Here is a 72,089-nt window from a genome sequence, read left to right as displayed (position 1 = left end):
GCTAGATAATATTAGGTGGAGGGGAGATATACATATCATACATATCTACAATTCTAGGTTGTTGGAGTGCTCGTAGATGATCTTCTGGGGATTGAATTTTGCTTTGGTAGTGGCAACGCATAACAAAATCTCCAAGGGAAAGAGAGCGTTGGAGATTATATAAATGAGCAAGAGACTGTTGATTAGAAGTAATATTAGAATACATAAAACAATCAGAAACAAAGGATTCTTCAGTATCAATAGATGAAGAAGATAACGTAGCTTGGGCTAGTTGATATTAAAGTTCTTCTACTTCATTTTCAGAGAGATCAGTTACTGAAAATTATTCTCCATTAGATCCATATTGGGAAACTTCTTCCAATTTAGGAGGTTCATACGCATTAGTGAATATTTCCATGAGATTTTGTTGATATGTGGATTTTGTATTTTGTGGGAAATTTGTAGCCCAATAATTTCCAGATGAAATAATGGATAGAAAGAAACTACCGTAAGATTTTCAGGTTGCTTAAATTATATCAGGAAATTCTATTAAAAGCAAGTTGTAGATGTCAAGTGTCTTCAAAAATGATTAAAGCCAGGAATGTAGTGGACTAAGCAGATGAAAAAGGTTGTCCAGACCATAAAAGAAAAAAGGTTCAAAACATCTTAAGCTTGCATCTGCCTAATATTGATTTTCCATTTATATTAGAATCTTATGCATCCGATGAAACCTGGCCTAGATTTCTTTTACAAAAACATTCAAAGAGGGAATAAATTTGTATGTATGCATCCGAACATTCAAAAATTCATAAGTAAACTATCCCTCCTCCCACAAGGAAAATCCTTCTGGTAAAGAATGGCATAATGAGATTCAGATTGTTTCTTAAACTAATTCATTTTATAGTAAGGATGGACTTGAAGCACATGAAAGGAATTCTAACCAATAAAAGATTGGTTGAACAGGGAAATCACATAGTTCTCAAATGGAGTCTTTGGTTAGATGGATATGACTATACAATTGAATATTGAGTCAGGCGAGAAAATTGTGTTGTTGATCTACTGACAAGAGAAGGAAGAAATTTCTCAGATATTAAAGTTTTTTCTCGAGAAGATTGGGTCACACTTCATCCTCCTCCTGCTCCATCTAGTTTGTGTTGGGTTTTAATATGTCAATCATGTAAATATTGTATGTGTTGGTCATGTTTTGGTCAGGCATGGTATTGTTTACCATATTTAGTGCTCCACAAAATTTTAACATATTGGGTAAATAAGAGTCCAAATGATCCCTACTTTAGGTCAATTATATTAATTTGTAGTCCTACACATGACCCTTATACTATATACGTATTTTTTTATCCATATATCAGTTATATGAATTACTGCACTTTGTTTAGATATGTAAAAAAGTATAGGTATGTTACTTTGTATATGTAATGTGGAGAGATATCATGTCCTTTCTCCCTTTGGAGTCCTTGGTTCCAAATAGTAATGTACAGATATTGTCCTAGGGGTGAGTCAGTTCTATCTCTAACTCCACCATAGTTCATATATTTGCTACACCAAGATATAGTGGAAGCTACAAATTATAAGCATGGTTCCAGTTCCAAATCAAATATGAAGGATCACAAATCGAATTAACTCATGAATAACCAACTGGATATTCTCATTTTAAAGTTCGAAGTAATTTCTTTGGTGAAACTGCAGTCCCATTTGATGAATATGTTGTGAGCATGTACATGTCACCATTTTTCAAAAATGTCAATATGTGTGCTTCTCTTTGGATATATGACATTAATGATCCAGGAGACTTTCTCCTAACTTCATCTGATGAGGATGTCTAAGGAAGCGTGGTGGGACCACTCATCCAATATAATAATGAGTGTTGTATTGGTTTTGTAGGTTGTCCTAAACTCCATTGTGTAATATCTCTTTAGATATAGAGTACAATATTTAGTTCTATGGGTTTTCCTAAACTCCACTATGTAATATCTCTTTAGATCTATAGCACAAGATTCAGTTTTGTGGGTTATAGTAAAATCCACTGTGTAATATATTTTTAGATCTATAGTGTAAGATTTGATTTTTGTGGCTTGTCCTAAACTCCATTATGTAAAATATATTTAGATCTATAGGAATATTTGCTATTACTATGCAAATATTCCTTCATAGATTCCAATCTATATATAACTAAGCAGGATTCTTCTAGTCAGTCTCCAATATTTCATAAATAAGGGACGAGCCTCACCATTCAGGCATCACATGCTAGAGAGTCTTCAAGAGTCTGTGTGCTTTCAATATCAAAGATTTGTATAAGTTGTGTCCTAAGAGTCTTGCATATTCAGAAGTGTATTTTCCTATCTTACCTCATTTGAGGATCCTCAGGAACAAAATCTTTATGAAGTTCTAAAGTTTTGTAATGTTTCATATATATTAATGGAAGATCTTTGATTGTGTCCTCCGCTCTATGTCTTATATCTTGTTATATTATTGTTGAGATCCTGTGACTTGTGCACCATTATTTATCATGTCTAAGATCCTAAAAAAATCCCCAGGTATCTTATTTTGTGTATGCAAAACAAAGGAACATCCACAAACATGTGATACAGATCTACAAGTGTATTAGCTAAAAGCTACCAATTGTAAACGAAACCATAATTCATTAAAATAGTTAATGAACTTCATTCATTTACAATGTTTTATTCGTAAAGTGTAGTCATATGAGGAAGCCTACCCGAGGGCTCAAGAACTTACCCTTGATCAGTACTATCTTTCCCTTTCATATAGGGAGGAAAGAATGGCATCCTTGTCTTTGACTTTATAGAAAGAAACTTGTGAATCACTTATTGTAGAAGCTCCTTCATCTAAATCTCATATTTCCATTCCTAATGAAGATTCAAAAGACGTTGAGCAAGTATTTGTAGAAGTTGTTGATGACCTCCTCAAAAGGGGCATTATTGAAAAAGTTGCCACCACAATCAAAATACATCAACGATGGGAGGAATTCCTAAAGACTATAGCAATCAATCCCAAGAAGTAGAAGGCTATCAAATCTCCTCCTGAGACTTATACTTGATGAGCCCCAATTTTGGTACAATTTGGGCTCATTTTGGCCTATTTTGCTTGCTCAAACCATTCATTTTTATTGTTTATGCATACACTTCTTAGTTTATTCATGTTGTTTGTAGGAGAAAGGATAGGCACTTTATCTACGTAGCTAATGCATTGTGATTCCAGGTTTTGGCATTAAAAGGGAGCAAAAGACAACGAAAAGGTGGCAAGGAGACAACGAGTTGGCAGTGCTGACGTAAGGAGAGGTTGTCCACGGTCTTGGGGGACATTCCTCGTGATCCTCACCAAGAACTCCGAGCCCCACTCCATCCTCCCTCCGAGCTTAATACACGGCCAGCTGTTCTACAGGAACAGCAGTTCAAAACTGCTCTACAGGAAACAACATTTATGATCATCCTACAGGATCAGCAGTTAAACTATAGATTGAACAGCCGAGCTCCTAGAATCATGGATACTTGTTGGAGCATCGTTGTGTATAAGTATAGAGGCCTTATCCTTGGTTAGGTTGTTGAAACTCTCGTGTTACTATTGTAATTTTGGAGCACAGCTCAAGTTTCGTTCTCTTTTGTAAGCCAATTTGGCATGATATCAGATTATGAATAAAAAAGACAGTTTGTGATCTAGTTCTGATTTTCTTAAGGAGACTATAGCTCTCAGGTTAGGGCCCAACCTGAGAGCCATAGATCCCCTCTGCTGTAGTGTTGTTCCCATTTCATTTCCAGCACTTTGAGCTTTTCATTTGTACATGCAATTCGAATTACAGGTTGTTGAGTTGGTCTTTTTCATGAGTAGATAGGATTTGCTTATGGTGAGTTTGTTTACAGTCGTTTAGTGTAGCAGAGGATAGATAGAGTCCATTGGAGCTCCAACAAAAAGGCTGTTAGGACTCACTGCCATCTTTCTTGAAGATTGGGGTGCAGCCCATAGCTAGCCACCAAAAACACGCATTTCTTCACATGATGATTGCTGCAATACAGTCACTGTTACGTTAGATGCTTCCTTGTCATCCACTCATGCACTGCACTCCTTTACCACAGCTTCATGCATATTCTCCTTCGCGTTTTTGATTGTTGATCATTGAATTATGAGCACAGGTAGTTAGGTTGATGCACTTTCGGTTTGATAACAGTCATAAGCATTTGTTACATTTACACTTCTCCCTCTCGGCCCATTACCTTCTCCTCCACCTTGATCACACATGCACACACATCTTCTCGACCTTCACTCCGCTCTGCTATCTCTCCAAAGACTTTCACTCCTCGCATAGCTCCATTCTCTAGCCCTCGTTGTTGACCTAGTCCTCCATCTTCCAACCTACTCCCTTCATTCACTCCCTATCCCATTCCTTCACTTCTACATCCATCACCAGCCTCATCCCCACCTTGCACATCTCCCCCTACCATTCCATTACTCCTCCATCACTCCAACCACTCACGGTAGGTCATCCTGTAGCCATTTGTAGACATCCTGTAGAAAACAGAGTATCCTGTAGGATCCTCCACAGCCATCCTGTAGGAGGCCACTATCTCGGTTGCTGAGCATCTGAATGCGAGGAACCTCTGTGGATGGATGCTAAGGATCCTTAGGGACCTCCCCTAGCCTTCCCAACCTGTCCCACGCTTTCCTTCCTTCTCCATCCCATCTGCACAACCAAACCCTAATTAGCACACAATCACAATCATTCCACACATTTAAAGAGAAAATACAAAAACATGTCTTTTATGATGCAAACAGCTTAGATCCATGCATTTCCACTTATTAGAGGTAACAGCAGCATTGGTAGAAGTTTCCTTCACATTCCTTGCAGTATAGAGGTTAGACTAGTTAAATTAGGGTTTCCTAGGTTTACATGCTTTGATTTGCTTTCAGATCATTTTCGCCAAGTAGAGTAGTTTTCTCTGAGTTAGCTTTCGTCCATCATTGATAAAGCTTCTTCTGTGAGCCTATAGAAGTTGGCTTGAGCCCTAGCGGACTTGTGCCAGCTGACCAAGTGACAGCTGCGACAAGAGCTAGTACTTGTGCATACAGCACCGTCGCTTCCAAGTTTGTACGAACTACTGGGTTGATAAAATGAGAGACAGGAAGCCCCAGGAGTTGTAGCATTATTGCTACAATACTGGAGCTCACCAATACTCCTAAAAAACCTACACAACAATAGTCAGATACTCCTGCCCATGTCGAAACTAGCTTAGTCACTTCCAAATATTTGTTGAAAACTCCCATTAGTATTTTTCTTGATAATATTTCACAAGAGGAAATAACGGTCAGCTCCCTATCACCTTTTGAAATGGATTATATCCCTCCACTAGATTTCTACTTTATCCCTGATAAGAAGGTTGTTATTCAAAGAAGAAGAAAGAAAAGGAAAGTTAGTAATGAAAAGGAAGATATAGAGCTTCCTCCACAGGTAGTCTAGGATGGCTCATAATTAAGTGAAGACAAATAGTTAAATATTTAGCTCACTCTATTGGATCTTACAAAAAAGATAATTTCTTCCAAGTTACCAGGTGTTCATGGCAAAAAATGACCTCATCAACATTAGGGAGACTACCTAGTCAGAACCCCAAATCAGACTCTTTTCTGTTTGAAATAGTGGTTCTGACTAGTTCTAATGGGTCTAGTTAACCTATCACTCTTCTTGCTGACTTACAATATTTCCAATTACTTATCAACAAAAAAGTAAATTATACTTCCCCATGATTACATCCTTGTAGGAAAGCAGTCCTTAGGCTAAAACTAGGGCCCAGCCAGGCCACACTAAAGTTTTCTCCTACACAAATGTAATATCCCTAAGGAAAATTAACAACGATAAACAAATCATGCATAGAAAAACACACATAATATTAAACACCCAGAAAAAATCCAAAACTTGAACATAATTGAGCCATTTTATTATGATAAATAAGGGGTAAAATATGAGATCAGAATGTATTCACCTAGGCTTGCCCAAGGCAAGCTAACATGACCCAGGTGATGAAATCAGCTACTCAACCACTAGGAACTTTCCCCCACAAAAGCTTTGCGCCGGACCTAGAAAATTACATTGTTGGTTGCAATAAATGGTTGTTAGGTCCTCCTACGGTGATCAAAAAATTCCTAGAAAATAACCCCAGTATGTCCACCAATAACCCACCAAAACCCAGAAAGGGTTTTGCCAAATGTCGACCTTTGAAATTCAGCCCAATTTCCACTCACCCCTCTAGTTGTTGGGTATATCGACTAATATGAATTGGAGAAGATTAGTAATGTTGTGCTAATTCCCCATTGAGAATAAAAACCCAAAATTCTTATCATTTTCTTTTTCAAGTGCTTAAGGATTCAATACTTTTTCTTAATTAATAGATTTCCATGAGATTCTTATGTAAATGTTATGAACAATTTAACATAAAAAAATAAATAAATAAATAAATATGTTGAACAAAAACAATATAACAGTAGTGAACATCAAAATATAACACACAACAAGCATATGATAAAGGAGTTCACACCTCCTAGGTTACATCTCCTTGGTCCAGCTTCCAATGGCTTGGGCCTCTCTATTATGCTCAAATTACATCAAAAGTGTGTTTACAATGCTCAGATGCCTCTGAAACCTGTCTCAATGAGTTAAAAATACACAAAAATGCTAGAATTAACTATGTTTGCATTAAATTTGGATAAGAACTAAAGAAGTTATGACTTCTCCTAGTTCTTCCTCTATTCGTTCCACAAAATGCTCTAAAACTAGCAGAAAACTACAAATTAGCCCCAAAATCTGCTAACCAGGCAAGAATTTCTCCACGCCGCGGGCCATATTCTGTCAGTCGTATCGCAGATTGCAATCAGCGAGTTCGGGTGGGTGGAAGGTCTTGTTTACCCAGTGGAATGCTGTGATTCGCAATTTTGCAAACCGACCGGTATAATAAACTGCAGCATAAAAAGCCATCAGGTCCAAGGTCTATCGCGTTTCAGAACTCAGCGAAGTTCAGAAGGCTCTTTAACACACAAAAACTTTGCGGTGCAGGCAGACCCGCTGGAACATTAAACTACAAAACAAAACCCCATCGCGCCCAGTTCTATCGCATTCGAAACTCAACTGTGTCAGGGCCGATTCATGTTGTCGCTTCTTCCTGCGATTGTGATATGCAATCGCATCGCATTACAACTCCCAACCTTGTCAGGGGTCGATTTGTAACACCCTTTTCCGACTACTGCTGTGATATGCGATTTGCGAGGGCCAATGTCGGGCTACCACTTGGTGCCTCCTTATTCGCTGAAGACATTGCCACATCATCCCAATCTTGCCATGTAGGCAAGTCAAATTTGAACTTTGACTTACTCTAAATTCTGCATACAAACTTGGATTTGAGTGTCATTTTCACCGTTGGATTCAGAATGATGAGCTCTTCAATCTGGTGCTAAGTTTGACAAGATTCTGACACTTTGATTTTTGAGCATAATTTTGAGCACTTGATCACTCCTCCCCACTGGAAGCCTTTTGGACCCCGAAAGGATCGCTTTTAGTTATTGAATAGACGAGGGTATTGTTACCTCACCTTCCCCACCTCAATCCATTTGGAATTTGATGGATGTGTACCTTTGAGACCCACCCGAAGATAATCAATATTTCCTCTTTTAGTTGTCCTTGTCCTTCTGTCAAGTATAGTGTCTTGTTGAAGCACATCAAGGTATTCTGGAGAAAAGTCTTCAATAGATGGAATTTGAACATTCTCTCCTTGATCTTCAATCAAAAGAGGTTCATATAATCTCAAATTTTCAACATTAACAACGGAATAAATTTGCATATATGAAGGCAAATCAAGCTTGAAAGCATTATTACCAATCTTTTCTAGAATTTTAAATGGACCATAATGAATTGGTTTCAGCTTTTTACCTTCACCTTGAAGCCTTTCCTTGCTAATGTATAACCAAACTTCATCACCTACTTGAAATTCATGATCCACACGATGCTTATCATGCCTTGCTTTATACTTGCCTTGACTATTTTCTAGTTGTTCTTAAACTATTTGGTGAATCAACTGAACTTTCTCAATGAATTTATTTGCTCTGTCTATGTCACTATGTCCATATACAGCTACATATTTCTCAAAGATGAAATCCAAAGGCAATTTAGGCAAATAACCAAGACATACCTCAAAAGGAAAAGTTAGAGTAGAAGAGTGTTTTTCTCGGTTGTAAGCATGTTGAATATAATGCAACTGTTCATCCCACAACTTAGGATGTTTGCTGCAATATCCTCTTAGCAAATGAATGACTGTCATGTTAACCACTTCAGTTTGACCATCTGTTTGCAGATGAAAGGTTGTACTTTTCTTCAATTTGGTGTCCATCAAGTTCCATAAACTTGACCAAAAATTCCCAACAAATCGAGAATCACGATCACTTACAATAGAAGTAGGAAATCCAAAATGAACCCATACATTTTGAAAGAAACATTAAGTTGTTTGTTCAGCTGTAATTTTCTTTTTACAAGGCATTAACATGCACATCTTGCTGAACCTATCCACAACTACATACAAATAATCATGACCTTTCCTTGACAAAGGAAGACCTCCTACAAAATCCATAGAAACACTTTCCCATGGTCTTGAAGGCACTGGAAGTGGTGTGTACAATCCTAGTTTCCTATTACTAGGCTTACTGATTGCACACAATGAACAACCTCTTATAAAACATGACACACTTTCAAGTATACAAGGCCAATAAAAATACCTCTGAAGATTTTCCATTGTTTTACTTACACCAAAATGTCCAGCAATAAGAGAAGTGTGTGCTTCCCTTATGACATTTACTCTCTCTCCCTGTGGAACACAAAGTTTTCCCAAATGATACAATAGATTATCATGTACACGGTAGTCTAATTCCTCAACTTGGTGGCCTTGACTCAAGTTTAAATACACCTCTTGAAATTCCGCATCCTGTGTATATTGTTCAACATAACTTTCAGGCAGAACAAAATTATTCTTGAGTAAAATGGCTACATTTACAACCGGTCTAGAAAGCATATCAGCAACTATATTATAAATTCCTTTCTTGTACCTGATTACCAAGTGGAATTGTTGTAAAATCCCATCCAACGAAAGTACCTTGACTGCTGCAATTAGGTTTGTGATTGCAGATATTGCAAAGGCTGATGATCAATGTGAATAATGGTTTCTTTTCCCATCAAATAATGCTTCCATTTCTTCACACTTTGTACTAATGCATAAAGCTCTTTATCATACGTATGATAATTAATAACAGCACCATTAAAAATTTCATAATGAAATGAAATGGGCTTACCATGTTGTAAAAGAAATGCACCCATGGCGTAGCCACCTGCTATTTGTATTTCAAATGGTTGTTTCAAATATGACAATGCCAAAATTGGGATTGAACTTATCTTTTGTTTCAAAGCATCAAATGCTTTTTTTTGTTTGCCTCCCCACTAGAAGACAACCTTCACGTTGGTCAATGTATGTAGTGGAGCTGCTATGGAGGAGAAATTAGCAATGAACTTCCTCCAGTATTGTGCTGCTCCTAAAAAACTCCTTACTTCTGTGACTGATTTGGGTATTGGCCAATTCACAATGACCGAAAATTTAGAGGGATCAATCTTCATCTCACCTCCTCCAACTATGTGGCCCAAATACACTAAGGAAGTTTTCTTGAATTCACATTTAGACATATTTAGAAATAATTGTTATTTTCTCATGATATCCAAAACTTTCCTAACATGCTTGACATGCTCTTCTCGTGATTTGTTGAATATCAAAATATCATATAAATAGACAATTACAAACTCATCAAGAAATTATCTTAAAACATCATTCATAACTCTCATGAATGTAGCTGGAGCATTGCAAAGATCGAAAGGCATAACTAGCCACTCAAACAATCCTTGTTTGGTTTTAAAAGATTTCTTCCATATGTCCTCCTCAGATATTCTAACTTGATGATATCCACTTCTCAAGTCTAATTTAGTGAAATACTTTGCATTTTTCAACTAATCTAGAAAATCATCTATTCTGGGAATGGGTATCGATTCTTTATTATGATCTTATTTAAAGCTCGATAATCTACACACATGCTCCAGGTTCCATATTTCTTGGGTATCAATACAATTGGTGAACCACATGGCAAAGTAGAGGGAAGAAATACACCTTTATCCAACAATTCCTGGACTTGCTTTTTAATTTCTAAACTTTCCAGAATTGACATTCGATACATACCGATGTTTGGGAGTGGACAGTCTTGATGTAGCTGTATTTCATGCTGAATTCCTCTTTTTGGTGGAAATCCCTCTGGTTCTTGAAACATGTCCCCATATTGATTGACCAAATCTACAAATTCATATTTCAGCTTCACATCATAGCTTGTAAAGGATTCATGCTCCGTGACATTCTTCTGCTTGATCATGAGGAGCACAAGACTCTTGCTAGAATTGACCAGTCGCTTCATTTCCCCTGCACTTGTGAAAGATAGACTAAGCTTTATGTGATGAGCTCTCACAATGTACTCCACTTTGTCTTTGAACAAATGGTATTTTTTCTCAAATATGTGGAAAGCGACCTTCATGTCATACAAATATGGGCTTCCCAATACAATCCCTAACATATCCAATGGCACAATGTCTAATTCGACTTCATCAATGAAATTAGCGGTGATTGCAAACCTAAAAAAATAAAATAAAAAAATAAAATAAAATAAAAATAAATAAATAAATAAAATCTGGGTGACCTGCAAATTGGCATCCTTGGTTATCCAACCCAACGGATATGGTTTATGATGGGGCATGGTTTCCAGATTCATTTTCTTAACAAAACCCACAGAAATTAAGTTGGCCTGAGATCTACTGTCAAACAGCGTATCGATCTTTGTGTGTTTGGAAATAAATCGGATATGGAACAGCTCGATTCGGTTTTCCTCATTTGAAACGTTGTGGGAATTATTTGTTGTGCTGGTACTGGCTATGACTTCCTCTTTTCTGACCTCTTTGCTTGCTTTTTCCACAGCTTTTCCCTTGGTGATTGTGGCTACAATTTTTGTTCCATCTCCTAAGTTTGAACTCAAGTCTTGTTGTGCAGCAGCATTGGTCTTTTGTTTCCCTTTATTATTGGATTTCTTTGGTCATAATTCTGGATGAAGCTTCCAGCAATGTGCTTCATCATGTCCTTCCTTGGAACAATTCTTTCACACAGGTTTCTCCCCTTCTTTCTTAATAGAAGCATTTTTCTTCTACTTTCCTTTAAACTTTTCCCTTTTTCACCACTCTGAAATGTTTTCTTCTTACCTTCTTCCAGTAGATTTTTCCCTCTTTCTTCGAGGTGTGTAGCTTGTACACAAACCTCATCAAGATTCATGGCACTAAACATAAGAATGGTATGTCGAAGATAGCTATGCAACCCTCCTATGTATTTCAACAAGGTATCTTGTGACTATAAATCCACTCCTAGCATAAGAGCTCTTTTCCTAAACTCTTGAGTATACTCTTGCACATTTTGACCTTTCAACTGTTTGAAATTTTTCCAATTCATAATGGCTTTCTGCATATGAGCTAAAGGGTAGAACTATATTTTTATAGTATCAATGAAATCAGACCAAGAAATAGATATCTTACCATGTTTTCTGATCTCGTTTTGAGTCCTTTCTTCCCACCATACAAGTGTTGCACCCTCCATTCTCAATGAAGCCAACTGAATTTTGATATCATCCTCTTGAAGGTTTTGAATTCTACAATACACCTCCAACTGACTAATCCAGTTATCCAGCTTCTCTGCATTCACTTCATCATTGTACTTGAATTTAACATCAAGCTTCAGAAAAGATGATTTAGAAATTCCTTTCAAAGAATGATGATGAGTATGAGTAATGGTGGTATTTGTGGAAGAGTGTGAAGATGCTTTTGAAGAAGAAGATGAAGAAGATGGTGGAGATTGTGGAGGTTTTCCTCCATTCCCATTACCTCCTTTTTTATTACCTCCTCGAGAAGAGCCTTCTCCTTTGGGAGGCTTGGAGATTTCTCCTTGCAATTTGTTGTTCCTCTCTTCATAGAGGACCTTAACCATCTTTTTCATATCAAAGAAAGCTTCTCTGAAGGTCTTATCATATTATGTCATGATAGGTTCTCCTTCATGAGACATGGTCTTTGGAAACTCAACTACAACTTGAGGTTGTAATGGTGTTGGAATCTCAACTGCAACTTCTGCAACTTGAGGTTGAACTAGTGTAGAATACTTTGGAAACCTTGCTCTTCTTCCACTTGACCCAAATTCAGGGCTTTCAACCAGCTTTCCTTCACCTCTTTTGATCTTTAACCTTTTAAGCATGATATAAACTCACAAACAATTAAATCCTTCTTTCACAAGAAAATCTAGTAAGCAAAACTAGTGCTTTGATACCAACTTGATCTGAATTGGAGCAAATTAGTAATGTTTTGTTAATTCCCCATTCATAATAAAAACCCAAGATGCTTATCATTTGCTTTTTCAAGTCCTTAAGGATTCAATACTTTTTCTTAATTTACATATTCCCATGAGAGTTTCTTACGTAAACGTTATGAACAATTTAACATAAAAACATATGTTGAACAACAGCAATATAATAGTAACGAACATCAAAATACAACACACAACAAGCATATGACAAAGGATTTCACCCCTCCTGGACTACATCTCCTTAGTCCAACTTCCAATGGCTTGGGCCTCTCTATTATGCTCAAATTACATCAAAAGTGTGTTTACAATACTCAGATGCCTCTGAAACCTATCTCAATGAGTTCATAATACATAAAACTACTATAATTGACTATCTTTGCATCAAATTTGGATATTAACTGAAGAAGTTATGAATTCTCCTAGTTCTTCCTCTATTCGTTCCACAAAATGCTCTAAAACCGGAAGAAAACTACAAATTAGCCCCAAAATCTGCTAACCAGGCAAGAATTTCTCTACGCAGCGGGCCATATTATGTTGGTCGTATTTCAGATCGCAATCGGCAAGTTCGAGTGGGCAGAAGGTCTTGTTTACCTAGTGGAATGTTGTAATTTGCGATTTTGCGAACCCGTCGGTATAATAAACTGCGGCATAAAAATCCATCGCGTCTGGGCTCTATCGCGTTTCGGAACTCGGTGAAGTTCAATGGCCACTTTAACACAACAAAGCATTACGGTGCAAGCGGACCCGCCGGAACATTAAACTGCAACACAAAAACCCATCACGTCTGGTTCTATCACATTCGGAACTCAACTGCATTGGGGCCGATTCCTGTTGCTGCTTCTTCTTGCGATCGCATCGCATTGCAACTCCCAACCTTATCGGGGGCCGATTTATAACACCCTTTTCCGCCTACTACTGCGATATGAGATTTGCGAGGGCCAATGGTGAGCTGGCGGGATGCCACTTGGCACCTCCTTATTTGTTGAAGACCTTACCACATCATCCTAATCCTTCCATGTAGGCAAGTCAAATTTGAAATTTTACTTGCTCTAACTTATGCATACGAACTCGAATTTGAGTGTCGTTTACATCATTGGATTCAGAATGATGAGATCTTCAATCTGAAGTTGAGTGTGACAAGATTTTGACACTTTGAGTTTTGAGCATAATTCTGAGCACCTGATCATCACCCACCTAGAAATATCACCGTTGATGGCCCCAAAAATGACTGCAATACTCAGCAAATTCCCCTTCATAATTACCCCACAAGTCTCATCACTCAATACCTCCTTCTCCCAAGCTCCCATGTGTGGTACGAAGGTACCACTGCGCAGGGCCATGCAGTCCCTGGTGATGGTTTTTAGGTACAACAGACTCACACAAAATGGATTCCCACAAACACTCCAAGTATTCAACAAATGATGGCCCTAGGGTACCCCTGAAATCCCAACAAATCCCTCGCTCCACAACTAGCTCCTCTAAGTGTAGCATATTCCCCTTTCTTGTGTCCCACCTATTGAACTAGCTCCACAAAATCACTTAGAAAGCTCCTAGATCAAATCAGAAATGATTCAGGTCACCTCCTTGGGTTGGCACTTGAATTGCATTGAATGTAGGGTGTGATTCTCGCTTGAAAATCTCGTGTGCTCAACAACACATGTAGACTTGGCTCTGAGCTCAAGCATGTTAGTCAAGTGTGAATGCCAAATGATCACAGATAGCCAAAATGAAGAATGTTCCTCCTATTTTAGTCATTGATCCTCCAATTTCGCCATGTGGGCCCCATCCCTCGATTTCCCCATCTCTCTTCCCTCCATGAGAGCGTATTAGCTAAGGGAAGTGTATTTCTCTTTGGGGTGGCCCCCACCATCCACTAGCAAATCAATTTTCTCTTTTTCTTTATGTTGGAGCCTCCTTTCACCTCAAAATCGCAAGTGGGACCCCACAACCCACTTTTCCTGTGTTTCCACTCAAAATTTGATAAAATTGGTTAAAATTGATATTTCACTTAGCACCCTTGCTAAGTGGGAATATGACAGTCCTCCCCGCGAAAATGTTGTTTGTCCTCAAGCAACTGCAAAATTGGATACTATAATATCTACTCACCTTCCCAAGTAGCATCCTCATCTAGTAGGTTCCTCCATCTTATCATAAACTCCTTGATGACTCTATTCCTCAATCTCTTCTCCCTTCTCTCTAAAATATCCTCAGGCTCCAAAACTAGATGTCAATCCTCATCCCGTAGGAGAAACTCAATGGTGGTTGTCACACACTATCCTAGTACCTTCTTGAGGCACGAAATGTGGAAGATGTGATGCACCTTTCTCCCAGGTGGTATCTCTAACTCGTATGCCACTTCGCCAACTCTCTTGGTCACCCAGTATGGGCCATAAAAGCGTGGTTGTAGCTTCTCGTCCCCCTTATGTTTCAGTGTAGACTATCTATAAGGCTAAAGATTCAAGAAGACTAGGTCCCCCACCTCAAAGTGTCTCTCAACCCTGTGCATGTCTGCATACATATTCTATTGGTTATGGGTTACCTATAAATTATCTTTGAGAGCCTTAAGAATTCTCTATCTCTCCTATATCCAATATTTGGCCCTCAGGGCCTGGCTGTCTCCAAAAACAATGTCAGCAAAATATAAAGAATCATACCCATAGAAACCATGGAAAGGTGACATACCAACGGACATGTGTTAGGTAGTATTGTAGCAATACTCCACCAAGTGTAGCCATCTCACCGATGCTCGTTGTTGCCTTGTCACATAGTTCCGAAAATAACCCTCTAGTCATTTGTTAACAATATTGATCTACCCATTGGTTTGGGGGTGGTAGTTGGTGTTGGGTGTAAGCTCTATGCCCACCAACCTAAAGAGTTCGTGCCAGAAATCTCCCATGAAGTGGTTGTCCCTGTCACTCACTATGGTCTTGGGAATACCATGCAATCGGAAAACCCCCCTGATGAACAAATTTGCAATCTGAGAAGCATAGTATGTGGCAGGAGTAGAAAATAAATGGGCATACTTCATCAATCTATCCACCGCCACATAGATGCAATCACAGCCTTGTGCCATAGGAATACTTGTGATGAAGTCCATCAAGATGCCCTCCCACTTCCCCTCCAAAATAGGGAGTGTCTGCAATAACCCTGTTGGATGAGTCAACCACCCCCTGTTCCTCTGGAAAGCCTCACACTCATGTACATTCCTCAGCACATCCCCTTGAGGCGTTTCCATGCGAAGCGCTCTCTAACTTTCATGTAGGTCTTTAAGAACCTTTGGTGTCCTGAAAATGGTGAATCATTGGCTGAGTGGAGGATCCTCTCCCTCAACAATGAAATGGGAACCAAGTAAATGTACCCCTAGTAGTAAATAATGTCTTCCATCACATGGTAGCACTCATCCCCATAGGTATCCTCAAAGATCTCACCTGCCTGTCGATCATGCTGACCCACTTCTGTTGTTTTTCATTAAGGCCCTTCTGCCCCAAGAAGTAGCAAAGACTGTTATAATCAGTCTTCACTCTAAAAATGGCCAAATACTATCGAAACTTGGCCAAAGCATGCATGATGGCCAACATCTCCTTATCATAAATCGAATACATCCTCTCATGAGTAAGGAGCTTCCGACTCTCGAAATTTATAGGGTGGCCCCTCTGTAACAAAACTGCACCAATGCTTTCACCCAATGCATCACACTCTAAGGTGAATGGTTGAATGAAATCAGGTAGAGCTAAAACTGGGCAACTGCTCATCCCCTCCTTGAGGTGCTCAAATGTTGCCTCTGCCCTGTCAGTCCACGCGAATGCACCCTTCTTGATTAGGTCTATGAGGGGTGTGGCTAGTTGTAAGAAGCCATTTACGAACTTTTTGTAGTAGGTGAAAATGCCTACAAACCCCCTCATCTCAGTCACATTCTGGGGAACTAGCCAATTTTGGATGGCCCTAATATTCTTTTCATGCACCTCCACTCCAACCTCTCCAATGATATGCCCAAAATAGATAATATTGATAAGCCCAAACTCACACTTAGACAGCTTTGCATAGAATTGTTGCCCCTCCAAAATGCGAAGCACCTCCTTGAGATGTTGCAGGTGCTCCTCCCACATCCCACTATAGGTCAATATGTTGTCAAAGAACACTTGTACAAATCTATGTAACTTCTTGCAAAACACATGGTTCATGCAAGACTGAAAGGTGGTAGGTGCATTGGTCAACCAAAAGAGCATAACCAAAAACTCAAAGTAGCCATAGTGACATCGGAACGTTGTCTTGGGGATATCTTGATGCCTCACCCGAATCTGACAGTACCCCAAACGCATATCTATCTTAGAGAAGTACTTGGCTCCTCTAAGCTCATCCATAAGATCATCTACGTGGGGAATGGGGTATCAGTTCTTCAACGTCTTCTTGTTGATGGATTTGTAGTCGATGGACATCCTCAACGTGTCATCCTTCTTCTTCACCAGGACAACTGATGAAGAAAAGGGGCTAGAGTTGGGCCTGATGTGTCCCAATGCCAACAACTCATGAATAGCCCTCTCGATCTCATCTTAATAGGCCTTGGGATATTGGTATGGAGTCATAATCATTGCCTGCACTCCTGGTTCGAGCTCGATAGTGTGCTCAAACCCCTTCTCAGGTGGTTGTCTCGGCAGAATGTCCCCAAACAATGTTGGGTACCTGTCTAGAATAGCCTATACATCTGGGTGTGGTCATTGGGGATTACCCCCTACATAAAATATCCTCAACTCCACTACCCACGCTATATCATCATGTCTCAAATCGGCCTCCATCATGTACGCTGACACTGTATGTGGAGGGTATGAGTGTATGCCTCTCAAAAAGATCATCTTCCCTTCAAAACCTGTGAACTCCATCTCCAACTTCTTCCAATTAGTAGTAACATGCCCAAGTGAGTACTTCCTCTGCACACCAAGCACTACATTTGTGTCAGGAACATCAACCACAAAGAAGTGATTCGTCATAGAGTAGTTCCCCATCACTACTTCCGTATCAGGAACGTATCTATTGCACTGCATGGTACGGTCTCCAAGTACCAAAACTAAGAACCCTTCAAAGGAATTCATAAGTATTCCCCTCCTCTCCACCATCTGGGCATCTACGAAATTGTGGGTAGCCCCAGTGTCTACTAGTACTGAAACACGATGCCCCTACATCGTGCCCCTGATCCTCAAAGTGAGGTACTTCGCCACTCCTTGAAGTGAAGCAGTTACCCCCACCACTGGCAAGAAAGGAGCTCCTCCCGGTGGGTGTGGTGGACCTTTGCCTCCTCCTCCATACATAGATGGACCATCATCTCCAACTTCTACCTCCTGCTCCACATCATCCTTCAGCTCGTTGTCAGAAAATACCACTATGAAGTGGGCCTTTCCCTTAGTATACTGATGTCTTGGTGCCCACAACTCTTGGCAAGTGAAGCAAAACTTTTGTCGTTGGAGGTCTCTCTTAGACTCATCATCCATCTACCCACACCCCTAAATGTCTTGTTGCATTGGGGGTCTGGTGTCTCTTCCCCTATGTTGGAATACATGCCTAGTGGGCATCTGCGCTCTGGACCTGAGCAGAACATCATGCAAGTCTCAGGCTCTACCAACTATGTCCTGCAAAGTGGTGGGTCCGTTGGACCTTACCAAGCCCCTCAATGGCTATGTTAGCCCCTCCAAAAGCATGAATACCCTCCTAGCCTCTGATAAATATGGTGCCATCACTAGCAATCTCAGAAACTTAGAGATATAGGCCTCATCACTCCTAGTTTGCTTAAGTCGTGTCAGCTCTCCAAAGTTCTCCTCCGGGTCTCTCCTCTCAAAACGATCCAGTACCCTCCGAGTGAAATCCTCATAGGTCATAACTCTTGCATGTCCCATTATGGTCAACCCATGGAACCACTAATCATGGACTTCCCCCTCTAAGTGCAGTGTGGAAATTTTGATTTTTCCCCCTCTATCATCTGGTTGAGATGGAAATAGACATCCAGCTTTTCAAACTATGTCCTGGCTGAGCTCTTAGGTGATCCATCAAAATTTGGGAGGAATAACCTCCCCATCGTGCATTGTAAATCAGTGCCATGTGTGTAGCCTCCTCCACTCTGTCCCCTGCTCCTATTATTTCCCTTAATATGATAGAAGTCCTTTAAGGTGATGGCCTCTCTGAAATCATGCCCATAGGACTGATACTCCACAAAATAGTCCCCCATGGGCATGTCCTCCTGCCCATGTGGCCCTCCAACACCTGATGCTAATGTGGGGATGGTTGACTTGGGTGGTGTGCCAGAAATGTGAGGTATGTTTGGTGGATTTGTTGCATGGTGGTGTGAAGTACTTGAGCCTTCACCCAGATGAATTTCTCCCTGAATTCCCTTGCCCTTATTATTGTTGCAGTTTTTTTGCCTCAGTTCATCGATGCCCTTAGACAAGTCATTGATGGCCTTCAAAATATGTTGAGAAAACTCCTCTTATTTACTCATCTTATCTCCCTCCTTATCCTCATAGTTGGCCTCCTAACCTCTGGCTCAACGATTACTGGATCAAGAGTAATTTGTAGTTGCCTTTCTCTACTTCCATACCTTTGCCTCTTGTAAGTGACGTTATGCTTATCCTCTAGTGTCATAGACCAATAGTTGCTCCCACATTCTGATCCAAGATTATGAGCTCTGATAATACTATAATATCCCTAAGGAAAATTAACAATGACAAATAAAGCATTCATAGCACAATACGCATAAATTTACACACAATATTTAACACCTAGAAAAACTCCAAAATTTGTGCAGAAATTAACCATTTTATTATGATAAATAAGGGGTACAATATGAGAACGGAATGTATGTACCTGAGCTTGCCCAAGGCAAGCTAACAAGACCCAGGTGATGAAATCAATTGCTTAACCACTAGGAATTGTCCCCCACAAAATCTTTGTGTTAGCCCTAGAAACCTACATTGTTGGCTACAAGAAATGGTTGCTAGGCCCTCCTCTGGTGCTTAGAAAATTCTAGGCAATTAACCTTGATCTCTCCATCAATAACCCACCAAAACCCATAAAGGGTTTGGCCAAATGTCGACCTCCAAAATTCGGCCCAATTTCCACTCACCCCTCCAGCTGCTGGGTATATTGACCCACCTAAAAATATCATTGTTAATGACCCCCAAAATTGTTGTAATACTTAGAAAATTCCCCTCTAGAATTACCCCACAAGTCTCAACCCTCAACAAGTCTCAATCCAACATTAGCATCTATGGAATCATGATTAACATTTCTTTTGTTCTCATCATGAGTTTCCTTTACTACCTTTTCACCATTAGTGACCCTTTCTTGTAGCAACTTCTTCAATTCTTCCATGTCTGTCTTCAAATCTATCTTCAAATCATCCATCTTAGCTTCCATGCCCTTTATCTTAGATTCCACGCCATTTACCTTACATTCCACGCCACTTATCTTAGCTTCTGTTATCTTTTGTGAGCATGACATTTGTTGCACTTGTTCTTGTAATTTTGATATATCATGTAGTATTTCTTCCTCTTCTTCATGAGTCATGCTAGAGCTTTCAGGTTCCTTACTAGGTGTTTGCATTTTCTTTCCTCGGGGCATCAGTTACCGATAATAATTCTTTACTATGCCCTTTGAATTCCGTTAAACCAAGCTTACACAAAAATTTAAAAAAAAACTACACATCTTTTTTCACTTTATAGAAGCCTGATATTGAATCTGATGTATCTCTGTAATTTCAGATCATCCAGTTTTGAAATTGCTACTTGTAGTATCCTTTTGCGTCCTCTTTCCAATGCCACAAGTCTGATCCAAATTGGATTCTCCAAGGAATAGTTATGTGAAATCTCCCACAGTGACTTGCTTTTAGACTGGTTCAGCAGAGCGAACCTGTACGACGTGCCACGAGTCACTGTTTCAACCTTTGAATCTGAAACACACACACAAGAAACTACAGTCCGTCCTCTTTCTGTACCTTCTTACGAAATTTCAATCTCCCCACATAGAGAAATTTATGACGATTTTCCCCAGGTCACCTGTTTTGAATGTAATTCAGGAGTCTGCAAAACGACCAACTTCCTCAGATCATATCTCCGCAAATATCACGCGAAAAGCTCTGAAATTCGGACCCAAAGTTAAGCGCGAGTTTTTCTCAAATGGGTGTTTTTTGCGACTTCTAAAATGTCACAGAAAAATAGTTATAGCGAAAATGCCACGATGACCTGTTTGGAGCAGCGAAACCCTAGAATCCAAAGCTCTGATACCAAATGTTATGAAACCAGCTCAAGAAAAGATAGAAAAGACAGATCAACGCCTTAGAATTCAGCCTCTTCGAGGGGGCAACCTCCTTTACATTACATAAATGAACAATTCTTGGATGATACAAATGACAAAACCTCCTTTCTATATATAGGAGTCTAAGGAGTCACAATATAATCCAGCCGACCTAACAATAATAATATAAAGCCACAAAAATAACAATAGAGGGATTCTATGGGGCACATAAATAACAATATGGGGGTAATAGGGGCACAACAATATAAATAAGGGGTATAACTACAATAGTAATGGGGTAATCACTAGTATTATAGGGACCCAACATGCCCCTCTCCTTCAAAAAATTGTTGTCCTCAACGCTTGAGTAGTTCTGGATACTTCTGCATAAAATTCTCATCCTCCCATGTGGAATCTTCAGCAGATAAGTTCTTCCACTTGATAAGATACTCTGAAATTGATCGATTTCGTAGCTGTCGAGTTCTTGTTTCTGTGACTGCTTCCGGTTCCAATATAATTTTTCCTTCCTCGTCAAGTTCTGGCAATATTGTTTGAATTGATAGCTTGTCACATATAACCTTCTTTAAACATGAAACATGGAAAACTGGGTGCAATCGAGAAGCTGCAGGAAGCTCCAATTTGTATGCCATAGTACAAATCTTTTGCAACACCTTGTACGGACCATAATACTTTGGTGATAATTTATTATCCTTCTTAGCTTGCTTTAGGGACATTTGCTTATATGGTTGTAGCCGTAGGAATACCCAATCACCTACATCAAAACTTCTTTCACTGCGATGTTGATCTGCCTGTTGTTTCATTCTATTTTGTGCCAACATGAGGTTATCCTTTAAGAGTTGGAGGACTTGTTGTTGATGTTCGATGTGATGTTCCACTGCCTGAACCTTAGAATTTTCTCTTAAATATGATGTGATGGATGGTGGTTGATACCCATAAAGTGCCATAAATGGGGTCATTTCTGTTGTTGTATGGAAGGAAGTGTTATACCACCATTCATCCAGAGGCAACCATTTGACCCATTGTGTCTGTTTATCAGATACAAAGCAACGAAGATATCCTTCCAAACATTTGTTTACTATCTCAGTTTGCCCATCAGATTGAGGATGATAAGATGAGCTATGAGCTAACTGAGTACCAAGACAAGAAAATAATTCTGTCCAAAAATTTCCAGTGAAAATGGGATCTCTGTCACTTACAATAATCTTTGGGTTTCCATGTAGCTTTTGAACTGTTTCCATAAATGCAGTAGAAACTGTACTGGGTTTAAATGGATGTGATAATGCACAAAAGTGTGCATACTTGGTAAGTCTGTCAACTACCACCATGATGACACTCTTTCCCTCAGACTTGGGTAAACCTGTGATAAAATCCATTGAAACCTCCTCCCAACGTTGGCTTGGAATGGATAAAGGTTGTAATAGACCTGGTGTCTTAATTGTTTCAACTTTATTTTGCTGGCAAACCAAACATTCCGCCACAAACTTTTGAATATCTGATTTAAGGCCATCCCAAAAAAATTCCTTCTTAACCTTGTGGTAAGTTTTTAAAAATCCTGAGTGCCCTCCTAAGGGAGAAGTGTGCAATTCCATAAGAATCTTTTGTTTTAGTTGGGAATTCTTACAGAGGTATAAGCGATCTTTGTACCATAACGAATCATTTTGCCAGCTAAATGTATCAGAAGTACTGGAATCTTGTTGTAGCTTTCGAATAAGTGCCCACACTTCTTCGTCATTCTTCCATTCCTCCCTTGCTTCGTTTATCCAATCTGGTTGGATAATAGAAATGGCACACAACAATGCTTCCACATCCTCATCCTTTCTTGAGAGTGCATCTGCCACCACATTTTGCTTCCCTTTTTTGTAGATGATTTCAAAGTCATAACCCAACATCTTTGTGACCCACTTTTGTTGCTCTTCAGAGGATAATCTTTGTTCTAAAAAGTATTTAAGGCTATCATGATCCGTTTTCACCTTGAAGTGTCTTCCCATTAGGTAGGGTCGCCATTTCTTAAGTGCATGGAGTATTGCCAACATTTCCTTCTCATAAATAGCTTTGCTTAAAAACTTCCCCTTGATTGGACGACTTTCAAAAGCAATGGGTCTTTCATCTTGCATTAGAACAGCACCAATTCTATTTCCTGAAGCATCACATTCCACAATAAAGGTTTTTGTGAAGTCTGGTGTAGCTAAGACCGGTGCTTGGCACATTGCCTCTTTAAGATGTTCAAAGGCCTTTGTTGCTTCCGGAGTCCATGAAAATGAATCTTTCTTCAATAATGTTGTTAGAGGTGCTGCTATTCTCCCATAATTCTTAACAAACTTGCGATAATACCCTGTCAACCCAAGAAATCCTCGCAGATGCTTTATGGATGTGGGGATTTTCCATTCCTTAATGGCTTTAATTTTTCTAGGGTCTACCTTAACTCCTTCATGAGATACAATATGACCCAAATATTCCACCTCCTGGACTCCAAAGAAACATTTGGATCTTTTTGCATATAAATGTTTCTCCTCCAATAGTTGTAGCACCCTGTCAACATGTTCAACATGATCCTTCCAAGACTTGCAGTAGATTAGTATATCATCAAAAAATACTAACACAAATTTTCTAAGGAATGGTTTGAAAATTGAATTCATCAAACCTTGAAATGTTGAAGGTGCATTGGTAAGGCCAAAAGGCATGACCAAAAATTCATAATGACCCTCATGAGTTCTAAATGCCGTTTTCGAAATGTCTTCAATCTTCATTCAGGTTTGATGATATCCCGAACGAAGATCCAACTTGGTGAAGTAAATTGATCCATGCAATTCATCTAGTAATTCATCAATAACAGGAATGGGGAACTTATCTTTAATAGTGAGCTTATTGAGCTCCCTATAATCCGGACACATGCGCCATGATCCATCCTTCTTGTGCACCAATACTACTGGAGCTGAGAAATAACTTTGACTCGGTTGAATTATACCAGCCTCTAGCATTTCTGCAACCATACGTTCAATTTCACTTTTTTGGACATAGGGATATCTGTACGGCCTGATGTTTGGAGGAACACTTCCTGGAATCAGATGAATATCATGATCATGACTACGCATAGGTGGGAGACCTTTTGGAGTCTCAAATACCTTGGAATGATTGTCCAGGACTTTTTGGAGATCTGGAGAAATAGATGATTCCAATGTGGAAACATCTAGCGAACATAATTGTGCAATTACACCTCTTTGCTCCATTTTTAGAAGCTTTGTCATGCTATTAGAGTTGATTATCTTTCCTGGTTTCCCTGCAATACCCCTTAATTCAACTTCCTTTCCTTCCGTAGAAAATTTGATGAAAAGTTCTTGAAAATTAAAAGCTATTGTACCCAAGGATTGTAGCCATTGGACTCCTAGTACAACATCAGCACCTCCCATTGGAATGGAAAGCATTGGGCTAGTCAATACATATTCTCCCATGGATAGCTTGATATTATGGCACTTTCCAGAGAAATTTATTGTTCCTCCATTTGCAATCATCACTTGACACTCTGGTGCTGGATATAGGAAGCAATTCAATTCTTTTGCTACCCTACAATGAATAAAATTGTGGGTGCTTCCTGAATCAATCAACACTATTACCTTTTTCTTCTTGATTTGTCCTTCTATCTTGATGGTTTGAGGAGTGGTAATTCCCGCCAATGCATTACAAGATATGGTCGGATTTATTTGTTCTTCATCTAGGCTTTGTTCCTGGAGTATATCTTCTTCTTTTGACCTTTCTTGCTCATTTTCTTCTTCCTCTTCACAATCTATGTAGAATAATTTCTTCACAGCACACTTATGACCTTTAATGTATTTGCTATCACAACTGTAACAAAGCCCTTTTGCTCTTTTTTCTTCCAATTGTTGTGGTGTCAACCTTATAGGTTGTGGAAGACTAGGGGCAACAACACTTCCGTCTTTATAGTTGTGAGTGGTATGCTTCTTGGTTGCCACAATTTTGCTTTCCATTTTTTTTGCTAACTTGAATGCCTTCTCTAATGAATCAGGTTCCCAAAGGCGAACATCATATTGGATATTATCCTTTAAATACCCTATGAACACATCAATCCTATGCTCCTCCGGAATATCTTTTACCCTTATGTTCAATTTTTGGAACTCCTCAATGTGCTCCATTACTGAACTCTTTTGTTTGAGACTTATCAATTGGCTAAAAAAAGTGTTGCTTTTTGTATCTTCATAATGTGCTATCAATTCTTCCGTAAAAATTGCCCAAGTGATAAATTGTTTATGAGAGCAAAGCCATTGATACCATACAAACTGATTTGGTTCTAAATATACAGTTGCCATACGTACCTTTTGTGCGTTTTGCACATTATTGAGATCGGAGAATTGCTCCATCTGTAATATCCATGTGGCGGGATCCTTGCCATCAAACTTCCTCATATCGATTTTTGGAATATGGTGATTCTTCAATCCAACATTAGCATCTATGGAATCATGATTAACATTTCTTTTGTTCTCATCATGAGTTTCCTTTACTACCTTTTCACCATTAGTGACCCTTTCTTGTAGCAACTTCTTCAATTCTTCCATGTCTGTCTTCAAATCTATCTTCAAATCATCCATCTTAGCTTCCATGCCCTTTATCTTAGATTCCACGCCATTTACCTTACATTCCACGCCACTTATCTTAGCTTCTGTTATCTTTTGTGAGCGTGACATTTGTTGCACTTGTTCTTGTAATTTTGATATATCATGTAGTATTTCTTCCTCTTCTTCATGAGTCATGCTAGAGCTTTCAGGTTCCTTACTAGGTGTTTGCATTTTCTTTCCTCGGGGCATCAGTTACCGATAATAATGCTTTACTATGCCCTTTGAATTCCGTTAAACCAAGCTTACACAAAAATTTAAAAAAAAACTACACACCTTTTTTCACTTTATAGAAGCCTGATATTGAATCTGATGTATCTCTGTAATTTCAGATCATCCAGTTTTGAAATTGCTACTTGTAGTAGCCTTTTGCGTCCTCTTTCCAATGCCACAAGTCTGATCCAAATTGGATTCTCCAAGGAAGAGTTATGTGAAATCTCCCACAGTAACTTGCTTTTAGACTGGTTCAGCAGAGCGAACTTGTATGACGTGCCACGAGTCACTGTTTCAACCTTTGAATCTGAAACACACACACAAGAAACTACAGTCTGTCCTCTTTCTGTACCTTCTTACGAAATTTCAATCTGATCCCCAGAGAGAAATTTATGACGATTTTCCCCAAGTCATATGTTTTGAATGTAATTCAGGAGTCTGCAAAAAGACCAACTTCCTCAGATCATATCTCCACAAATATCACGCGAAAAGCTCTGAAATTTGGACCCAAAGTTAAGCGCGATTTTTTCTCAAATGGGTTTTTTTTGCGACTTTTAAAATGTCACAGAAAAATAGTTATAGCGAAAATTCCACGATGACCTGTTTGGAGCAGCGAAACCCTAGAATCCAAAGCTCTGATACCAAATGTTATGAAACCAGCTCAAGAAAAGATAGAAAAGACAGATCAACGCCTTAGAATTCAGCCTCTTCGAGGGGGCAACCTCCTTTACATTACATAAATGAACAATTCTTGGATGATACAAATGACAAAACCTCCTTCCTATATATAGGAGTCTAAGGAGTCACAATATAATCCAGCCGACCTAACAATAATAATATAAAGCCACAAAAATAACAATAGAGGGATTCTATGGGGCACAGAAATAAATAGGGGCACAACAATATAAATAAGGGGTATAACTACAATAGTAATGGGGTAATCACTAGTATTATAGGGACCCAACACATTGCTCCAAGATCTCTTTACCTCATCCTCTCCAACAAGCTCCTTGCAAAAACCATCAAAATTAAAATTGAAACCAATTAAATTGCACATCAAAATTGAAAATACAAAATTGAGAAAATAAATTATCAATCTAAAATATAATTAAATAAATAAAATAAAAGAGAAATTTGTGCTTCTTCTTTATTTCTATCAAAACTTCTTTGGCCCAGGAAGACAGACTTTGAACCAATTATGAATAACATAACTATTTGGCCAATGAAATTCCCAAAAACACAACTCAGAAAATTGATTTATTGTTTCAAATTCGTTGCCTTCACTTCTGCGAGAATTTTGACAATTAGTGATTGAATATGGTCATGTGACTACTCCCAAAATCTTCTCCATAATTTTAACTTTCACAAATTGTCATAGGCCTTATTTGGCTAAGTGAATCTCAAAATATTTCCAATCAAAATCTAAGTTCCAAAATAGGAAACTTGTTGAAAATTTCAAAGTATTTAGATTTTTTATGTTTTTATTATTTTAACTTTTATTTTTTATTTTTAATAAATTCAAAAATATGAAAATATTAACTAAAACTAAAATAATGTAATATATAAAATTAAATTAAATAATATAAAAATAAATAAATAAAATAAAACACAAAATAAATTCAATTTCAAACCAAAGGAGTCCACAGGGTATAAATGATAATGTATGATGAGAGGAGGGGAGCCCACGTGGAGAGTGGGTCCTTCCTTCTTTTGTAATATAAACTCCCCAACATGCTTAATAAAAGAACTTTGAGACTTTCTGACTCTGACGTCAACTTGGTTAGCCTGGAGGAAACAAAAAAAATTTCCATGCCCATTTCTTACGGGAGGTTGGAGAGCTAGGAGCCAATGATAAATGCATTCTGGATGAAATCTTATTTCTTACGGGAACCAAAGAGTCAAGGAGCAGAGATATATATGTTTTTTTTTTATAATTTAATTATTTATATGTATATATATACAATAAATTTTATAATATACAATTTATTATACGATTATAATATATACAAATTCTTCTATTAGTGGTTTTTAAATAATATTAAATTAATAAAAAATTAAATTAAATTAATTAATTAATTTAATTAAACTAAATTAATTTTAAAATTATTTTAATTAAATATAATAAAATTAATTTTATTCAAAAGTTATAGAAATTTAATGAAATACAAACTTTAAGTCCAAGTAGTGAAATTAAACAAATTTTGAGCAAGCTTCATTTTCAAACCGTAAGTCAAAATTTGAGTAGTTGGGAAGTTGGCAAGAAACCATGCACAATGGAGTCAAAAAAAAATTTGAAAATCTCACAAATAAAGCATGAAAGAAGTGATTTGACCAAAATTTACATAGAGGGTCCCCATATATTTTGTAAAAATTTATGGGAGGTTGTGGCCACAACAATTGGGGACACAAGTGGAAGAAACAATTATCTCTAGTTAAAATACTAGACATAATTTACCAAAAGATTGAAATAAAAACTTTCTAATAGTTTCTCGTGCACGACATTATTCCCAAGGGTCCCACATAAGACAAAATCAATGCTAGATAAGCTCGTAAAAATGGAAGTACTTGAATGCCCAATTTAAGACAGTGAATCCAAGCATAGGGAATAATTATCCTTTTATCTTCTCTCTACTATTGGATAATGAAGATAGCTAGGAGATGTTATTACAGATTACTGTGCGTCTATTAGATATGAAATTACCATTTTTCTCCTGACATTGCTTCTTTGTCAATAGGCTTCTTCAATACCCCGACGAAGATATATTGGTACTATGTATGCATGGACCTGCTATCAGCGAACCTGTTCAGTATTCTCGCAGGTTTGCGCACACTTCCAACACATGCGTTGTCAACTCTCCTTTACCACCCTTTTGATTCGTTTATTTGAGAATTTCTTTTAGCAATTGGGTGAAGAGAGCGGGTAGTACGAGAGGTTTTTGGTTAAGGAAAATAGAGAGGTTTTTGGTTAAGGAAAATAGATGTGATTCTAGTTGAGTTTGACCTCACTATTCTTCTCTTCATCTACCAAAGTAGAGGAATTTACATGTGGAGAGGTATGGGAGGGATTCAAAGCAAAGAACAGAGATGAATCTTTCCTTTATAAATATGAGCTTATACCGCAAGAATAAAATCTTCATTGTTCCCCATGGTTGATGGTTAATGCACAACTCAAGTGAAAGCTTAATCAAAATGACCTTTGGATAAATAAAATCCTATTGAAAAGAGAGAATAAAAATTTCCCCATGAAGGCCACTTTTTGTTGTGTAGAAAATGTTTCCCTTCTATCTATTTTTAAAATATAACTCACTCCAATTCAAACAAAAAATAAAACCACACTTAAAAATTGCAAATGAAGAAAGAAAATTCAAACCAAAAAGATAAGAAGAATGAAAAGCCAATATTAATAGAAAACTTTAGCTAGACAATATATAAAAATATACCTCAATATGAAGAGAACAAATGTGTTTGAATTAAGTTGAGATCTTACCAAGTTTTGTCTTGTGAAGTTGTAAATAATTGGACTTTTAATTCAAATAAAACTCCCAAAATTAGGTAGCAGCCATGACTAAAAGAGGAAGTTAAATCAAATGTCCCTCGTTTTACAAATTTCTTGTTTCAAAATTAAGAATTAATTTAAAACTTTACCAATGGTTGAATGAACGCAAAATAAAAGTTTAGAAACTCTCTTATTTCAAGGTGCGTGAATTCCAAATCTCAGTGAGCAAGGGGTGCTATATTCTCAAGGAACTTCTCAGAGACCTACAAAACTGGAACTTAGATCAACTATAACCTAAAATAAAACTGAGAAAACTCATATGGAACTCATGGTTAACCGTTGGGTTATAAGTTGCGAGACACAGGGAATAGACGAGAAAAATATTCACTAATAAATGAGAAAAGGATTCGTCCCGAAGAAAGCTTGCCCAGAGAAAACTCGTGGGTAAACTCATGATTATTATATGGGGTTATTTTGTCTGGGAAAGTCACAAAGAGGCTGACTTGAGGAAAAAAAAAAAAAAAATATTCTCATCAATAAAGAGCAAGACATGAAATGACATCGTGATAGGAAACAATGACATATTTCCTATCACGTAAAAAATCATTAAATAGTTATGGTTCAAATGTTCTAGCCAAGGAATTTTGGAATAAGGAGTTCAGAATGGACTACGATAGGATATGGAAATAGAGAGAAATTATTTTCTACTAATTGTTGGATTTTTGCCATAATTTCTTGGATTTTTAGTGACTATTGCAAATTTTGTTCAAATTGTTCCCTTGCCCACATAACTTGTTGCCTACTATTAGATGCCATCTTGATTAACAATAACAGAATTTTGTATTTCTGCAATTAATTTTATGCCATTGTTGCTCAAAGTTCAGTTGCATTAACAAAAATAGGATCATCATAACTCGTCTCATAAATTAACAGATTTATGGAATATAAATCAAGGTATTTTAATATATTAATCAAAATTAAAATGCTTATAAGAAGATATTAACTTCCTTGAATATGTTTGCAAACAGATTTTATTGGGATGTTCAAGAACAATTATTTTCCAAAAAACTTAAAGAAAACTTGTTGCCCACATATTTCAAACTTACCAAAGGAAAACAAGCAAAAAGTAGTCTAAATTAAAATACTACTACTCATATTCTAGTCTAACCTAACAGGGAAAATTAGAAACTAAGTAAAAATCGCATTTCTAGTGAAGCCATTACCTTAACATTATTTATGCACAAATGTAAATATCAAAAATTAATAACATAAATAAAATTTCAGCTAAATTTTTGAAAGAAAATATAATCTTAATATGTACATTTACTTCTAAATCTTTCAAAATAAACTTATCTACAAAATTCCTCTCTTGAAATGTCTTTTCTAGTTGTATTCCAATTGGATCATAGAAACCTGGATGGATCTTTATTAATGATTAGAAGAGGTCCATAGGAGAGGATAACAGGCTAGATTTGAATAATATATCTTTAAATATTGCATCTTGTGGAAAAATGTTGTTTTTACGTACATGAGAAAAATTATTAGAAATTTTCTGTTGAATTGAATTTTCCAAGCAACTTTCAAATGGATCTTGAAAGTAAGGATGATAATTTAATGAATCTATCAAAATATTTTTAGATAAATATGATGAATCGTGAAATTTTGATGTTACACTCTCAGGTGTTGATTCTTGTGGAAAATGTATTTGGGAAGGAAGAATGAGTTGATATGACATGAACATCAAATGAAATTGAAATATTAAAAGTTCTTGTTGTTCATTATTAAGACTTTGAATTTCATTTTCACATTGATCCATTAAGGCACTGAGTGAGTGTTCAATGCTTGATTTCTCAATATGCCAGCATAATATGTTATGCTCTTGACTTGTGAGAAGATACCAGAATACCAAGTATGCGAAGAAATATACCCAGAACACAGAACAATAAGAAATAACGGCATGTATTTTATTATTCAGAAAGGAAAGCAATGTTCACTTGCCTCTTCGAGGGGGCAACCTCCAATAGAGCTAGGCTCAATTACAAAATAAGACACGACGCTCCTCAAGGGGAGTCTCTATCTTTTATATAGGATTCATACATGCAATACGATGGGTCAGTACCATGGTTCTTATTAATACCATCTATCTAATACCATGGCCCATTTGCAACTAACTGGGGTCCCTTCTTTAAATGCGGGTCAACCACTTACAATTATTAATATGGGATTTATTGACTCTTTAACTAACTATAACTATGACTCAACCCTATTACATAAATAAGGGGGTTAGGGTTGGACCCTAACATGCCCTCCCCCATAAAAATAGCCTTGTCCTCAAGGCTGAAGCTGTGGAAACTGCTGAAGAACAGTGGTTGGTTCCCAGGTCGCATCTTCTAGAGAGGTGTCTTTCCACTTGACGAGGACTTCCTTGATCGTGCGGCCGCGCAGGTGCCATTATCGCGTGTCAAGAACCTATTCAGGTTGGAGCCAGATTGAACCTTCTTCATCCAATTCTGGTAGACTGGTTTGAATTCTGCAATGGTTCCCAACCACTTTCTTGAGGCATGAGACATGGAAGACGGATGGATTTTTGCAGTGGGTGGCAAGGCTAGCTTGTAGGATACTTCTCCGATACGCTGAAGTATTTGATACGGTCCGTAGAATTTTAGAGATAATTTCTGACAACCCTTGTCTTTGAGTGATGTTTGCTTATATGGTTGCAGCCTCAAGAATACCTGATCCCCTTCTTGAAATTTGCGCTCTGAACGATGTTGGTCTGCCTGTTGCTTCATGCGATTTTGAGCTTGATGGAGATTCTCTTTGAGGTGGGCCAACATGGTTGCACGGTTCTGTAGCAGTTGATCCACTACTTGTACCTTCGAGCATCCCTGGATATAAGAAGTCAGTGAAGGAGGGAGTTGACCATAAACTGCTTCATATGGAGTCATTTTGGTGATGGCATCATAGTTAGTATTATACCACCATTCGGCTAGAGGTAACCACTGTACCCATAGATGTTGCTTTTCTGAAGTGAAACACCTGAGGTAGGTCTCTAGACATTTGTTGACTGCTTCAGTTTGACCATCAGTTTGGGGATGATAGGAAGTACTGAGTTGTAGTTGGGTACCTTGTAGCCTAAAAAGTTCCTTCCAAAAGTTACTGGTGAAGATCAGGTCACGATCAGACACAATGGAAGTGGGCATGCCATGTAATTTGAAGATCTGGTCCATGAAAGGTTGAGCCACCAAAGCTGGTGTATAAGGGTGGGGTAGTGCTCAAAAATGAGCATACTTAGAAAGTTTGTCCACAACCACCATGATGACTGACTTGTTTCCTGACTTTGGAAGATCCATAATGAAATCCATAGAAACCTCCATTCAGATTGAGGTAAGGATGGGCAATGGCTGTAATGTGCCTGGGGATTTGACTGTTTCTCCTTTGTGGCATTGACACACATCACACTCAGCTACAAAATTAAGAATGCCCTTTTTCATGTTTGTCCAAAAGAATGAACGTCGAGTGCAAGCATAAGTCTTCTAAAAGCATGAATGGCCTGCAGTGGGAGATGAGTGCAACTCTACCAAAATGCGACTTTTAAGGGTGGATGTTGGTGATATCACTACTTTGTCCTTGTAGCGAAGAATCTCATCCTGCCAAGAGTAGCCCGCTGTGGAATTTGGATCTTCCTGCAATTTATTAATGATTTGGGAGAGCAAAGGATGTGAAAACCATTCCTTGCGAGCCTCTTCAATCCACTCTGGAATGGGAAGAGAGATTGCTAGCAGGGTGCTTTCCTCCTCAAATTGGCATGATAAAGCATCTGCTACAACATTTTCTCGCCCTTTCTTGTAAATTATCTCATAATCATATCCCAACATTTTGGCTAGCCATTTATTTTGTTGTGGCGAGGATAGGCATTGCTCCAAAAAATATTTAAGGCTTTGATGGTCTGTGCGGATTTGGAAATTCCACCCCAATAAGTATGGTCGCTAGGTATCCACTACATGTAAGATGGCCATCATCTCCTTCTCATAGGTAGATTGTCCCAGATTTGTCCCACTTAGTTGTTGGCTAGTGAAGGCCAAGGGTCGACCTTCCTGCATTAAGACAGCCCCAATACCCGTACCTGAAGCATCACATTCAATCACAAAAGATTTGGTGAAGTCGAGTAGTGTCAATACGGGAGTGGAAAACATGGCATGTTTGAGAGCTATAAATTCCTGTTGCGCTTCATCATTCCAGAGGAATGAATTTTTCATGAGAAGGTGAGTGAGGAGTCTAGCAATGCGACCATAATTGCTAACAAATTTGCGATAGTAGCCGGTGAGACCCAAAAATCCTCTCAAGCTCTTCAAGGTCTTTGGTTGAGGCCAATCCTGCATTGCCTGGATATTTTTGGGATCCACCCTGACACCTTCACGCCCCACAATGTGGCCCAAATACTCAACTTCTTCCATGCCAAAAGAGCACTTGGACAATTTGACAAATAATTTATGCTTCCGAAGCAGTTGCAAGAGCATATCTACGTGATGAAGATGTTTTTCCCAGGTGAGGCTGTAGATGAGGATGTAATCAAAGAAAACAAGGACAAATTTTCTGAGATATGGTTTGAGCGGGTGATTCATGAGACTCTGAAAAGTGGATGGGCATTACAGAGACCAAATGGCATGACCAGGAATTCATAATGGCCTTCATGAGTTCAGAAAGCGGTCTTTGGAATGTCTAATTCTTTCATGTGAATTTGGTGATAGCTTGAGCGAAGGTCGAGCTTAGTAAAGAATTGAGCCCCATTTAGTTCATCCAGCAAATCATGAACAACCGGGATGAGAAATTTATCTTTGACCGTCAGCTTGTTGAGGGCCCTAAACTCTGGACACATACGCCATTCCCCATCTTTCTTGAGCACCATGACCATAGGCGATGAATAAGGACTAATGCTAGGACGAATGACACCGGTTTCCAGGAGTTCCTTGATGATTTCTACAATTTCATTCTTTTGGGCGAAAGGATATCTATATGGGCGCACATTTGGTGGTTGTGCCCCTGGGACCAAAGTAATGCTATGATCATGTTCCCCTCTCGAGGGTGGAAGCTCATGAGGTTTGTCAAAGACATGTGGATGGTTATTTATGACCTGTTACATCTCAGGATGAATATGAAGAGAAGTGGGTTCGAAGGCCTGGATGGCATTAAATTGGGCTATAACTCCATGGTGGCCCTTTTTTAACAATTTTTCCATCCTATGCAAGCTGATGATAGAAGGAGCACCTGCCTGGAGTCCGTCGAGGGTATGTGTGTGGGTATTTTGCTTGAAGCTCATATATAACTCCTAGAAATCCATTGTGATTGGGCCGAGTGTGCAGAGCCATTCAGCACCCAAGACAATGTCACACCCACCCATGTTGATGGCAAACATGTGGGTCTTTAGGTGATAATCCCCCATTTGAAGTTTGACATTTTCACAGCGGCCTTCACATTTCATTGTCCCCCCATCAACAATCTGGACCTGGAAATTAGAGACTGCTCTGACAAAACAATGCACTGCTTCAGCAACTCTTTGATGGATAAAGTTATGTGTACTGCCACTATCAATCAAGACTACTACAGGGCGATGCTTAATAAAACCTCTGATTTTGAGAGTTTGGGGAGAATAAATTCCTGCCAAAGCATGAAGCGAGATAACTGGTTCTTCAGGTGTAGCTGGGAGCTCATTGTCCGGTTGGTTGTCCTCATCTTCCTCCTCTAGTCCCTCAAATGGTGGGGCTTCCTTAGATGAACTGTGATCAGTAGCATCAATTTGAAAGAATTTGGGTTCCTTGCATTTATGCCCCGGGGAGTATTTCTCATCACAGTAGTAACACAATCCTTGCTTTCTTCTTTCCGCCATTTCCGCTGCTGACACCTTTTGAACCTTAAGTGTTTGGGTAGTGCTCAAAGCCTGGGTGGGGCATCCCTTGGCTATGAAATTTGGACGAGTCGATTGGGCCACTAATACGCGTTCTACTTCACGAGCTATCTTGCATGTTGCCAGCCATGAGACTGGGTGTTGTAGTCGGACATGGACTTCTATGGCGTCTTTGAGACCATTGATAAAACATTCCAAGTAGAATTCATCTACTAGATCTCCTGTGCGGAAGGCTAATTCTTCAAAGGCTTTAATATATTCTTGCACTGTGCCTGTCTGTCGGAGCTTAGTAAGATGACCCAAAAAGTTAGATTCATGGTCAAAGCGATCAGAAAGGGCTTTTGAGAATATCTGCCAAGTCAGTGGCATTGCATAGCAGTGTTGATGCCACTGCCACCATTGCCATCTTTCTTGGTCCAAGTACAGGCTTCCCACACTTAGCTTAGTCGCATCATCTCTGATGTGATTCAATGTGAAATATTGCTCCATTTGTGCTAGCCATATGGCTGGATGAGAGCCATCAAATTTATACATGTCCAGCTTGGGTGGTCGAAGCTGGGACTGTTGGTGGTTTCCATAGAAGTGAAGAGAATGGCTAGACTCGCCCTCAAGGTTTTCATTAAAAGCATATGCCTCCGATTGTTCCCCCGACTTGCCCTTTGTGATTGTGTCAATTAAGGTCTGGATCTGCTTCGTTAATGCCTGCAACTTTTGTTCAAGGGTGTCGATCTTCTCATTGGCCATAGCTTGAGCTCTGGTTTGTACCATGCATCGATTTGGTGCACTTGTCGTTACTGTGAAAAAACAAAAATTTGGGACCGCCCGAAATTTTGACGCTAACAAGTGAATGGTACCACCTTGCTCAGCCCGTCGACCTGATTCTTATGGGCTAAGTCTCCTATAAGCGTCCCGGGAGGGTCTTAGACTTTTTTTTTCTTTTTCTTTTTTTTCTTTTTTTACTCCGAAAGGAATTTTACTCCTCGCTTAGGAATACTGCAGTAGCCGATTCCCAGAAAAGTTAATTCTACCCAATGTCCTGTGAGAATCGCGCCCAGGTATAGGAGCCACACAAATAGTTAGATATGTCGGTGAAACCCTCAAATGCAGAGTATGAGTAGGAATGTGGCAGTGATCTCACCCCTGCTGCTAAATCTGAATGGCAGATCTGATTGTTGTGACTGCTACAAAACCTCAAACTGCTAGATCTGAATGGCGGATCTTATAGATCTGATTGGCGGATCTGATAGATCTGAATGGCGGATCTGAGAGATCTGAATGGCGGAACTGATTGTTGCGGCTGCGACATAACCCAACCTGCTAGATCTGATCTGGCAAAGATGATGCATGATCTAGAGAGAGACAAGGGAACTATGGTCTCAAGGAGTGCCAGGTGCTACAGACTGCAATATACATAAGGGTTCGACAGTAGTACTTAGCCCAATATTTCAAGGCACTAACCAAGGAGGATCAACCGTACCCTTAGCCGTACAACCCGACTACCCTATCATACACGCGAGTAATCTCCCCGAGTGCTATTCTCGGTGTATTGTAGCAGCAAGACGGCCGATGGTTTATCTATGGCAAGGTTTCAAGAGAGCCTAGGGGGCTTCCGATATACCCAGAGGGTACTTGGAAGGCAGTTCATGCATGGTTCTATCTAATGCGCTACTACTCGAAGGGGTACCCACAGGGGTTACAAGGGAGTCCAACAAGTGTGACCACCTCTTGTATTTCCTGCGTGCATGCCTCCCCAAATCCACAGGTTTATGCACTCAACGACATATCCCGTGGTTTAAAGACGCCGGAACACGTCTCTAGCCAAAGAAATTCTGCTAAAAATGGAGATCCCACCGACCCTGGAAAGTGCTCTGATACCACTTGTTATGCTCTTGACCTGCGAGAAGATACCAGAATACCAAGTAGGCGAAGAAATATACCCAAAACACAGAACAATAAGAAATAACAGCATGTATTTTATTATTCAGAAAGGAAAGCAATGTTCACTTGCCTCTTTGAGGGGGCAACCTCCAATAGAGCTGGGCTCAATTACAAAATAAGACACAACGCTTCTCAAGGGGAGTCTCTATCCTTTATATAGGATTCATACATGCAATACCATGGTTCTTATTAATACCATCCATCTAATACCATGGCCCATTTGCAACTAACTGTGGTCCCTTCTTTAAATGCGGGTCAACCACTTACAATTATCAATATGGGTTTTATTAACTCTTTAACTAACTATAACTATGACTTGACCCTATTACATAAATAAGGGGGTTAGGGTTGGACCATAACATAGTATATCCAAGAATCGAAAAATAAATGAAGCATATACAAATCTGAAAACAATCATAATAAATGAAGCAAAAACAATAAAATCATATCATTATTTGCAGTAGTGTTACAGCTAGTATGACAACACAGAGGTGCTTGTTTGAAAAATTATCCCTCTCACAAGTATCAGCCAATATATTACAATTAAAACTATTTCTCGCATCTACTTGTGAATGATAAAAAGGCTCATGACTATGATCAAGAATAGGAACTTGAATAATGTCAAGATCTAGAATTGGAATGGATTTTTCTTCAAGAAAATCGAATTCATCATGATGTTTTGGTTTTTCAAGATGAGTATCATTTGTAGTGGTATCAATAGAAGAAGATCCCTCAATTGGAAACATAGATTGATTTTTAATACCGAGAACAAGAGAAATTAATGATTAGTGAGATAACTCAATATTATCAAATATAGAATCATCATCATAAATAACTTGGAAATCTCATTGGTATTCCCTTCCTTTTCATAAAATATATCAGAACAAGAAGAAAGATTGAGTAAGTTTTTAGCTCTGTTGAAAGAATTATCTATAAATGACTCTTTATCTTGATCATAACTAATAGGCAATTCATTATTTTTTGCATATATGGCAGCCTCCTTGTTTTCTAAAATAGAATTTGTGCAAAGAGGAATTGTTGGATCATAAGCAAATGCATTACCATTAACAAAAAGATCAAGATAAAGGGAAAAATGATTGTTTGAAGAAATGAACATGAAAAATTCTTTGCGTGTAAATTCTTGCTCATTTTTCCGCAATGCAAATTTCATATTTTTTATTATGTATATGGTTAACCACACTTTCTTGAAGATAAATTCTTGGTTGCTCCAAAATTTGTAAATGGTCATTAATTTCTGTGTGAGAGAATTCAGAATTTTTTATTGCACATTCTTAACATTTTCGCTTTGCATTATTTCTTGTTGATATGCTTGTTGCTTATTACTCGTGGCTTGTTGATTTTCATCTTCAGCAGAAGTAGCATGATTTGGAATAGAATAATTATTTTGATTAAGAGCGGTGGATTTAACAACACTTTTGGGACCAACATTATTTATTTTAGCAACATCCATTTCCTCTTGAAATTTTTCATTAACAACCCTTTCATTTTTTGTTTGAAGCAGATCAACGTTGCCATTTTCGGTAATTGATTCTTCAATGGTAGTGAATATGCTTAAAAATGTCATATCTTATGGTTCCTCGCAGTGATTAGAGATACATGGAAGAGAAACTAAATGTTTAAACCATCTTATTAAATGAAACTCAGGAGGAAAATTTTTAGATTAGAACTGTAAACAAATTAATTTAAATCTAATAAAGAAATCATCTAAAGAATCACCTTCAAATCTACGAAGTGCTTCAAGTTGATCACAGATATTTTCATAATCGTAATTCTGAAAAAGCATGAAGGAATGGTTTTTGTAAACTCATCCCAAGTGTGTATAGAGGAAAATGGCAATGATCTACACCAATCTTTGGCTAATCTTATCAAATTAAGAGTGAACATCCCGCACATCACACCTTCATCAATATCACAATTATTACAATTTAAAATAAATTGAAGAACATAATCAAAAGAATAAACATCCTCCTTACCACTAAACTTTGTTTTCAATAGAAGATTTACTACATTTATTGGAGTGGTGGCAGATGGAAGTCAAATGAAGCAACTCCAAATAGGAAGTTTAGAAGGAGCCATTGTAAATGGATAAAAAATTAAAATCAAGACTTCCAAAAGGACTACTTGTGGCCCTCCTCCTAGCACTAAAAATGTTGATGGTCAAAAATGACCTAATCAACATTAGAGAGACCATCTAGTCAGAGCCCTAAATTAGACTCTTTTAAATTTGAAATGGTGGTTCTGACTAGTTCTAATGGGTCCAGTTACCCCCTCACTCTTCCTGTTGACTTGCAATATTTCCAATTACTTATCAAGATAAGAGTAAATCAGACTTAACCCTTGTTGCATGCTTACAAGAAAGCAGTCCTTCAGTTGAAACCAAGGCTCATCTAGGCCATGCTAAAGTTTTCCCCTGTGTAATGAGACCTATAAAATGCAACAGATTAGTTCTAAATGCAAATCTATTCTAGGATGCAGCAACAGAAAATAAATCTTAAATCTATCTTGATTGGGAAGATATAGATCTTATCCTAAATTCAAGCACATCAAAATTGAAAATACAAAATTGAGAAAATAAATTCTCAAGCTAAAATCTAATCAAATAAATAAAATAAAATAAAATTAGTATTTTTCCTTAATTTCCGTTAAAACTTCTTTGGCCCAAGCAGGTAGTCTTCGAACCAATTTGCAACAACATAAATTTTTGACCAATGAAATTCCCAAAAACATAACTCAGAAAAATGGTTTCTTGCTGCAAATCCGTAGTCTCAACTTGGTTAGCCGGGAGGAAACAACATAAAAGTCCCCGCTCATTTGTTGGAGAGGTTGGAGAGCTGGGAGTAGGGGATAAATGCATCTCAATGAAATTCTTGGGAGCTTCCCCGCTTATTTCTTATCGGAACAAAAACACCGGGGAACCGGGATATATATGTTTTTTATTTTATTTTGATAATTTAATTATTTAATAAAATTTATAATGTAAAATTTATTATATGGTTATAATAATATACAAACTCTTATACCCATTGATTTTTAAATAATTAAATTAATTAAAAATAAATTATATGATAATAATTGAATTTAATTAATTAAATATATTAAAATTAATTTTATTTATGAATTATAGAAAGCTACTGAAATACAAATTTGCAAATTTTAAGTTTGGGTAGTAAAATTCAACTAAACTTTGAACAAGTGTTATTGCCAAACTGTAACTCCAAATTCAGTGAAATTTGAGTCATTAGGAAGGTGGCGAGAAACCATGCACAATGGAGCAAAAAAAAAAATCCTAAAAAAAGTGATTGGACCAAAATTTACATGGAGGGTCCCCATATATTTTGTAAAAAATTATTGGGGGTTTTGGCCACAACACCAGGATAATGAGAATTTTGGAGCAAAAGGATGTTAAAATTTTGCAATTGAATCCACAATTTTCTCAACAGGGAATTTAGTTTCATAGTTGAGACTACGAAAGTTTGCGTCTCAATAATAGTACACCAAGCAAATGGAAGAGTCGCAACAGAAATTGAAAAAAAAATAGGTAAAATGCAGCATGAGTTACATGTCGAAAATCAAGAGAAGGATTCTCAATTGGTTGGACTTCAACTGGAAATGTAGGAAGGAAACAATAATAATGTTTACCTTGAAAGGTTCAAACAAGAAGCCATTGACATCAATCAACATTTTCTTCATGTACAGGATCAATATTGTAACAAGCTAACTCTTGCTTAAGCCCGGAAAAACATGACAAATATATTATTCAATGGAATGATTGATAAGGAAATAGAATATGAGGAAGCAAACAGGAAACTAACTAAGCTAATTGCCTAGCAAAACATTGAGAAAAGAATCACCCCCAGCCTACCCTGAATTATTGTGATGCAAAAAGAGAGCAGTCTTGAAAGCCTGGAAGGCTCACTTGCGTAATTCTAAAGAACATCTTAAAATTGCACAACAAAGTTGTCCCCCCTTGATGCAATCAATAATGGAAGTAGTCAAAGATATAAAGTTGGAACCAGAGGTTTTAGAGGACAAGCCATTAGAAGCATATGCACTAAGAAAGAAGGCACAAGACAACATACACGAGCATCAAAATAAGATTGAAAAAATTCAAAAGGTTGACCTGGACTCCATTTGGAAATATTTGGTCAAACCACATAGTTACTTCCTACAGACCAAATCAGTTACTAAAAGAATAACAAAAGAATTGTCTGTGATTGAAGCATGTGTATTCAAGTGTTAGGTCAATGTCGAGCTCGATCATCCTACGTAGCGTGCACACCTTCTACATGAACATGATTGAAATCATCCAATGAGGCTTTTCTGGGCGTTACTCCAACAGGTTGAAGGTTTATTTTTATCTCAAAATCAAAAGAAACTTTTACTTTCCTATTTTTGTTTTCATTTTTAAGTTGCTAAGTTAGAAAACTTTGGGAGGATCTTTATCTTCTGTCTTGTAATATTATTTAAATAGCATGATGACCTCGACCTAAAGGTTTTGAGTTTTGCTAAGTAGATTGTGCCCTATTGTAAAGTTTATATTTTCTTAATATAATTCTAGACCACTATGATTTCATGGTTCAATGAGATCGAGAAATTATGATATTGTTGCTTTAATTTGCTTACTCGTTTTTCATTGAAATCAAAATATTTCTTCTTCATTGGTTGGATATCATATGATTGAGGTTAGTTAATATTGGCTAATCATTTATTTCTCTTAAAGCATTGAGAAAAGAAATGTGTATGAACATTGTAAATGAAAAACTTCATCTAACTGTTTGAATGAATTATGGTTTCATTTACAATTGGTCTCTTTCAGTTAACAAGCTTGCAAATATGTATTACATGTTTGTGGATGTTCCTTTGTTTCACATACGCTAAATAAGATACCTGAGATATATGTGTGTGAGAGAGAGAGAGAGAGCGCGTAGCGAGATAGTAATAGTTTAGGTTGTAATTAAAATATTATTTCCTTTAAACACAATTAATTTATTATTCTTTGCAATAAGTCTCTTTTAGTTGGAGAAAAAAAAATTAATGGCAACTAGGCCCACATACCAGTGGAAATGGCTACACTAACAGAAAAAGATCTAATTGAGATTATAACCAAACGATTTATCTAATATTAATATAGTCCATTCTGACCCTAATAAGAATAAAATATAAGAAAGAATTAAAAGACTCATCTATATAAAGAGGCTCGCCTCTCATTCCAAATTCCAAATTGTTGTGTTCTTATTCCAAATTGTTGTGTTCTCACTGCTGCATAATGCACTAAAATTCGACTGTGTTCTCATTCCAAATTGTTGTGTTCTTACTGCTGCATAATGCACTAAAACTCGACTGCCTTGCGTCAATTATTAGACAGAGTTGTGTCATCACTTTGACGGACCTTGTTTCCCAGGCTCGTGAGTGAAAGTTATTCAAAAAATACGATGGAAAAAATGACAACACATGACCCTCGTCGGTTAACTAACAGACAAGGGACGAATCATCGGTCATATTTCTGACACCATCATCATCGGATAACCGGCAGACATGGGACGAATGATCAGTCAGATTTTTGATGCCATATCGTCAGTATCCATAATGTGATGTGAAGAAATTGACGTTGGATATCCAATGAAATCTACAATGCAATGTGACGAAATCGACGTCGGATAGTCGATATGCAGCCCGACAATACAGCGTTGGATATTCGTCAGAGATCCACCAGGTGTTGGGCATCAGAGATTCAACGGACCTGCACAAAATCCAATGGGAGACGTTCGACCATTGAGCGTCGAAAATTTGACAGGGGGAACCACATCCAACAGCACCGTTGTAGATCCAACTGTGCCATTGTTCATCTGACGGATATGGCGTCGAAAATCCGACGACCTTTAGAATATTAAAAAAATGATATTTTTTTTGGGTTTGTTTTTCTATAAATTTATTTTAGGCACATTGTTTTATCATAGTTTATTATGAATTTTAAAGTTGAATGTTATTATTATTTTGTCCATAATCAACTTAGAATCAATCCAAGCATTTTTGCATGATACAACAAAGTTACAATAAATCAAGAAAATTCAGTTGGATCATGTTGAGAATGCTTCATCTTCCATAAGTAGAAGTGATTAACTATGTTATTACAGGTTTTTATTTAGAGTTTTAGTGTTTCCTTATTATGATTGACTTGCATAAGTACGTAGTATATGTTCCAGGATTCATATCTAAAAATTTCAAGTCATTTTTATCAGTGTATTTACTAGTAATTGAATCCAAGAGTTCTTGGATCTATTTTTCCTTCCAAAGTAGACATACTATGTACCTCAGCACTGCAGTTTTATACCTTTTAAAAGATATGGTACAAGCTATTTGAATCATGAGGTACAATTTTTTTTGGGAAATTTGAGGGTTATAAGTTAGAGAACAAGAGCTATGTAATAGTTATTTAGTTATGACACAGGAATTGAACTAATTTGTACCTTCCCCCAATGTCCAAGAGTTGTTTGATTGCTACTTGGCACTAGTTTTCAGCATAATGGAATGGCAGAGGTACATGTCTAAAAATGGGTGTTTATTGCACTCCTTGAAGTTATTACCATCTCATAGGATAAACTAATCAAGCAGATGTTATAAGATTTAGATTACAAAATTATAATTGGTCGATTTTTTCTTAAAGTTTAAAGTATAATATAGCTCTGGAAGGGTACATAAATTAAAATGAAAACTTTGTGGTTAGTAAGATAAATATGGCATATATTAAGTTATGTGTGTGTGTGTGTGTGTGTGATGAAGCAGGTAATTTAAGCAAACATGAAATTTAATGGGTAAGGCTTGACTATCTAAACTAATATTTTATTGTTAGTACTTTCCAAAGTAGGTATTATAGTAATGAATACTATGTCAAATTTTGTTGAACATCAAGCATATCTTAAAGCTTACAGAAAACATATATTATTTGTTTTTTTAACCAAACAATTTTTTTATTTTTTATTTTTGCAATTTTAGAGGTGAATTTTTTTTATTAGGTCACATATTGTGATGGGACTTAAATACTTATGGTGTATGCAAATATGTTTTTCATATTTTTCGGTCTTTAAATTATTTAAAAGTATGAAATTCCAAAAAAAAAAAAATTGGGCCTAATTCATTACCTCTATGTCATCCTTGGAGCTTAGCGAATGTCACTTACTCTTTTATATATATATATATATATATATATATATATATATATATATATTTAAAAATATTATTTTTCTTAGTATTATGTTTCAGAATATTTGTCAATAGGAAATTATAATATATTATTAGTATTATATGGTTTGGAAATATATATATATATATATATATGAGAAATGACAATATTTAAAAATTTAAAATAAACATGACAAAAAGTAATAATGAAAATTTTAAAAATATTATTATTTTTTATGGTATTTTGTTTCTAAATATTTGTGCAAAGAAAAATATGTCATTAATATTACATGGGTATATATAGTTTTTATATTTAAATTTATTTATTTATTTTTAAACGAAATGGATAGAAGTTTGTATTAAAAAAATCTAGATTACAAGGTCAGAACCTTTACATATTCCAATCTTGTTTGAAGGTTTGAGATTGAGAACAAAGGCTTAGTCAAAACCCTCAAACAAATTCGTTGTGACACAAATACTTTAGTCCCTTTCTAACTAAATATTTTCCCAAAAACCCCCACAATACAAACACATTTACATTCCATTTTTTTATTTGATCTAGTTTGACTTCTTTTTTTTCTTGGAGAAAATGTTTTTCCTTTCTTCCCAACTTGAATCTAACCCACGTTTTCTACAAATTATGGTGGATCGTTCGTTGGCAACTACCCAGTATTTTCCTTGAAATCTTCCTCATCCACCTAATATGCCCAAGAAAATTCCTTTTCAATGAGATTCCTTTTGTTTTTCAAAGATAATCGCTTTCCACGAGGGTTTGCCACTTTTCTACTAACACTACGTCTGGGGGATCTTTACTAGAAATCAGAGGATCCACATTAGCAAGCGAATTTTCTTGCTTAGTTTATGTTGTCGCGGTTGTGGTTTCTTTGGCTAAAATTCCTTCATTCTTGTCTGATGTTTATTTCTTTCCCTAAAGATCTACTTCTTTGAATATTGTATAATGGTCACCTTGAGCTCCTTCCCACCATTTGGGCCTTTAGGGTTTTTTCCCATCTTTGCTATTCTGAGGACATTTGGGGCAATTTTTAATTACATGCCCTATTTCATAGCATGCTCTACATTGAAATGAGATATTCTCATAGTCAAGCTTTTGGACCCAAACATAGTTTGGAGCCATCAAATTAATCATCTCGGGAAAACCCTTGCTAAAGTCCATCTCCACACAAATCTGAGCATAAGTAGCCTTGAAAAAAAATTATGTTTCAAAGCAACTTCGATAGAATTTTCCCAATGCATTCCCAATGGAGGAAACTAATCATTGATTCCATAAATGTAAGGGAAGATTCGGTAATCTTACCCAAACTCGGGCTGAATAAATTGATGTTGTTATTGGATCAAAAGTGGGAGACCAAGGCTACATGCAGAGGTCAGCGCTCCCCCAAAACCACAGCCCAACTTCACAGGTAGCCTTCGTGCTTTCAATATTTTCAAAAACCACAGTGAAGAAACCATGTGTCATAAGGTAAATATTTAGCTCGTATGTCAAAAGGGGCTTCCATGTCTTAGAAATCCATTTATGCAGATCGGTCAGCTGTGGCCAGAACACCAAACCATTCTCCTAAAAATATTTTTCACATTCCAAAGCTTCCTCATCCATAGGAACATTAAGGGATGAAATTTCTTGCACCACCTAAAGACTAAATCCAAACTTCAACATAGAATTGTACGAAACCGAAGAAGAGTTATCTTGATCAGCAGCCATACCTGCAAAAGAAAAATAAATATTTTTTAGATCACATGAATTCACCATTAAACGATCTATAGAAGTGATTTGAAGAAAATCCATGCAAACAAAGCAAATATTGAGTGGCTAGGGTGAAACCCTAGCCGCCGCAAGGGTTTCCAGAGCTCCTTCCATCTCCAGTTATTATATTTAAATTAATTTATTAACACAAGAAAAGGTAATATTTTAAAATTTAAAAATAAATCTGAGAAATGTAATATTTAAAATATTTCTAATGTTGTTATCTTGTTTCTAAACATTAATGAAAAGAAAAATATGTTATTAAAATTATATGGGTTGGAAATTTATGTTTTAAAATTTAGACATAAATTTGAGAAAAAAGTAATATTTAAAAATTTAAAAATATTTCTATTTTTTGGTATCTTGTTTCTAAACATTTGTGCATAGAAAAATATGTTGTATATAAGTGTGTGTATGTGTGTGTGTGCTCGTGTGTGTATAAACACAAGAAAAGGTAATATTTAAAAAATTAAAAATATTTCTATTTTTTGGTATTCTATTTATATATTTGTCCATAGAAAATATGTCATTAATATTATATGGGTTGGAAATTTTTTATTTTCTTTTCTAATTAATGTTCAACCAATGATCTACACATCATTAAAAACACACTCAACACATGATTTACCCTTCATTAAAAATATTATTATTAAAAAAATCACCTATACCCAAATTAAATAACTAAAATTTGTCATGTCATATTAGCTACTTGTATATTTTTTTTAATTTTTTTAAAGGATTTTGATTGGATTACACATTATGACATGGAAATTCAATGTTAACTTTTTAAAATCAAATTTCCTCTAATCATGTCTTCATATTACATCAATCTTCTCACAACAAGTCTTTTAGAGGGACTAGCTAAACCTCGACATTTAAAGGAAAGAAACATCATTGAGGGGTCGAGACTAGGGCTTGCGCTACTCTAAGTGCCCCAACAATGGATTTTTTTTGCAAGCAACAACATCCTAAAAGGTTTTTTGTTTTTATCGAGATATGAAGGATTGTTTTCCCTAAGGATTCCTAACAGCCTTGGATGGGGAAGAAAGCCCCAAACCCCGCATGGCCTCCATAAAATTATTCATTATGGCCTTTGAGCTAATATTATAACAAGCACAAGTTTCAGAGGAAGTCAACATATCCCCGGAAGGGGAAGAAAGTGGAGATGGGTTACACATAGGAGCAAAGGGGATTGATCATGGGATCGAACCCAAACATAAACCATAAGAGCCATTGCATGATATAAGAATAGTCTAAGTAGAAAGGACCAAGACCAAAGCATGAGAATTAAAAGAGCATATGATATCAGATACAGGGACGGTAGACGAGATAGTACCTAGCATAGGAGTACCTGAAGAGGAAGGGTCTTCCTCCTGAGGAGCCCACTCATATGCATGCATCCCATCATCCCTCAACCTTGAATCGTCTTCCATCAGTATGGTCTTGGGTACATCTTGTTAGTTATCTAGAGAAGACTTCTTTGGTGATGAACGTTCTATGGTTTCCACCTTATTCCTCCCTATTGTCTCCTCTCTATAAATATCTTATCCTTTCCTCCCAGATAAAGGGAGTGGACAATCCCTTAGAACATGACCTACCTTGTGGCAACTGCGGCACCTGAAATGGATGCCCTCATAATCCATAATCTATCTGAGGGAGAGGCCCCAATAAGTAATAGTTATCTCTTCTATCAAACCCTCGTGAGAATCCAAATTTACCAAAATTATAGCAATGGTCATTATTCCACTTACTTCATAGGATTTGTTAGGTTCCACAAAAGATCCCACCTTACCATCGATGATTCTAAAAATATCCTAAGACCAAAGCTAGGGAGGCAACCCTGGAAGCCTCACCTGTACTGAGCCATAGCCCAACTTTTGTCTACTTGATTCAAATAAGGGGTTCTACCTCTTCATTAAGACTAGAGTCGAACCAATGTTCCATATTTTACCTAGCACCCAGCTGATGGCTACCACATTTTTGGATTTAAGCATAAAGCAAACCATAACCTACATCAGTTGGAACCATTATTAAATGAGGGGTAAAACCATCGAAAGTCACCTTTACCATTTCCAGAGTTGGTAAGGATGAGAAAATCCTTATTTTTTTAGTGCTATATGTCCCCCAAGCCTCCATATCAAGTTCCTGAGGTGGAATTTCAGTCTAGATTAAAGCATTGTCAATAGATTCGAAGGAGTAATCCACCTCATCCTCAATCCTGCCACCTCTCATCACCTTATACTCCTCTACACCACTAGAAGTAACAAAGGATTAGAAAGCGCGTACAGACCAAATGAAAACTTCAGTCCACAACTCATCATCTTCAACTTGATTCTCTCCCTGTGACCATTCCTCTAACACTCCTACGAAACCCTATCTAAATACAGAGGCCTGACACACGTCGTAGATCCCATATCTCCTTTGATTCGTCTAAATAGTTCCACCTTTTCTCATTTCCCTTCTATATATACCATTAACCCACCCCTATGTAAACTCTAAACCATTAACCCATAACCCTTTAATCCCTAACCGCTTAGATCCTATCCCCATAATCCTTAACACCTTAGGGCCCATTCCTATTAATTAAGCCCTGAAACACCTAACCCTTAATCCCTTAACCAATAACCCCTTACCCTTAAGCCCCTAAATTATTAACCTCTAAGTCAACCTAACCCCTTAATCCCTAACCCTAAACCCCTTAAACCGTAAATCCCTAATTTACAAAAAAAATGCAATATAAAGACAAATAATGAATAACTTAACAAGGGATGATATTCATGCTTGCCTTCAAGGTGTCTAATTTCTCTACAATATTGTTTAGTTATTTGTATTAAAGGTTCCCTCCTCTTATAGCCTCAACATTTCTTACAAGGGAAATAACAATTTCCATCATTGATTTTTCCTTGCCAATTTTTCAATATTGATTATTTTCAAAAATTAACTGCGGTTTATAAATTTGTAATGCAATTAATAAATTATTTTTGAACAAAAAATAGTTCTTCGATATAATTTTTATCGTCAAATTTCTATTGTCTGCATATTATGGGGATACGTTGTATAATAGTCAAAAATTTTGACTGCATCCAACGTTGGTATTCTGACGGTGTTATGGTTATCCTGGTCAAACATCGAAAATCTGACGAATGTCGCATACGTGTCGGATATACGATGAATTTATGTATTGCATTGAATATCCAACGTTGTTAGGGGTTTTGAAAATAAAAAATAAAAATCCAAATAAAATCCAACACTACAGTCGATTTATCAATATTGTCATAGTAAAGCATCAGTTTTTTTCGTCCATACGTAGTAGTCATTATTGGAGAAGATTCTTATAAGGCATTAAAATAAGATATTTTTTTGGAGTTTGGGTTTTAATTCCTAGAGTTCTCTCTTTCTTGATTATTTTTCCTCGTTCATCAAAGATATCATTGTGAATTTTCAAGACTTCTACATAACTAGTAAGATTGATCCATTGAAGGATAAAATTTATCACTTGGAAGGAGTACATCTATGGTTTGTCTCTTCCATTCTCCTTTATTAGCATGGCAAGTGTTCAATCGCTTGCCTTGATTAGTTTTATGTTCCTTGAAAATGGTTTTAAGTTTTTCTTTTCCAATCCATTGTTGAAGTGTTGGTAAAAGCCTCCCCTTAAGGAAACCCTTCTTGTAGGTCCTTGGTTTTCATGTCTTATCTTAATTTGACAAGGGACTATATAGTCTTTAGTCTCTCGTCTTTCACTCTAATCCATAATCTTTCGATAACCAGTCCTTGAGGGAATATTTCTTGACCCCATAAGCCCTAAGTCGAGATAAGGTGCTAATTCTACTCCCAAAAACCAACCAAAAAACCTGAAAATTCAAAATTATTTTCTTTCTTGTCTCATAAAAATAAAAATATGAAAAAAGTTGAAATAAAAATATTTATCCATTTCTAGAGAAACCTAATGGTTTATTTCATTTTCTAAACTTACCTATGTAAGGGCTTGTACTTAGTTGTTGATATCTAACCTTGAAGATCCAAAACAACCCTATATATTTATGCTTCAAGGTATTCTATAACATTTTTTTATTGGTTGATTTAAGGTGTTTACCAATTCTGAAAATTAAATTGCAACATTAATAATTTTATTTGGTGAAACACTAAATTTTAGGTTTTAGTGATAAAAGGTGGATTCTAACCTTCTCTTTTCCTAAATTTCATTCCTAGGTTATTTTTAAAGGGTTAGATCAATTGGTTAAGTTCCCATCATCAAATCACCTTTGTTATTAAGACGTCATGGGTTCAATTCTCTCGACACCCTTAGGGTTAGGCTCCATGTTGAGCCAAAATGAAGTGATCCCTTCGGGTGGACCTTCCTATTACAAATACTTCGTGGACGTAGCATTCATTGATCTCTGGAATCTGTGAACTACATAGAGAAAAAAAAAACTGAGAATTTCATCTCCTAAATGCTTAATTGTATTTATCTTTCATTTGGAGAAATTTTGGCAAAACATTAGGGGGCTTCGCCACCTATTTTTACAATTTTATGCTAAGTTCATGGTTATTTAACTTTTAGACTTGCAATTTATCATTGTTGGGCTATTATTGCAAGTTACATAAATTGGCCTATTAATAGCAGCCAAGCTCTTTTGTTCTAAAGTGTATTTTGGCACTCTTAGGTTACTTTTCCTCACTCCAAATCTACATATTTTATCACAATTCAGACATGGAATTTGTGGGAAGAAGTAAAGTTATCATTATTTTAGCATTCTCAAGTGATAATTCAATAATATCTTTTAATCTTGGTTTATGCATTTAGATTTCACTCTTATGCATCAAAAGATAACTTGTTATTTCATTAATCAAGTAATATCTAAGTGCTAGTTGGTATTTTCTAGTGTAGCTTGCCTTCTATTTTAGAGCTAGCACTTATTAAATCACTTCTAAACCTCATTATAATGTTGTTGTATATTCCCTAGTTTCTTGTTGAATATTTTTCAGGCATCTTATCAATTACTCAGCACTATTCTATCCAGCCAAATGTTGAGGTGTGTTTATTGAAGTGAATTTTAATTTGCATTATAATGATTGAATCTAATAGGTTTACTTCATGTAGATAGGGGTACCCCACGTGGCTTGAAGGAGTTGGCCTAAAGTGAAGGGGAAAGAGTACTAAGGTGAAAGTGGTGCATTTTCCAAGTGTGCTAACCTCTATAGCATCATGGTTGGGACTTTCATAAGGTTGTTAATTTGGGTGGTAGCACTACCTAAGGTGATGACATTGATAGGTTATCTAAATAATAAATAATTTATCATTGTTGTTTATTTTTTATATTAACACATCTAGTGGGGATGTTTTCTAAGTTAACTCTAATGCAAGAAGACACATGTTCCCTAACAAATTGTGTTCAAGGAGATTAGGGAGACAAATTCTAGAGACTTGATATGGCATGAAGTAAATATGAACCATCCTTTTTTATATGTCAAGTAGAGGTAAAGCCTTAATCAAGAATGTTTTGCAAGTTTTATCTTAATCAAAAATCTAGTTTTGTGAGTGTGGTTGCTTTATTAGAAAATTAAGGTTTAGTTCATAGAACGAAGTTGCACAATCATAGATTATAGAGGTGGAAGGTTGAATTCATTTGCAAAGACATGAGAGATGGTGGCTTGTACAATATTATTGTGAGTGTCATTGACCTTTCAACACTAGCTCGTGTTGATGGAGTGCTCATGTATTTGTGGTGTAGAATATTTTTTGGTTTGAATCTTGATAGCTTGAAAAACATTCAACTTATGGTAATAGAGAAATTCCTTGGTTTAATGTAAGAAATGGAATTGTGTGTGATACATGTGCCATGGGAAATCATCACTAGAATCCCTTCTTATCAAATAATAAAAATCATTTAGGGATCATATTGAACTTGTTCAATCTAGTGTTTCTAGGTCAATGAATACCACTTCCATTACTAGTTTTTGTACTTTGCAAATTTTATAAATGGTGATTCAATGAATTTTTAGATCTATTTAATGAAGCATAAGAATGAGTCTTCAATAAGTTTTGTAAAATTTTGCTAGAGAATAGGTTAAGCATGTCAAAACTCTAATAAGTGATAATAATGGTGAATTTAAATCTAATGAATATGGTTTTCTTGCAAGAAATTTGAGATTAATAGGGGGTATTATGTGTCTTATATTGGTCAACAAACTCTACTTGTAGAAAGGAATAGCAAGACTAATGTTGAAGGTGTTAGATACATGTTGAATTAGTTTCATATGTTTCATTTCCTTTGGGTGGAATAATCCAATATTGGTGTTTATAACTAAAGAGGCATCTGCATAAGTCCTACAGGTTTGTTGGACCTAAAAAGACCTTCGCTAGAGTTAAGCTTTCATTTTATTGCTTCAAAATGCTTAGTTCATTAGCATATCCTCCCATAGATTCCAATAAGATAATGAAGCTTGAATATTCCAATGAGAGAAGTGTATTTGTTGGGTATGGCTATGATTCTAAGGAATATAGAATTTTTTGTATAATAAGAGATGTCCAATACTAAGTAGAAGTTATATTTTATCAATCTAGTTTAAATATAACATCCAACCCCAATTGTGTGAATATGCAGTTGGATATGGAAAAATATGACAATGAGTTCATTGGAAAGGCCAGTAAAGAAGTTGTGCATGATTGCATGTAACACAAGAGATTTGATGAGGTGAGAAGTAGCGACCACAAAGGCCATTAAAACATAATCGGGGAGAGACCCATAAGGGTGAGAAAACATGTTGAAGGGTCTGAATCTTAAGGAAAAAACAGAGTTCCAAATGCCTTATAAAATATCTACTCAAACTAGAATTTTTAAGTAAGAGATACTAAGCGACTTATTTTTTTACTTTGATGAGTACCTATACTAATCCTAATACCAGGACTTTTGGTGAATAATTAGGTTGAAGCAATGCAAAATAAATATGATAGTATCATGAAGAATGATGTCTGTGATTTGGTCTATTTTCCTAAGGGGAATAAGGTAATCAGTAGTAGATGGGTTTAACTTGAAACATAATTTGTATTTCTCAATTGAAAAAGATAATGTTTGTTGTGAAAATATTTTCTAAAATCCAAATACAACCATGATGATATCTATGCTCCAATTGTGAAATTTATTGCCATTACATGTGTTATTTCCTTGGTTTCTTGTTATGAGTATAGTAAACTTCACCAAATGTATGTAAAACCTTTTTTTTTTTTACTTTTTCTTCAAGATGGAGTCTGCATAAGACAACCCCAATCTTTTTAGGTTATTGGTGAGGAGAATCTTATTTTTATGTTGAAGAAGGAACTCTATGGCCTTAAGCAGGATCCTTGTATTGCATGGTACACTCAAATTAGTGAGTAATTCAATGAACAATGGATAAAAAAATATTTGTTAATGTTAATCTATATTTTATATGTGATGTGTATAGCATTGTGTTGGTTTATATGTGGATGATTCCATTCTAACTATTAATGATGATCACTTGATTCATTGGTTGAAGAAGTCGTTGCATGAGTTTGAGATGAAAGATGTGGGTGCTCTTTACTTTTTTCTTAGCTTAGAGGTGTGGAAAGATAAAGATAAACTAATTTTGACTCACGCCAAGTATGATATGGATATTTTGAATAAGTTTAGAATGGAAAGTTATAAACTTAATTCTAAACCCATTGATCCCTTTGTGAAATTGTGAATGGATGACCCAAGTAAACATGTGGATGGTACAATATGTCATCATTTGATTGGTAATCTTCTTTATTTGTTTAATGCTCACCCTAAGTTTTATGTATTGAATATCTTAATTCAATGCATGGTGAAGCCTAAAGAGGTACATTGATGTATGGGTAAAGAGTCATCTGATATTTAAGAGAGGAAATTTCTTGTAGTCTTGATTATAAGCAGGGAAGGACATTTACTTGTATGGTTATGTAGATGTCAATTTAGAAATAGATGAAAATTTTAGAAGGTTTATTATGGGTTATTGTTTCTCGTTGGGATCATGATTGATATCTTGGAGAAGAAAATTGTAGGCTAGTGTTTCTTTGTCATCCACTAAGGTTGAATACATAGATATTGTTATTATTAGATGTTGCGAGGAATATGGTTGAAGAAGTTAATTCTTGAGTTGGGAGTTATGGTGAAGACTGGTACTCTTGTTTATTGTGATAATCAATTCTTTAGTTAAGTTACAAACAATTTTGTGTCTCGTGAAAAAGTCTAAATACATAGAGCCAAGGTGTCATTTAATTTGAGGCTTGATCAACAAGGAGAAGGCATATATGGAGTATAATTTTATCGAAAACAATGTGATGGGTATACTCACTAAAATCTTACCAATATCGAACTTATATATTGGCTAGAGTGATTCTCTAGTCTATGAAGACTAGTTGTCTACATCAATAATTATATTAAATTTATGACTAAATGTTGTTAGATCTTAACTATATGTGTTGATATCTTGAGTGTGCAATTAAAATATTCTCTCAAGAAGTAATTCTAATGAGGTGGTGATGTTTATGACCATATTTAAATTAATTTAGGCACGTCACATGGTGGAGTATACATTAATGTCTTCATGTATCTTTTTTGTTTTCTCTTAATTCCTTTTGAATAGTTAGACTATGATATAACTAAGCATTTAATTTGAAATTCAATTGAGTAGAAACTATAAATAATTGAAGAGGACACCAATTAGAGATATCTTGAGGGTGTTCATGTTTTCAACAAATACTATATAATTGACCTATAAATGGACTTGGAAACAAATATATAAGCTCTTATAGCTAATACAACTAGAGGCATTTAAACTTTAACATTACTCATGTAGTTTAGAAACATAGTAAGCTCTATAACTAACAACAACAAAAGCATTTTTTTTATAGTGAAGAATGTTCAACACTCAAACCTATGTCAAAACCTCAAATGAAGAAATGATTCGATTGTGCTCTTTCAAAGAAAACATTGTGATAATTATGGATGGACCCAACAATTACATTGGAAAGCATACAGGCTCTAAATGATGTTGTATGGCTTGGGAGAAACACCATACCATTATTTAGTATTAAAAATAATGGGATCTATGTAGCAACAATTTAGGTGTACATAGAATACTAAACAACCATACAAACATCAATGGGACATCCAACCCTACAAAATAGACATGAACATATGAGGCAATGTTATTACAACTATTGTGAGGAAGAAAATTAATCATTAAAAACATGGATGGCTAACTTATAGTGAGTAATAAATCCTTTAAATGGAAGCACTATGGTATGTCTATAAAAATTATAAATATCCATAGAAGGTCCTAATATATTAATGACATTAGGCCAAATTATATATGATATCAAGTATCTTATCCTATAGCATAAAATTCATGTTGAGAATGTTGTTATATTATCAACTAAATAGAAGAATGATAAGCTCATCAAACTAGTGAACTACAAACATCTATAAAATTAAGGCAGAAACATCCGTGACATCTTCACCACGGTATTCACTTATTATCTTACATGAAATACTTAATGAAATAGGGAAGAACATCAATGATGTTCACCCTAGGAAAACTCCACAAGACGATGAATTATGGCCCCATTTTTAGGATGATTACTAATGATTTAAAAAAGCATGAAATGCTAGCACTTGAACATAAAGATAGCATGAGAAAATTTTAACTATAATCCCTTCAATAACCTTGAATTTCTATGAAGAAAAATTATAGTTGTACATTTATTTTTTGGGTCAAAAAAATTAAGGTGCATTTTATAGTCCAATATGGACGAGACATGTAACATCAATGTGTACATTTATAAATAATAAAAATAAAAATAAACATAATATACCACCACTAATAATAATAAAAAAAAACTAACTAAGATATATATGTATGGATGTATGTTGCAACCCTAACATCATGTATGGGGTTAAGGTAAGCATCTTCTAGAAATCATTTAAGGAAGACAGCCTCAACAATGCATTGTTGGGATATTCACTTTCCATGGGACACTGTGGCAAGTTGAAACTACTCATTGGTCTAAGAGGATGACCTAAAGCTAATTTTTATTGGATAAGAACTCATCTTCCTTGGACATAAGGGAATGGGTTAATAGACCAAGACCTAAAAGCATCTAGTAGGCGTTGAAGTATATCCCCTTATGGACCATCAATATATTATTTCAAGTGGATAGGTTTTGTCTACACATAAGGATGTTGTTGCAGATTGAGATATTGAGATAGTATCAACAAAGGCTAGGTTGATAACCCGAAGTATTGTAGGTTTTTTCTCACTTTGAAAAAAAAATGTGTGTGTGTGTGTTGTGTGTGTCGTGTGTGTGTGTGTAATCAAGCCTAAATCCATCCTAAGTTTGGATAATTTAAGTATTAAGAGTTTTGCATCTATGTTTCCTTTTCACCCCTATTTATACTTAATCAATCTTGAATTAAGATAAATATATGCAAATTGGAGTAAAATGTGTTTCAAAGATATTTTATATAGGAATCCATTATATTGAATGGCAAACAATTGTGCATGTGTACATAATATCATTACCATTGGAATCTAATGTGATTGATTTTCCTTTGTTATTTTATTACTCAATGACATGATGAAAAAACCATTCAAACTAGACAAATCATACTTCAAAACTAAATACTCAATTAATCACAGTGGAAAGTAAAATATATGAGAGGATAATATTGTTGATTTGTGCACATTTTCATCCTGAGGGAGTTGGTGTGGAGTGAGGAGTACATTTATTCATGTGGGTGGTTATATGTGAAGGTGTGCATTTGAGTACAAATGTCAACTTTGATGAAATTTATGAGGGAAATGTCTATGACATGCCACTAGGAATAATATCAATGAAGTGAATGGATTTATTTCCTTAGAATTTTGATGTATTTCTATTATTATATGTAGCATGGTGGCGTGGTTGTTAAAGGCTACTATGAACATGTTGTATTCAATTGTTGAAGATAAAATCACCAAGCATGAGTGCAAGCTTGGCTTGATGTGTGGGGGAGGTTAATGGTGGTAAGTGTGACATTAATTGAATGGTTCAATTTTTCATTGGAGCTGACACCTACCATTGTTAACCTTGTAAATATTGTTGATTTGGCACTCGCCCTCGATGGTATTATCCTCCTCAATGAAATATGAGACACAATAACATTTTCATGGGTGAGTGTGATCTAGATCTTTTAGAGTGACTTGGTTTGTAAAAATGTTCTCGTGCGAATGATTAAAATTAAACCAACAATTAATTTAAATCATTCATTAACAAATTTAATGAAACTGCAATTTAACATAAATATAGAAGAGAAGAGGAGAAGAGAAATAAGAAATGAAAATCATGTGATAATAGAGTTCGTCTGGTGTGGACTATGTCTCTGGGTCCTTCCTCCAAGGGGTGGCCTCTTTATTAATCATATGCTAAGCATTAAAATTATTCATTACATCACATAGTCTCCAATATAATACAAGAAGCCTACAAAATTGTTGCTAAGGTAATGGTGTTGGTGAACCACTTTCCTCCCTTCTCGCTGTCAAAAATGAGGCTCAAAAACACCTTGTCCAAAAATTTCAATCAAATGACAAATGAATCCTTCAAAACTTGCAATAAAACAAGATCTCTTCTACTGGCAAGTGGTTTCAAAAAACCACTAAAAACCTCCTTTCGGTTGCTGCAAATTTGAGCTTTAAAAAAATATTTACAAAAAGTTTACAGGCTTAAACTTTCCTTTAAAACTTTCCTTTAAAGTACTATTTTACAAACTTGCAATTATGGTGCACTAGCCATACTTCTTATATATAAAATTTAGTATACAACATGATTGAGGTCAAACCCCTGTGGCTGTCGTGATATGCCCATAGCCTGCTAGCCACTTTTTATATCAAACAAATGAATTAATGAGCCCATGACGCATTTTACCATATCAAACATTACCACTCAAAAAAATTCACAACTCACAACCCAATTAGCATTAAAATCGTGGCATATATTATAATATGGTTAAAACATATATGACATTGCCCCTAATAAACCTTAACCAGTCAGGGACATGTAACAAATTTGTTATAACAATCTACATTGATTGATGTATATACTAAACGGTCCCATTACAAGTCAAAATCGTGTTGTTTAGAAAGTTCAGTGGTAGGTTTATGGTCATTACATGATGTATGGTGGTGTCAGTGTAAAATTGTGGTTAGTTCTAATAAAAAAGTGTTGTTATTGATTTCAAAGGTGTTTTCACTAAATGGAAAAGATTGTTGATGTCAAAGTAGATTGTTGGCAAGTGTTGCTACGTGTTGTCATTGATGATTAAAAGTGATTTTAGAAGCATAATATTTGAAGGAATTTCTTCCCACAGCTCTCAATGCTCCTGCAAAGTGGATAATTGGATAGGCCTCAAGAAGACATTTCCAACTGTATATGGGAGTTTGAAAATAACCCAAGGAGTCAAAAGTTATTACAGTTTGAAATTTGGTAAGGTTTCACCACTTCAAAGTTCCATAAAAAGACAGTGTGCCTTGACCCCCTTTTTATAATATTGGCGTAGTATTAAAGCTCAGGACATATAGTTCCCACAGTCCTGAGATACGGGAATAAACCCCGTCATCTGTAGTAAATAGCTCGAGTCACGTCTCGGTCTTGAATGACAAGGGAAGTGTTGGAGCAGGATGAGAGATGAAGGTCCAAGAAGGTCCAAAGAGCCCGAGATGCAGGAATTTCCCCATTAGTTTTCACTCACATTTCACGTCTCGCCCTAGCCTTGTGAGAGTGGATTGATTTGTTAAGGACACCAGGGTCCCAAGGTTCCAAGACCGAGAGACAGACTTCTCTTTGTCATATTCCACAAACATTCATGTCTTGCCCTAATCCTTATAAAAAATAAAATTCCCAAGACACACCGAGACCAAGAAATAGAGAAAAATCACATCAAACGCCATTCAACGTAAATATATTGCCTCGACTTAAATGTTTTCGATGTTTACAGTAATTCAAGCTTGATAAGAAAATTGGTGTTCAATGGTGAAATCTTTTGCTTGGTGTTTTGTTTCAATAGTTTTAAAGTTAAGTACTGCATTTCGTGAAAATGACATAGATACCATCGAAGTTCAAAGGGCATAACTTAAAGCATGAGAATGCAAAAAGAACCTGAAGCATATTGAATGTTGATGTATATGTATGAGAATGTAAAAACACATAACAAAAGATAAAAAAAATGTATATAAAAATAGGTACTTCAAAAGAACCTGAAGCATATTGAATATTGATGCATATGCTTTTGAAGCATATTGAATGTTGATGTATATGTATGAGAATGTAAAAACACATAACAAAAGATAAAAAAATGTATATAAAAATAGGTATTTCAAATTACAATGGAGGATTTTTGGTTACTAATTCGAAAAGAAAAAAAAAAAAAAAAAATAATAGTACAGTAGAGAGATCAAGATAGTTGATAAGAGAATATGGTTAAAACAAGTTGAATGAAAAGGATTTGAAGCATACAGAGAACCGTGTAAGAAAAAATTATTGTAAGTGTAGAATATCGGAAATAAAAAGAGTACAGTAAAGTGACGTTAAGTCAATAAGAACAAAAAATTGATATCTTTAATCAAGGGAATGAAGTCTTTTTTAGGTAGGTGCTTGAAAAATCAGTGTGATTTTAATTGTATAGTTGTGCATTGATTTCATAGAATTAAAAGTTGGTTAATTAAATAACTATGCTCATTATTAAAAATAGTTAAAATCATTCAAAAGGCCTTAAAATATTGATTCACCCCCTCAGCATTTTCTTATTTTCAACAATTGGTATCAAAGGTGTTTTCTTCTACATCGGCCTAACAGCGAGAAGGAAGATATAATCCATATATATGGCCAATCAGGAAGGGTGTTCTACAAACAAATCCCTTTTGTTTAATGGAACTAGCTATACTTTTTCGAAAATCAGAATGAGAACATATTTAATGTCCCTTGGAGTATATGTTTGGGGTGTTATAGGGCGTGGTTATGAAAAACCGCCTGCCATTGTCGATAAAGATGATAAACTTGAATTTTCTTTCAATGCCAAAGATATGAATGTTATTCTCAATGGGTTAGATAAATCATAATTTGTAAAAGTAATTCATTGTAAGGCTGCAAAGTAAATGTGGGATAAGCTAAAGAATATTCATGAAGGTGATGGTAAAGTGAAAATGGCTAAATTACAAGTTTATAGAATTCAGTTTGAGTCTTTGAGAGTGAGTGATGATGTATATATAGTGAAATTCTCTCTTCGAGTTGATGAAATAGTAAATGTTATGAAGGGTATTGATGAAACCATTAAGGAATCCATCATAGTCCAAAAAGTGTCGATGTCTCTTCCTGCCAAGTTTAACCCTAAAGTATCATCTATTGAAGAAATGTCTAATATTGAAACTCCAACAAAGGATCAACTGCTTGGCTCACTAACAACATATGAAATGACAATCACAAAGGGAAAGTCCACATCAAGAGAATTGGAATTTAAGGTAGACGGGAAATCCACAGAAGACCAAGAATGTTCAAATTCAAGCTCAGATGAAGAATAAACTAAATGTGTAAGAAGACTGAAGAAATGAACTAGTAAATACAAAGGCAAACTTCCTTTTAAATGTTTTAATTATGGAAGAGTAGGTCATTATGCTTCAAAATTTCATTTAAAAAGGAATAAGAAAATTCAAAAGGTAAAGAAAAGAATAAATATAGCACAGTGAAGAGTGAGAGAAAAAATAAAAAGAAACAATCTTATATCCAAGAAGATAGTAGCTCCTCTGAATAAAAATAACTCATCTGATGAGGAAGGAATTAGTGAATTCATGCTTATGGCCTTAAAGTCTCAAAATGAAAAACATAATGAGTGTGAGTTAAGTGAAGAAGAAGAGGGTGAAGTTGATCTTGAAGGAGAGTTAATTAGTACTCTACAATAAATTGGCAAGCTCAAGCAAAAGAAAAGAAAACAAAAGAAAAATTTGATTAAATAAGTTAAGGAAGATCCTAAGTTTGAATAACTTCTCTTGTTAAAGGTTGAATTAGAAAAGGCTAAAAAGGTTGAAGATATCCTATTACAACAGTTAAAGAGAAAGGAAAATAATGTGAAAAGTTGGAAGAAGAAGTAGTTTCTCTTAGAAAGAAGTTAGAGAAAACATAGGCTAAATTAAATATGAACCTTAAATGCATTAAGGGGTCTAAAAATTTGGATGAGATACTAAATTCTCATATATCTCCTCTTATGAAAGTTGGTTTAGGTTATGAAGGAGAAACCATTAAGAAGAAAACAAAGGATAAAAATACCATCAACTTCATCAAAGTTATCACAAGAGATAATGATAGCAATCAGTAGCTAAAGGATAAGGATGTTAACAGCACACCTCAGCAGTAGCAAAGGAACAATTCCACCCAGCAGTAGCAAAGGAAAAATCCCACTCAGAAGCAGCAAAGGGCTAACCCCACTCAACAGCAATAGATAAGAAAGTTTTATAATCAGGAAATAAGATACCATAATTCTTATTTCTTCAAAAGACAAAATTATCAGATGCTAAGGAGACCATATTCACAAGCACCAAGTATTCCTAGGCATGAAAATTTCTTCTATGGATATTGTGATTTGTGCAAAAAAATTGGTCACAAGCTTGTGAACTATTGAGCGTATGTTAGAACATATTAAGTAAGAAATTAGAGAAGAAATGAAATCAACAACATATTTGTAAATGCAAGAAGAAACATTAGCAAAAACAACAATCCATTTTCCCCTCTTTCTGATGTCATTGAATGCCTCTATTGCTACAACTTTGGACATAAATATTATGAATGTAAACTCATAAACTCCATACCATAGTCTCAAATTATTCACAAGATAGAGGAACCCATGTTGTGGAAAAGGAAAAGGGAAAAGAAGAAAACTAGTAAATGTGGTCTTCTTCTTTACACTCAGAACCAATACAGTGAATGGTATGTTGACAGTGGTTGTTCCAGGCATATGACCGAAGATAAGAGCAAGTTCTTGTCCCTAAATGAAAATAAATCTAGAAATTTCACCTTTGGAAAATAGTGGTTGTTCCAGGCATATAACCATAGATAAGAGCAAGTTCTTGTCCCTAAATGAAAACAAATCTGGAAATGTCACCTTTGGCAATGATGCACCAAGGAAAATTATGGGAAAATGTATAATAAGCTCAAATAATGGTATAGGAAAAGCATGGGATGTGTTGTTTGTAGATGGACTGAAACATAATCTATTGAGTGTCATCCAGATAAGTCACAAAGGATATGATGTCATTTTTCAAGCACATGATTGTGAAATAAAATTAGCTACCACAAGAAAGGTAATGGCTAAGGGATTCTGGACTTCAAACAATGTATATGTTCTTAAGGAAGATAATGAGGAATGTCATTTAGGAAAACAACACGAGTGTTGGTTGTGGAATAGAAGGTTGTGGAATCTAAACTTTGATCATATCATTAAAATCAGCAAAAATGGAGTAGTAGGAGATCTTCCCAAAATCAAAAAGCCACAAAATTCGTATTTGCAAGTCATGTCAAATGTGGAAACAAAAATATCATAGGTGAAAAGTGGGTTTTCAAGAAAAAATTAAATGAGCAAGGACATATTGTCAGAAACAAAGAAATATTGGTATGAAAAGGTTATGCATAGGTAGAGGCATTGGACTTTGAAGAAAAAAATTCTCCAGTGGCAAGACTAGAAGCAATCAAGATGTTTCTTTCATATGCTTGTCATAAATACTTCAAAGTATATCACATGGAGGTCAAGTGCATTTCCCTTAATGGAGAACTTGAAGAAGAGGTATATATAAAACAACCTGAATGCTTTCAATTATCAGACAATAATGATGAAGTATGTAGAATGAAAAAGGAAATTTATGGTCTCAAGCAAGCACCATGAGTATGGTACTCTCGATTGGACAAATATCTACAAAAGCAAGGCTTCATAAGAGGGACAACTGACAGCAATTTATACATTAAGTTTGATGATAAAAATATCTTGATTGTAGTTGTGTATGTTGATGATATAATATTTAGAAGCAACAAAAACTCCCTAGTCCAATGGTTTTCTAATTAAATGAAATTTGAATTTGAAATGTATATGATTGGAGAACTCTATTTCTTCCTTGGTCTACAAATCATACAAAACTCAAAAGGAATGCTCATCTCTCAAGAAAAATACTTAAAATAAATGTTGAAAAAATCAAAATGGAGGAATGTACCCCTGTCACCACTCCCATGGTTGTTGGATGCAAGCTAAACAAGGATGATGAATCACTAGAAATTGATTAAAAGTTGTACAGTTTTATGATTGGAAACTCATTGTACATAACAGCTTCAAGACTGGACATAATGCTAGTAGTTGGATTAGTAGAAATATATCAATCAACACCATAACAAAGTCATCTCTTAGCAACAAAAAGAATTTTCAGATATCTAAAAAGAAAAATAGACTATGGATTATGGTATCCAAGAGGAAATCACTTCTTACTAATAGCTTACATAGATGCAAATTGTGTCAGTTGCATAGATGAGAGAAAGAGTACAAGTGGTGGTGCATTTTTTTCTAGGAGAATCATTGGTAGCATGGTTGAGAAAAAAGTTTACTTTTGTCTCATTATCTATTGTTAAAGTTGAATACATAGCAACAACAGCTTGTTGCACACAAGTACTATGGATGAAGGAAACTCTTCAAGATATGAAGTTAACATATAATGATCCCATACCTATTAAATGTGATAATACAAGTGTAATAAGCATATCAAACAATTTTTTCCTTCATTTTAAGGCTAACCATATTCCCATAAAATATCACTTCCTCAAACAACAGGTGGCTAATCATATTGTAATGTTGGAATACATATCAACTAAAGAACAAATTGTTGATATATTCACCTATCCTTTGGAAAGGGGGCCCTTTGAATATATAAGACAAAAATTGGGAATAGTAATGTATTCTTCTCTTCATTAATTTCACTTCAAAAGAACATCTAAATATAATTAGGTACATTCATGGGGGACATTGAAAAAGATAAGGATAATCACAGAGGGGGAATATAACAGCTACATGAATAGCAACAATGATTCTTGTATACACAGCAAAAAAGAGAATTAAAAGTAGCAAAAGGAACTTGTATAATAGCAACGAATAGAGAGTTATTAACAACAACAACTATTAACAACAACACACGACATTTGTAAAGTGATGAACAGCCAAGAGAGAGAAAAGTTAATGCATGCTTCGGGAGAATGACCACTCAACAGCAGTAAGTGTTTTTTTTTAGAAATCACCAACATCCTTTTATATTTCTATAGGGGGTGATTATTAAAACGAACTCTTTGACATTGATGTCAAAGGGGGAGGAAATAAGCAAACATTGCAAGCATCGGAGAAATGAGAAAACATTTCATAATTGGTATAATATGTCTTGTGGTTCTTCACAGGGGAAGTATAAGCAAACAATGATAGAGATTGAGGTGTTTCTCAAGAACAAAGGGGGAGAATGAAAAAATCACCAAAGTGACCAAATCAATAAAGCATTTTTAACAGTATTTTCTAGTTGTAATTAATGAATCTTACATAACTATCTTTCATGATGAGTAGCAATGTTTAGATTTGCCATCAATACCAAATGGGGAGAGTATTAGAAAATTGTTTTCAATGATGTCAAAGGTGTTGTCACTGCATGGAAAATATTATTGATGTCAAAGGTGGTGTTAGGGAAATTGTTGGCAAGTGTTGTAATTTATGATTAAAGGTGATTTGAGGAGCATAATAATTGAATACATTTCTACCCCTAAGTTGAACATATACTCTCTTTCAAAGTGGATAATTGGATAGACCTTGAAAATACCTTTCCAATGGTATATGGAAATTTTAAAATCACCCAACGAATCAAAATTTATTACAATTTGAAATTTTGCAAGGTTTTGAGCTTCAAAATTCCATAAAAAGACATTGCACCTCCACTTCCTTTTTTTAATATTGGTGAAGTATTAAAGCTCAAGAGGTATAATTCCTGACATCTCGAGCAGTGTTCAAAATTGAACACGTCATAGCCCATAAAAAGGCCTCTAACACGTCAAAGAAGTGTGGAGTTAAAATTACTTGTCAAAAGAAATGTGAATTTTGATTTTTACAAGTTTTTTTGAAATTTAAATAATATTATAAAATGTCATCTGAAAGGTTGTTGTCACATATAAATTGTCGGGTATCTATTATGCCTAGAGTCTAGAAGCCTGGACTAGCCCGGTTTATTCTGGTTCACCTTGACATATAGAGTACATGTTAAGGTTGTTGCAACAATAACTGGAGGGTACTCGATATTGTTGCATTGATAATGACAGCAGTGAGTTATTTATTCTCGCGGAGAATTTTCCTACCAACATCATTTATTGTGAAACAGGTGAAACACTATTAACCATTGATGTGAACTTTCAACAACTTCCTTCCTAACATAGCTGGAAACTTCAATATTTTGTCATTTTCACGAAAAAAATTTATCGATTCTTCTTTTGTGGAGCGATGGAGTTTGTCTCGTCACGCTTGCTTGCTTGCTTGGATAGTGCATTCGCATTCTATCGGACGCTGCATAATCGTCATGGTGCTATTGACCATATTTTTCTCTAAATTCTTTTATCCGAATGAGGTAACAGTGGAAAATGAAGGATCTCGAACAGAACTTTATTTCTGTTTAATTATTTTAACTGTCGTCTAACTTAATGTTTCTGCAATTTAAAGCATTAAAATAACTACACATGTAATGCTTGTCTCTAGGTTTTTAAATAAAGATTTGGACTTCTTTATTTTTTTTAACTATTTGAACTATGATCTAATTTAAAATTTCTGAAATTTTGAAATATAAAAACCATTAAATATCTGAATGCTTTTCTTCCACTTTTTTATTGTTAATAGTTTTTTTCTAGGTTGGTGGTTGGCTTTCGTTATGGGAAGGGAGGAGATTGCGCCAATTTCTGTGTTTAGTGTATTTATAAAAACTATTAAATATCTGAATGCTTTTTTTCTATTTTTTTATTATTAATAGTTGTTTTTCTAGGTTGGAGGTTAGCTTTGGTTATGGGAAGGGAGGAGATTGCGCCAATTTCTGTGTTTAGTGTATTTATTTAAGAAGTAGATTGTGTAAATTTCAATCTTTAGTATAACTATTTAGGAAGTTTGTGTAAATTTCAATCTTCATTATATATATTTAGTTGTTAATGGAGAATCAAATTGTGTAAAGTTATCACCAGTGAATTATTATTGTGTCTATTTCAATATTTAATATCGTTATTTACTTATTTGAAAGGAAGCAGATTGTGTAAATTTATGATTTAAAATATAGAAGTGACTATATTATACACTTTTTGAACTCTTGGTTGTGCTCTTGTTTTCAGTTATTTGGCATAAAAGTGAACCATGGGAACTTTTTGTACATTGTCTTTCCAAAATGGTGAAACATTTAAGTAGAGACATTCCATTAAATGGTTTATCTGTTGTTTTGAAAAGAAAAATAAATTTTATTTGTTAAAAATGTTTGGACTAAACTATCAAATTTAATTGGACAAATTTGGGTACCAAACTTGCCAATATCAGTTTCTGTTGTCCATTTTATGCTCACAATTCCCCAGGTTTGAAACTCACATTGGATGTCTCATCCTTCTAGAAGAGTTTAAATTTATAAATAGCTACCCAAGCACTAAACCTAAATGTTGTATAAATGTTGGTCCAAAATGTACTTCACTGGACTCATCCCTACCCCTACTTTACTCTTCAAGCTATAAAAAATTAAGAATGAAGGTAGATCTTACTAAGGGCTATTGTAAATAGTTGTGCATAGTAAATATCATGAACAATGGTATCCCTTTCATAATGATCTCTCAGAACCCTTGACTTACTAAAAATATCCCGCATGCTCTCAGTGAATTTTCCTTCCTCAAAATCTCCATATTTTTTGAATTCATTGCACACTGACTTCCCCATCAATAATACCACATCCAAAGGCACATTTCTCTTCTCAATGTCTGTCTGTGAAGTTCCAAACAAAAGATTCTTAGGGAACTTTTAGGAAAGATGATTTATTTGGATTTAATTTCATTTTGAATTTCCAAGACCAACGATTTGAGTTACAACGATTAACTAGTGCTTAATGATTTCACCATTACCAAAAATGTTTGAGTAATATTCAAGGCATAACGACAAGTGAAATTTGTATAAAAATATTTCCATCCCCTAAGATGTTTCACGTTGATACATTGATGAAGGTAATAAGTCTATTATCTTGTCAAATAATGGTTGTAATATCTAGATATCCACATTGTACTGTTGGGCTACTTCTAACTTAGCAATTGTTGGCCCTTTATCATGGCCAAAATATATTGTGAACCGCATGGTTTGGAAAGGAGTTACATCCTTGAGGACATGCCTGTGACTTCATGTGAGTAAAACTAACATGATGGCATGATTCCTAGGTGGATGTGATAGCATTTTCCCTCATTCTGCACTAGCATTACTTGGATGCATGTTTGATGTATAGGTATCCCTTGTTTTGAATATCCTCTTTGCGATACTTCCTTAGTTGCAAACTTATTGAAAATAATGTGGCATATTCCTTAAGGATTTAGCTCCAAGTTAATACTAGTTCAAATGAAAAGACATCAATTTCAAATAATAGTGCTTAAGATATGGCATCAATTTCAAGATGGTCATGCTTAGTATCTGTCATTTCTATAGGAAGTTTAATGTTCATATTTGAAATATATAGAAGAGGGAATAAAGATTAAGAATCAAGTGCAATCTTGATAGCCAGAATCCATTAAAATCGCAGAAAATTGATTTCGAGAACCAAGGACACAGGGCAGGCAAATATTAATGGATACCATAAGTTGGGTGCAATACAAGCTATAAAAGATGAAAAACACTTCCTCCTAGACTCTCAAGGCTATAACCCATTAGAAATAAAAAAAGACATAAACAACTATAATTCTATTTGGATATCTTATTTCCCATTAAATTAAAATGAAGCTAGAAAGGTTCATAAGCAAGCCATTGAAATACAAAATCCACATCTTTGAAAAAAATAGTTGAAATTCTCAACTAAATCACTGGAGGTGGTTACTAATTTTGTGGTGATTTAAGTTTTTGGGACACACTTATTTGGGACACATTTATTACATAATATAGATGATTTAAGGACAACCGTTGGAATAAATTGATTGAAAATAAAATGTAGATATAATATATTGTTGTCAACTGAAATGTGCTTTTTTTTAAGCTTTCCATTATGGAAGGGCCGCATGAATATATGCCCTTCTAATTGAAATTAAGACCAGCCCTTCAAATCTAATCACTGATCTCGAGGGACGGGAATAAACCCTTTCATCTGCAGTATATAGTTCATGTATCACACCAAGATTCAAGGACAGGGGAAGTGTTGGAGCAAGCCAAGAGACCAAGGTCCAAGATCCCGAGAGACGGGACTTTCCTTGTTAGTTGCCACTCACATTTCACGTCTCGCACCAACCTTTTGAGAGTGGAGTTATGTGTTAAGTGCACCAAGGGTCCTAAGGTTCCTAGACTGAGAGATGGACTTCTCTCCATCATCTACCACAAACATTCATGTATCGCCCCAACCTTTATCATCAGTAGTTTATGTTCAGTCTTGAGACACATCGAGATAGAGAAATAGAGAAAAATCATGTCAAAGACCATTAAACATAAAAACATCGCCTCCACTTAAAAATTTTAATAAAATGAAATTGTAAGAAAACACAAATCTCATACTCCCTCTTCTCTGTACTGTTGACATGGTGCATACACAGGTGGTACTTTCTCATTAGCTAACAGAGATCACATGGATTATAGGTGACATGGCATGATGAGATTAGCATGATGTCAGCACAGGGTGACATGGTGCTTCTAAAAGATGACACATGGCATGCAGATTCAGCGTTTTCAAGTGGCCAAGTGGACCAAATTTGAGTAACACATGGCACCACCTAAAACTGACACGTGGCACAGATATGTGAGCATGACACATATTGATGATGTGGAAAAGCCTCGGGTATTGTGCCAGGGGGATGATTTTGCAAGAATTATCTATGTTTAAAATGTACTGAAAAATTTTGTTCATGCATTCACACGGATTCAAGAATATGTAAAGGTCAAATGCCCCAAACCCCCAAACAAGTGGGACACAATTAATAGTTCGTTAATTCGAACGTTCAGTTGAAATTGAAAGTGAAACACTAAAATGGTCTCAAAATCCTAAATAGAGTTAAGCCCCTGAACCGTTCAGGTGTTGGTCATGGATGCAATTCTATGGAAAAAAGAGCTACAGGTTAAGCGCTTTAATTCGGCACTAAGAAGCATCATTCGGTGGAGTTTTGGCAAACTCTGCCAAATTTGGAAGTTCACTACAGTTCGAGAAATTGTTTAACTACATCCAAAGTAGAAGCTTAATTTGGAGGGGCGAATTTCGCAGAGAATGCCATATTCGACGATTCACCAAAGATAGTGGAAGTGTTAATTGCAGCTAGACAGAGCTCAAGAAATTTGATGTTTTTCAGTATGCTAATAAAATTTAACATTTTAGCACACAAGTGCATGATGTGGTGGTCGGGCGGGTTGGTTTGCACACCCCCGGCCGATTTCGATTCCTGCGGAGCTGCTGCTGCAGCGTATGTTGATCCATGGAGATGATGGCGATTAAAGTTTCGATGTGACGGCTGTCAGTGATCTGACACGCATATGTAATATATATCTAAAAAGGGAGGGCCCATAATGCTTCTAAAGGGAACTAGCCCCTCCCATTTTTAAATAAAAATAAAATTTAACATTTTAAGTATTTCCAGTAATTTAGGTTTGATAAGAAAATTGGGGCTTTGCACATGAGTGCATGTTGTAGCGATCGAGGCAGTCGGTTTGCACGCTCCCCGGCCGCGTTCGAGTCCTGTGGAGCGGCGCGACGCTGCAGCGTATTTGATCCCATGGCGTTTATTCCGGTGATGCATGATATGACGGTTAGTCAGCTCGGTCTGACAATATAATGTAATTAAAAGAGGGACCCATTCTGCTTCTCCTGGGAACTAGCCCCTCCCATTTAAAAAAAAAAACAAAAATTGGGGCTTTACAGTTCAATCTTTTGCTTGCCATTTCCTTACACTTAGTTTTAAAATTAAACACTACATATTTTGTAATTGACGTCGATACCAACGAATCTCAAAGGACTTAACTTGAAGCGTGAGAATGTAAAAAGAATCTGAAGCATTTTGACTCCTGAAGTATATGTATGAGAATGTAAAAAGATGTACTTTGAATTACAATTGAGGATTTTTGGGCACTAATTCGAATAAAAATCAACAGTATAGGAGAAAGATCGAGATAGTTAATAAGAGAAGATAGTTAAAAATTGTTGAATGAAAAGGATTTGAAGCATACAGGATATAGTGGAATAAAAAGTTGAATGAGAATAAATTGTTGTAAGGAAAGTGTAGAGGATTAGAAATAGAAAGAGTACAGTAAAGGGAAGTTAAGGTAAGCAAGTAAGAACAAAATATTGATACCTTTAATCCGGGGATTGAAGTCTCCTTTAGGTTGGTGCTTGAAAAATCACCAGGGTGGCGCCTGTGAATAGTGGGAGTTGGTGTTTATAGCAAGTGGGTGCTTGCAAAGAAAAGATATGTTAGAGCCTCTTATAGGTTGGTTCCTACATAATATGATGTAAAAAGAAGTCGATGCTTGTGTTTACATCAAAACAAAAATATTGGTGGTTTTTTCCTTTTATGGGTTTCCACGTAAACATGGTTTCTAAATGTACTTGTTTCTTATGTGTGTACTTTTAGTTGAATAATTGTGCATTGATTTCATAGAATTAAATGCTTGTTAATTAAATAATTATGCTTACTCTCAAAAATAGCTAAAATTGTACAAAAGTCCTTAAAATATTGATTCACCCCTCCCTTCTTAGTATTTTCATATTTTCAACAGGTTTTTTGTGTTGATACAAGGAGGTCGCAGGGTCAAACCCACGGTGCTCCCCCCTTTGGCCTTCCCATTATAACAAAATTTAAACATAATATTTTCTAAGGCCCAACGGTTGGGCCATTGGCCTGCCTCTGTGTGTGCTGGAATTTCAAATCCTGACGACTTCGACCCAACTATCCACCGAATTGGTTTTTTACCATTGAACCTTCTTGGTTGTTCCTGAGGTGCCACGTGGCGTCCTCTCATTCAGCCAAGTGGCATGTTCCTACTAGGATTTGATAGCTTTGGCCTAACTTTCCACCAAATTGGTTTTTGATTGTCGAACCAGTTGGTTATTCCTAATTGAAAATTCAAGTGCAATAGTGACTAGCAATCATTTATGAACATGATAATTGCTTTAGTTTATTTATATGTATTCTTTTAGCTTTTACAACTTCTTCATCAGGAAATTATACTTAAAATATTCAAGCATACAAGAATAATAAAAGTAGATATTATTGACCCCTATTGGGGTATGAGCCGGTGGTTGGGTAGTCGAATAGAGGATTAATGGACGGTACCCCCAAGTACAGTACCACTGCCCCCCACACGCTCGAGGTGATGGGTGTGGTGGCCCCTTGCATGATGGCATGCAGTGAATATGGGAAAGGTGGCAGTGGGAGTTATGATAGTGTTGGCCTTAATAGCAACGAAGGGAAGAAGTTGGGTGTTGTTGTTCGGATCATTCGTGGATGGGGAGACTGGTGCAACAAACGGGTTCTACGACGCCATCCATAACAACAAGTATATCGACTGTTTGCAGAAGCTAACGGGTATGTACTCAGATATCTCTTAGCCCTTGTAATGTTGACCTGTTCTGGTTTTCGTTTGAGGGAGAGGGGAAGTATTATGGGTGAGAATTGTGAAATCAAGCAACGTTGGAGGATTTGGGGGCATAGGTTGGTGGAATTTGTCTGGGCTTGTGTCTGTCATTCACACCCGCTTAGTATTTTATCCATTTCTCTCTCCTTTGAAGTCCTTTCCCACATGGGAATTATGGTGATATTGGATAGAGGGCCGAGTGGTGCAGCACACAGGGTTCTGGCTAGTATAGGTAGAGAGACAGACCTGGGGGGTAGAGTATGCCAGTTCACCTATAGTCTAGGTGATAGCCCTTGCTTTAGATG

This window comes from Pinus tabuliformis, chromosome 4_2 (genome assembly GCF_031772625.1).
Source record: "Pinus tabuliformis cultivar Carrire ecotype Pingquan chromosome 4_2, CPIR1, whole genome shotgun sequence".
NCBI classification, from domain to species: Eukaryota; Viridiplantae; Streptophyta; class Pinopsida; order Pinales; family Pinaceae; genus Pinus; species Pinus tabuliformis.
The sequence above is the reverse complement of the archived record's forward strand: the minus strand, read 5'-3'. Positions refer to the sequence as shown.